The sequence below is a fragment of the Nothoprocta perdicaria genome, unplaced genomic scaffold, assembly GCF_003342845.1.
Source record: "Nothoprocta perdicaria isolate Ctin4 unplaced genomic scaffold, notPer1 scaffold_11, whole genome shotgun sequence".
Classification (NCBI taxonomy): Eukaryota; Metazoa; Chordata; class Aves; order Tinamiformes; family Tinamidae; genus Nothoprocta; species Nothoprocta perdicaria.
The window spans coordinates 3,695,470-3,764,648 of NW_020454205.1; the positions used below are offsets into that span (position 1 = coordinate 3,695,470).

At 38.7% G+C, this 69,179-nt stretch overlaps 4 protein-coding genes and 1 non-coding gene across 9 annotated transcripts; 2 read left to right on the plus strand and 3 right to left on the minus strand.

The window, feature by feature from the left end:
• Positions 1-5,272: 5,272 nt before the first annotated feature.
• Positions 5,273-15,974, minus strand: ZDBF2 (zinc finger DBF-type containing 2). The gene is made up of 7 exons (XM_026049704.1): positions 15,933-15,974; positions 14,583-14,696; positions 13,706-13,757; positions 13,161-13,212; positions 12,677-12,782; positions 11,753-11,880; positions 5,273-8,525 (listed from the first exon to the last, which is right to left on the minus strand). The coding sequence occupies exons 3-7, from the start codon at positions 13,755-13,757 to the stop codon at positions 5,687-5,689; spliced, it is 3,177 nt and encodes a 1,058-aa protein (XP_025905489.1). The 5' UTR covers positions 14,583-14,696; positions 15,933-15,974; the 3' UTR covers positions 5,273-5,686.
• Positions 15,975-17,682: 1,708 nt separating this feature from the next.
• On the plus strand, positions 17,683-41,793 carry GPR1 (G protein-coupled receptor 1). 5 transcript variants are annotated; one of them, XM_026049875.1, is made up of 4 exons: positions 17,683-17,925; positions 18,235-18,400; positions 18,912-19,013; positions 40,507-41,793. In XM_026049875.1, exon 4 carries the CDS (start codon positions 40,523-40,525, stop codon positions 41,573-41,575), a length of 1,053 nt encoding a protein of 350 aa, XP_025905660.1. In that variant the 5' UTR covers positions 17,683-17,925; positions 18,235-18,400; positions 18,912-19,013; positions 40,507-40,522; the 3' UTR covers positions 41,576-41,793. The 5 variants fall into 5 exon arrangements, with proteins under 5 accessions (XP_025905660.1, XP_025905668.1, XP_025905682.1 ...); XM_026049883.1 differs by having other exon boundaries at positions 17,683-17,909; XM_026049897.1 differs by lacking the exons at positions 17,683-17,925; positions 18,235-18,400 and adding an exon at positions 27,814-27,881 and having other exon boundaries at positions 18,999-19,013.
• Positions 41,794-45,592: 3,799 nt separating this feature from the next.
• On the minus strand, positions 45,593-48,702 carry EEF1B2 (eukaryotic translation elongation factor 1 beta 2). The gene is made up of 6 exons (XM_026049212.1): positions 48,528-48,702; positions 48,278-48,400; positions 46,923-47,046; positions 46,576-46,642; positions 45,892-46,017; positions 45,593-45,787 (listed from the first exon to the last, which is right to left on the minus strand). The coding sequence occupies exons 1-6, from the start codon at positions 48,605-48,607 to the stop codon at positions 45,633-45,635; spliced, it is 675 nt and encodes a 224-aa protein (XP_025904997.1). The 5' UTR covers positions 48,608-48,702; the 3' UTR covers positions 45,593-45,632.
• Positions 46,718-46,794, minus strand: LOC112956446. The gene has a single exon (XR_003251056.1). It is a non-coding gene; the product is annotated as a small nucleolar RNA SNORD51 (small nucleolar RNA).
• A 671-nt stretch (positions 48,703-49,373) lies between the features above and the next one.
• Positions 49,374-60,498, plus strand: NDUFS1 (NADH:ubiquinone oxidoreductase core subunit S1). The gene is made up of 18 exons (XM_026048822.1): positions 49,374-49,522; positions 49,658-49,749; positions 51,154-51,261; positions 51,476-51,552; positions 51,666-51,747; positions 51,872-52,002; positions 52,696-52,881; positions 53,193-53,327; positions 53,693-53,807; positions 54,641-54,786; positions 55,242-55,370; positions 56,376-56,505; positions 57,012-57,172; positions 57,671-57,825; positions 58,347-58,522; positions 59,238-59,372; positions 59,569-59,641; positions 59,905-60,498. The coding sequence occupies exons 1-18, from the start codon at positions 49,462-49,464 to the stop codon at positions 59,994-59,996; spliced, it is 2,184 nt and encodes a 727-aa protein (XP_025904607.1). The 5' UTR covers positions 49,374-49,461; the 3' UTR covers positions 59,997-60,498.
• Positions 60,499-69,179: the final 8,681 nt, after the last annotated feature.

The following is a 69,179-nucleotide window of genomic DNA, read 5'->3' on the forward strand; positions in this document are numbered from 1 at the left end:
TGCTAAAATAAGAAAGAATACTAAAGATAATTATTGATAATATTGAACACTTTTTTTTTGTATTCACAGAAGCGCTGTATTAATTGTGGTAGGGAAAATATGCTGACGTTGACTGCAACATCATCCTAACCTCAGGCTCAATCTTAAGTGCAATATGTTGGCAATAACTCAGGAAATGACAACTGTCCAGAACAGACTGGAAAATGAAAGTGTTAGACATATTTGGAAATCTAAAGCTATGAAATATCCATTATAGAAAAACATGTTTATTTGTAATTGCAAGCACATTGAGTCCAATCCCATTGAAAAGGGGGGAAAAATACTCCCAAACACAATTTGACAAATGATTGTTTAGTTATCATTAGGTCAAAATTTTATTAGAATTACTTTCTTTATCTGGAGAAATCTGTTAGCGGTCACATACTGCTTTATCTCACTTATCTTTAACCTTCAAAAAGATACAGGTACATAACCTTTATAATATGCATTTGTTCCTTCTTAGCAGTAGCTGAAAGGATCAAAAGGAACAAAAAAGAAACATTACCAACGTACTAAGAAAACAGAAGTAACACACTGAAAGGAAGGAAGGACGGAAGGACTCAATTCAAATTGATCCACCACAGGAAGATGGATTTGGCCACTTGTTTGCAAGAGTTCTGACAAGACATGGATAAATGCAGAAAAATGAAGAAAATCATTAGTCTCCTGCCTATGCAACTTCTCTAATTCTTGTTCTGCATTGCTGCCTCCCTTAATCCTAAAATTTCAGCAGCAAGTCATGCACGTGTATCACACCCTCACAGGATGCAACCTGCAAGTTGAAGAGTAAACCTACTCCCTTCGTTATTAACTCTGGCAGTGCAATCTCCAGACTAGCAAACACTGTTTGAGCTCTCTGGTTAAGCTAGCAGGGGCATGTTTGGGTACTGCACGCTGTTTGTACAATATGAATAGGCTATAGCTATATTCAGTTAGGGCTACAGGTTATAGGCCATATTCGGTTGCATTAGTGCCGGTATTAATGTGGTATGACAGCAATTATAAAAGTTAACAAGAAAACATCTTTTCTGTGCATTTTGCATGCACAGCTTTGAAGACACGTCTGTACCCCTTTTATGACTATCATAAAGAGGACTGATTTGGGATCTGCTTGCCATATTGCACTGTTTTACTTGGTTTCCTGTTACTAGCATGCAATTAAAAGACATGTAAAACACATCAAACGCTCTTTCAATGCTATCTTAAGATATTATTGCTTCAGTTGGCACAGGTTGGGCTTGGCTTCTCTTCTCCCCTTCAGAGGAAAAGACTCGACTGGATCAAGATATCATTCAGCTGTGTGAAAATCTGTTAAAATAAGGACTGAACTTCTGCAGAGATGGAGCTTATTCCATGCATTCTGTGGTCCTCTCCCCACCAAAAAGTAGAAAAAAAGAGATAGCAATTAACTCCAGCTAAATAACATTTCAAGAATAAAGAAACTACAAACTTGAAAAATCAGTCTTTATTTATTAAAAGATTTGTTCTGTTGGAAGAATGAATAAATTTGTATCTGCAAAATGTTACAAGCAAACAAGGAACAAAACCTTTGCTTATGGGCATGCTCAGACTTATTCCACTACAGTTTTCTGAAAAGGGGCATCTAGAATATTGTAATTCATAGCAAATCGACCATTAATGAAAAGATTTTGGGATTTGTATTGCATTACAAAGCGAGGTACATTTTACTTTCCTTATCTGTTCCAAAAACATCAACAGTTCAAACACTGTTCTATTTCCAGAACAAGTATGAATTCAGATTATTCCATTCTCAGGCAGATTTACCCTAGGGGAAAGAGAAAGGAAGACAGCTAAGAGAAATTATGAGCCACCATCCCACTCCATTTCAGCACTGCCCAGTGCTGTAAGCAAATTCCCAAAGCACAGGGAAACATGTGCAAGTCTTTCCTTTGAAATTTGGATCAGGACATCAACCACTTCTATTCCTTGTCACCAACTCGTTTCCAAATTGAATATTCTATAATTTAGCTCTTCACGGCACACGCACACAAAAAAAATTCAAATGCATGACTGATGAAAGACATGAAAACAATAAATCTGAAATACAATGAGCTGAGATATAATGGAAGAACATTTAACAGCAGGCTTGGACAAGCTTGCAATGCTGTGTTATTACAAACTCGTATTATGCTAAACGACTAAAGACAGTAGAGACAGAAGAAGGTAAAAAATTACGACAGCAAGCAATATTTCAAAATACATTACCACATGTCAGAACACAAAAATCACAGTGACATGTATTCTCATTTGGGCACAAATTCAGCATGAAACTTGAACACAAGTTCAGATTAAGTCAGAGTTTCATTATAAATACAATTAAATACCTTGTTGAGTCTGAGTCCCCCAAAGAAGCCCTTTGGTACTACAACCAAAGAAGACCAGATGCAAAATTAAAAGAACTACAAAGCAAAAAACCAGCCCGTTAGAAAAAGAACTGAAGAACTGCTAGGTGCAAATGTCAGGCGTGTATATTTTCAGGGCTTTATTCTGTTTGTTCAGCACCCGGCACAGTAAGAGTCTGGTTCACACTCAAAGTCCACAATACATTTAACTAAAAAAGCCTCTTAATAAGAGATTGTTTTAAATGAGTAATCTTGGGGGGGGGGAAAGAGACTTTTTAATGTTTCGAAGTGTATAAAAACATATGTATAAACTTAGGGATGACCAAAACTACATATACATGCAATAATGGTTGGGGAAAACTTTCTCGACTACTGCAAAATATTCTATGCCTAATTGCCACCAATTAGATCTCCAAAGTGTCGTTTTGTTCCTTTTTAATTCAATTTGACCAGTGCAGCCAAGAATCACCTCTTTCATTAGCCTCAGTATGAAATTCTTTTAGCTCTCAAGTTTTCTGTTGGTGAAGACTCCATAATTACTACTCATGCCTTGGAGTTTCAGCCATGCCGCTTATGAAATTACGCACTGATTAATAATGGTACAATATCTAGACCATTGATTTAAAGGGGAAATGTGAATAATTCCTGAAGACCACAGAAAGTTACTTATTTCTTCCTACCCACACATATTTTATATCCTTTTTTTTTGCACATATCTTCATCAGTTCTCTTTCCAAATCAGTTTCTACATTTACTTCTAGTATTAGTCTCCCTTCCCTTTCATATTCATTGAGCATGCGTACAAGAGGTTTTTAACAGTCAGAAGTTGGCATACAACAAAATCTGAAAATACAGTAAATCTTAATTTGACACTGTCAAGCACAGAAGTGTTTCCAGACCTGTACCCCAAATCTTATTCTTTAAAAATAAAAATTAGATTTCATACTTTAAGGAAAATATATAACTATTTATATTCTTATTTAAATACATTTTTTATTAAAAAATTGATGGAGGGTCTTATTTACAAAAGAAAAAAGGCATTACATGCTAAAAAATTAGTCATATAGTTCTGAAGATGCATGGTTTCAAGAAAAAAATGTGTGCTGCAGGAGCACAAGCTTGCAATAAACAAGTATGGAGAACAGTATTTTTGACTGTAAACAAATACACGCTAGTGTTGTTAAAGTAGAATGTGCATCAAATCTTATTCACACAAAAAAACCTACCTATGCTCTTCATCTGTACAATCTATGGAAAATGAACTGAAAGAAGTTAGGACAGATGGGAAGATAGGAAAACTTTCATATCACAAAAATATGTTAGAATAGGATTTATCTATGTAATTAATTTAAAGCTTTGCTTTAAAACATAAACTTTATCTTAAATTTTTTTTTGCTTTAGAATTTTAATCTAAAAACTAGCCTTTCTATACAAAACATTCTTTAAAATTTTTACTTTAAAAATTATCTTTATATTAGACAAAATATTAAATTATACAGGCACAGTTAAGAGGATAAAAACTCATATTATAACCCTTTGTTTTCTAGTGACTTACAATATGGTCCTAAGATTTTGTCAGCTGATAATCATATGGAAAATACATAATAGAAGTCAATTTTTATTTCAAAATTAAGAAAAAGAATCTGTCAGGCTATAATTGACTTGCAAAGGAATTTTGTATCCAGATAGTTTTAGCACATGCACATCTTACCTATCATTGGAATATGCACATGCATTAAGAATTTACCCTGAACACTTTTTAAACTGAGTGTTTTATGACGACAGCATTTATCTTTGCTTAAATCACAGCATATTGAAGTCCACTCATCTCAGTTCAAGCTAGTAACCTTGGACACTTGAGAACTAAAGACTTTTATAGCAAAAGCTATGTATGTAATATTCCCAATTGTAGATTTAACTCAATATAATTGAATAAGAGTTTAATCTTGAGTTTTACGCACAGAAACACCTGGTAGATTGGTGCTTATGTCTCTTAAATACTACTTAAGAAAACAGGCTGTCATCATAATAGCTCGCAAATAAAAACTATGGTCTTTTGTGCCACAGGAATCACAACAGTAATTAGACCATCCATGGCCAAACATGAATTTGTATGGAATACTTTTTCTCAATTCAGCTAAAAATTTTAAACAGATATGTAAATATGTACATTTCATTAAGTTTTGGTGGATTTCACTTGGTCACCAAGTGAAGTGGTGATTAAATAAAATCACCACTTTGATTTTATGTAAATATTTTACTGAATTTTAAAAATTAAGGAACATTTCGATTCATAGAACACAGAAAATTAGACAATACACCAAATTAAAATCCAAGAACGCTCAGGAATTCAAACTTATGGTTGAAATTTTAGAACAACTTACTGCTAATTGTTTATATCATAACTTTTCCTTCCCCACATTGAGGGATGTGAAGCTTATGGGTGAACTGAATCAATAGCCAATAAAAGCAAAAAAACCTAAAATCCTTAAGCCTGTGTTTCTTCTGGGATTTGAGACATCATTATATCCACTACTGTTTGAACAGAACCCTGGAAAGACATTTCCTTACCAGCATGGTCCATTATTGCTTGACGAAAGCCCACAGTGACTTTGTCCAAAAGTAGGTGATTTGGACAAGGTTTCAGGAAAAAAACACTATATAACAACATATACAATAATGTATCTTTGAAGAAAGCACTGAACTGAACTGTATCATACTGCATTAATTTCAGTGCCTCTTCATAGGAATTATATATTCCACATTGAATGAGGTGTGCATATACACAAATACAAGATACATACATATAATTCACCCCAGATTAATACATCTTGCATTTATTTTCAAGCATAACTGAGTTATTTTCTGGACTTGAGAAGTAGGTGAAAAAATGAGAACAGGCACAAGTATGAACGCAGCTCCTAATTTACCCTATTTCAGTGCACTATTATGCACTGGTAATACTACAAAAAACCAACATGATACCACTTAAGCTTGTTATTTTTCAGATGTATAGGTGAAGTCTTGTAAATAGGGTTCTAAGTGCTTTTAATGCAAACACAACTTCTGCAGTTTTACACACTAGAACAGTGCAATATGTAGTGTGCCCATATTACAAGTGCTTAGTTTACAGCTGTTTCACATTAGATTGGCTTTGCACTTTCTGCAGCTCTAGCACTCCAGCTGCTTTTATTACGACCACCTTTTTCACCCCCCCTTTATTGTTCCCCCTCCTCAATCTCTTCCCAGGTGTTGGCATATCAAAAGAGTCACTGTTTTGGTGGCTAGCTCTCACCTGGCAGGACAAGACAGTTCCGAAGCAATGGTACAGCAGAGGTTCTTCTAGAGGGTCGGTTCACAGTGCTAGCGTGACCCCTATCTCCACTTGCCTCCCAGCAACTTATTTTGGAAGCAGTTTGCTCGGGCTTCTTCGGAAAGGATCCTGATGCAACTTTCTGCCGCTTTTCAGGAATCCCTGTGATGACTGCTGAATTCAAAAAGGTCCTCTTCGGTTTCCTCCTTACCTTCATTTTTTTAGCATCAGGCTTTTCTTTCTTAAGGTGCTTTCCCACTGTGGTCTTCTTTGTCTGGTGCCTACAGATGGAGAAGGTAGAAGACTTCTGCGCACGAGGAGGAAGTTTCCTTCTTAGTTTCTTTCCCTCTTTTTGCTGTTTTTTAGTTCTAGAAGTCTGTTTGACTGGGTTTACTCTGTTTCCTCTCCTCCCAACAGTACATCTGACAGACCTAGGTCCTACAGCCTTTTTGGAAAAACTTGGTTCTTTATTAGGGCCTTCTTTTCTCTTCCATTTCGGTTTGGAATTTTCTCTCTCTAACCGCTCACTCCTGATGGAAGTCAAAGGGGTTTTGGCAGCTCTGCCACTAAATGGAGTCAATCTACCATCTGTTTCTATCTGAGATGGGTGGGAGTTCAAAGGTGAAATGACCAGGTGTTTAAAAGAGTTCTCAGAGTGACCAGATACCAGACCCTCTGATCTTTCTGTGGAAACAGAAGATCCATCTGTCTTTTGACTTGAGGCTATATCATTCCCTTTACCTGGATCTGGCAGGAAAGATACTGAAGATGAACTATTGAAGTCGGACCAATTAAAGGATTTTGAAGGCATACCCTCTTTCTGGGAATCACCTACATTCCTCATGTTTGCATCAAAGCTTAGGCTTCTGAAAAGCTGTCGAACATGAGAGGGCTTTTTGGCCTTTTCTCCACCTGTACTCTTAGGAGGTGTTTTCAGAATTCGATTTGTCAACGGGTCGTAATACTTGAAAGAACACTGTTTATACTTATACCTTACAGAGTCCTTGCTATCTGTGGAGTTGCGATTTTTCCTCATTTGAAGAGTATCTGCAGGTTTACTTTTACACTGTTTAATTTCTGGACATGAAAGCACATAGACCACCGTCTTTGGCTGAACAGGGCTCATAATCTTACTATAGGACTCGGGAAGTTTAAGAGCACATAGTCTAGTTTTCATGTTTGGAGTGCTTTCATTCTCTGGCCACACAATGTCTGCTTTTTGATCAGCAGGATCAGGTTCCTTTCTGGTCATTTTTCTTTTTGCTACAGGGTACTTCACTAGACTTGTTTGAGTGCCACGGCTGACTTTAACTACTTGGCACCTGGAAGCCAGACGCCATGTCCTTTTCCTGGGCATTTTAAGAATTTGTGGGTTGCATAGTGTGTCTGAGGCTAAAAATGGGTTATCAAAATCAGAGCCACCACTTAAAGCATCGTCGAATTCTGGCAGTGCTTTAACTGACGCACTTTCTGTTTTATTACCCTCAACAGTATCATTCTTTTTTTCGTCTTTCTGCTTCTTTTTCTTTATTCTCTTCCCTGCACATTTGGCTGAGGACTCACTTTCAAAGTAGCAGCGAAAACGACCTTCCCTGAAATCACGCACAAGTTCTTCAATTTTTATATCATCTTCATGCATTATTTGAGACCAAGTCTTTCCCACAAAAGAAGGAGGCACATGAGGCAGAGCTGGAAGAACTGGTTCTTCGGTATGAACTAATATATCCTGTTTTGCGGCTTCTATTTGCTCCACTGACTCACTTTTTAAAACAGAAGAGAGCTGTGTTCCATAGTCTTTATCTTGCAGACTTATTTGGACCTCTTTCAGGTATTCTATATCTTTTATAGCTGCCTTAGTTAAGTCCATTCCTGACTGAATAGGTGCATCACAGTTGAAACTCACTTCAGAGCCCTCTAAATGAGTACGGTCCAGAAGCGAAGAAAAAGTTAAAGAGGGATTACTCTCTTCTTCTTTGAAAGATAGTTCTTCAGAAGCAGTTTCATGGCAGTATTTCAGAATAACATCTTCAATAGTTTCATCCACTGAACTTTTATCAGCTCTGTTCATCTTCATTTTTTTGCATCTTGATAGCTGTGGGGATGTCCCAAGATCTAGGGAGCTACTGATGCCCACAGTATCCCTGAGTTGGATGTCAGACACCAAAGTTTCACCCTGAGTTTGTAAACCATCACCTTTTATGACAGGTTGACCTGAGGTAATACATAAAGAATTGCTGGGGCTGCAGGTAGGGTTCTGATACGAAACTGAAGGTCTTTTGGGGTAAACCAGTGCCAGAGCAGGATTCAAGCATGGGTTCAAAGCATCCTTACTGCATACCTCTGTCGTTTTTTTATCATATCCACTGCGTGAAAGCAGAGGTGATGCCACCCAATTCCTGACATTTTTTACTATATTAGGATTAACAGAAGAGCTATGAATTAAAGGACTGACAGAAAAATGAGGTACTGGGTTCACAGCTGTAAACTGGCCTTCATGGCTATGATTTGCAGTTTGAGGATCTCTCGGGGTATGCCTTTTCTCACTGCTACGGCTGCCCACAGACTGCTGGGATATTCCTGTAATACGTTCCTGTCCTTTTCCTAGTTTCTGGACAAATGCTTCTGTTACACAAGTTTCCTTTGTGCCCTTATGAGATGCAGAAGATCCCATTTCACCGATGAACTCCTGCCCTTTGCTGGAAACTTCCTGTCTGCTTCTATTAGTCTTTTTCTCTGCATCTTCTGGAGATAGACGAGCATCCCCAGCAGTTTCTGGAGTGAGAGGGAGTGGTATGTCATCATAGGTTGGTCTACAGCAAGAAAAGAAAAAAGGAAAAAACTTATATAAATACTGCAAGGACATTTTTTTTTTCTCTCTCTCAAACAAAAGAGGTCAGGTTACTAGCTTTACTACCTTGCTACCTTAGTAATGAGGTTCAGAGATTCCATTATATATTAAAAAAAAATCAGGAAGAGAGGAAGAGTGAGAAAACGCTGCACAAAGCTAATGATGACCATTTGGAAACCCATTTGTTAACCTGCTCGTGCAGCTGTCTGTTAACAATAGGGCAAAGAGATGATGTTATTTTATAAATAGAGCAAAGCAAGATTTGGGGGTTGTTCTTTGTCCTGAGTTGTGAACTTTTAAAGGATTTATTTAATCGGTAAAAGTATAATTAAGTTGCTGCAAATAAATGGATCATAACACTGCATACCATAAAAATGCTACCGAAAATGCTTTCACTATAAAATGTCCAATAGAACTCTGCAAATATTAGAGGGAATTCCCGTGTTCACTGCTTCTCTCAGAGAATGCCCAGCTTCGGACTTGCTTCTATAGAAAGCCTAATTCAGACTGTTCAATCTCATTGTGACAAAAGAGCAGGTTTTTATACATACTCTACAGTGAATGTTCTTTAAAAGGCCTGTCTTTAGGACCACCTCAAATATGTTTGTTCTGGTAGTTTTGCAAGATATAAATGCAGATACAAAAGAGTTTGCAGAATTTCTGTATTTCTCTAATGCATCGCATGATTCCACAAAGCTTCAGTTTGTGTACAATTTGTGTACATCTGGGAAATCCAATGAAAATACTAAAATAAATAAATAAAACTTAGGAGAGAGAACAGGGCCCTTCACCTGAAAGTTATAACCAGACTTGCAGAAGTCATAGGGATGCTTGCTTCAGCACATGGCAAATAGTCTCCCGTGATTGTAAACTGACTGTAATTTCCTTTGAAGTTGAAGTTGACAAAAATTACTATTAAAAGTTTTCAGAAGAACCATACACAGGACCACAAAAAAGAGTCATACCTGGAGCCACCTACTTCAAACTGATCCACTACTGAATCTCTCTCTGCATATTCATTTTATTATCATTTAATCTCCAATCATATTTTCCTTAGCATGTTATAAGCCTCATAAAGAACACGTCAAAAACCATGCTAAACACAAGGTAGATGGCATGAAGATGGTTCTCCTCTATTCACAAGGTCAGTTATCCTGTCAAAGGAGGAAATTAGAATGGCCTGACATGATTTGCTCTGGTAAATCAGCAGTAACTGTTACTCAGTACTTCATAATCCATAATCTAGGTTTGCTTTGCTTGCTTACTTCTCAGGGAAATACTACAATTTAAGCAAAAACATCTATAAATCATCCCCTCTTCACCCCTACTAATAAACATACTAAACTACATTTGTTCCTTCTTTCCCGGTCCTTCTGAAACATCACACATTTTCTGTGACTTCTCAGAAACAACTAAGAGCTCCCAGACTGCATCGCAGGGTACCTGTGGACCATGAGTGCCAAAATTCCTATTTATTCATGTCACAAAAAATACAGAGCCACTAACAGCAGTTAAATAAATCACAATTTGTAAATTATGCAGTTCAATAAAGATGTATTCTTTTAAAATATCATGTTCTTTTCTATGCAAGGTAAGAATAATCACGGTTTTTAACAATAAGAAAATGAGAAAAAAAAAATCAGATAACTGTATTAAGAAATTCTAACAAATTATATTTGAGATACAGGAACTTGACAACATTTCCTGGGCAGTAAGTTATGTGTATGCCTACCCTATTGTATTTTAATAAACAATTTAAGTGAAAGTAAGAAAACTGAACTGGTAAATGGCACAGCTCATGCACATCAGAAGCTGGAAACCTGCAGAAGAGATGGTTGAGTTTGCTGATCTCTGTTGGTTAAAGCAAGCAATGACACAAAACCAACAACACTGAGATGTCAAATTTTATTTTGTCTCCAGGCTGTAAAGGTTCTTTAATTGATACCTGCCACAGTCCTGGGGTTTATTCCTAATAAAGAATGTGAGGTATAAGCACAGGCTCAGAGTCTAAAGAAAGTGCCAGAGCAAAACTCTTCTAATAGTTTATGGTTATAAAAGATTGAATGGCGGCAAATGTAATGCTGATATCTAAAAAAGATAAAGAAGTTCTAGGTGGCACAGAGTTTGTTTCTCCCAGTTAGCAGCTTATTTCACTAAATTAAATAACCTTTGATTTGCAGCAGCTCAGAAAATACATGTGGCTATTGCATTAAGGTACATTTTCTTTAAATGGCAAAAAAGCTGCATGCTTTCAAGCTTAAAATACTAATTTATTCATAGTGATCTGTCCACGTCACAGGCCAATTTATCACAGACACATGTAACAGCCTGTTTTGACATATCTGATAGTATCAATACAATAGAACTCTTTTCTGTCTAAACCCTATCTATCTGCTCACGGGATCTATCCTAGTATTTCACTAGAGTGCTGCAGAACACATTTCTGTCAACAAAAACAAATTGCTGAATAAACAAGAAGGTACAAGAATACTAAAATAAAGAAAGAAAAAAAAAGAAAAAGGAAAAAGTTCTACATCAAGATACTCTAACTGATGTTGGCTGATTGGGCTTACAACTGGGATTTTTTTTTTATCAGCTTGTAGAACAAAACAAATCAGGAGTGAGGTTTATGTGATTTCATTTTAGTTGGTGGTTCTACACAAACCTAGACACTCACAATTGTTATCACTCTTAAACACACTCAAGACAAACGAAGAGAACACTTTTCAAAATATGAGCATGAATGAAGGTAGTTGATATAAGCATTATCTGAAAATGTGAATAATGATGAAGATTATTGAAAAAATATTCACCTGCGCTAATCCATAAACAAACCCAAAATTAAGAACTTTCAGTACATACCACAAAATATACACATACAAATATATAAGGCCAGAGTGTATATATTATAGATTTTGTAAATATACATCAGGTTCTAGTCTACTAACATTCTAGCTGCCCCAGACATTGTTACTTTCATCAGGTTTTCATACCCAATTGCTATCAAATGCTGTATTGAATCATTAAGTAATTAAATGGTTTGGATGCAAGCGGGGAGAAAACACAAAAGGAACCTACCTTTATCAATAATGGGCAAAATTTACTGCTAGCACAACAGAAATAAGTATTCACAATATATGCATTCTACAGACACACACAGACACACAGAAATATATATCTGTGTTATACCTGGAGTCATGGTATCTGTGGGGATGGTGCTGCAAAACATCTTGCAGGAAACGCTCCATCAAGCTACTGGTACCCATACGACTCCTACTGTAAGTGGTAAAATGTCTGTGTTGGGAGCTGAAAACATGCTGATGAAAAATGAAACAATAATGTTAAGTTAGTGATATGTTAACACAGTGACCTTTCCATAAAGATGTCCTCCTAGTTTGAATATTAACACTGTTACAACAAAAGCATCTAAACAAAATTTTCAGTCTTTTCTACTCTTTAGTGCCTTGATTCAGTGAGATTCTTTAATACACAACCGAATTAAATTAATAGTTACAATAAGGAATCACAAATAATACTGAAATGTATTGAAACATCTTGCTGACTTGGAATTTACATCAGCAACTCTGCAAGATGTTCACAAATTTTGTGACTGAAAAAAATCATCTAAGTATATCTATAAATAATGATTAAAAATATTTGAGCTTCATGTGAGCAAGCACTCTATATTTCAGTCAAAGGGGAACTTTCACAAGCATACTATCTAACTAATAAAAGTACCAAAGACTACAGACTAGAGCAGAGTTAAAGAATAGAAAAGTAAACATTTGCTCAAACAGCTTCAGCTTTGGCATTAACCCCAATATTTTCCAGTTTATGCAAATCTCAAGAACAAAACCACAAAATAAAACTAATGGCTGCAATGCACAGGAGTCTGTCACATCAGAAAAGCAGACTGCAGAAAACATGTAATTTGACCAGCTTCTTTATAATACTTAGCAGATGAGATGGGTGGATACAATGTACAGTTAACAAACTTATGATTTTCCATTCAGGGTTCCCCCCCTCCTCCAGTGTAGAGGCTAACTTTTAAGCTGAAAAATCTTACTGGTACTTCTTGCCATATGCTCCCAACTTATGCAGCAGCTTTCCTACCTGTTCAAGATTACTGTAGTGTACATGGCAGCAGCTGCAGTATCCTTGTCTATTTTGCACGGCGGATACACCAGGCCCAAGATATTCTTGCCCTCTTGTGTGTAAACTGAAAGTTAATATCACAAAGACTGATCACTGAGAAGACAAGAACTGTTAGACTGCTAGTTCAGGTGCTCAAGTGCTTAACATGAAAACCCTGACTATCTATGTTATCCTGCAGAGGTGGAACAAACTTGTGCCATTAAGATTTCTATTTTAAAATCATTGTGACAAGCAGCATTACATATTGTTAAAGCACTCCTAACCAAATATCACTAAAGAAAACATTTTATTTAAAGCAGTTGCTAGCTCCATGCACTTGATCTGCATTGTATCATTGATGATCAATCACACAAGGTTACAGACAAGGTTGAAAGACACATCCTTCCTGCTTCACTTTGCATAAGCAGTAAGTTGCATGCCAGTTACACATCATCTAACTCACCTGCTATTACTCCCCTGCTGTAGAGAGCCGCCAACACCATGTCTTTCCATTCCTATAGCAAAAATACAAAAAGTCAAACACCAGAAATCAAGATCTTTAACTGCACCTCGTTATTTTCCTTACATTGTACTTGTCACAACTGAAGGTAAAAAAAAGTAAGTTCAAGAAAATGTTATAGACATTCTTTTGTTCTCAAAAATCCACTACAATCTTCATAAAATAAGCTCTGCCCTTTATCGGTTCAGGTGAATGGGAATTTTTCTATTTATTTGTCTGGGATCAGGATTTGACAAGCTGCATTTAGACTGCTATACCTATGATCATCATGATAAAAACAGAGCACATCTTTTAACAGCATGACAAGAAAGTTGTATCTATGTGGAAACTATGTGGATAATTCAGAAGCTTTCTTACATGTAAGGTTCATGTTAAAATTTAGAAAATCAACTCATGCAACTGCAATTACAAGGTGAACTATTACTTCTTATATTAATTACTATGGTGAAAAAAGAACAAATGCAACAATTGTATCTATTTTAAACTACCTTGTGTGGAAGAAGCAGAAACTTCATCAGATGGCTTGACTCTGTCAAACATCTGTAAGTCAAAAACATACCCATGAATAAAAAAAAATAAAATAAAAAAATAAAAAAAAAAACAAACAAACCACAACCAAACACCTCGTAAAGTTTTGCCTCAGCTGAATTTCAGCATGTCCAAGTTTTCAAGAAAGCACAGTATTATTCTAGCTATTTCAGCTTAAAGGCATCTGTGCTGTAAAAAGTGATTACTGCTTTACTAGGTTACTCTCATATTCTATTTAACAGTGCTCTATACTACCCATAAAACAACTCGAGTGACTTGCAAACTGTCAGTGATCACCAGCATTGGCAACTGAAAAACTGCCAATATTAGCTCAAATGCAACAAACTACTTTATGTAACCCATTTACTAGGGGAAAAAAACAAGTGGAACAGAAGCCTCTCCCATGGCAATTTTGCAGCTGTATGTTAGCTTTGACAGAGAATGGGATAATTTCTGATCTAATAAGAAAAATATTTTATTTTACTAATGAATGCAGCTTAGATTGTTATATTATTAAGCAGTAACTTTGTTAAATTCATTTAATGACAACTTCTTCAGTTACATTTGCAATACGGGTAAAAGATGTATGTTAATAAAAAACAAACAAGAAAATGATCAGAATAGTCATCCAGGCTGGAAAAGAAGTTATAATTGTTTTTATTCAAAAGATTTGCAAACCAATAGTGACTCTAAAAATAGGATTTTTAATTATTAAAATATGACAACTGCAACAATACACAACTGTAAGCTTTAGGGAACCTAAACACAAAAAGCTTCCAAGTGTCATGGTCCTTTACCTTACAGAATACAGACATAAAATTATTTTATTGCACAAACCTTGGTGTATCAATCTATTTCTTCCACCAAAGGTGACGATCCCAGACTAGCAAAGAGCATATGTCGAACAGAAGGCCATTTGCAGCACAGGACATTGATCTCTTTTCATCCCATCTGGCAACAATGAAGTTAAAGAGCTTTTTAAAACAAAATTAATGACGCACATTCTCCACACTCTAAAGCATCTTTTTTTTTTTTTTATATACCATTTTGCAAATACGTCAGTCAATAAACAAAAATCTTTCTGAAGCCCACTATGCATCTTCCTTTTTCTATTACAGAAGTGTTTCCTAACTAAGCGCTGACTGCTCCTCCCGAAATAACTTTGCTCTTCCCTCCTTCCTCGTGTACCCTATTTATTAAATATCATTGTGGTTAGCACGCACAAATTTAATTATATTTCTATATTAACAGAAAAATTCCTCAATATTAAACAAACTGAAATGTGTGTATTCTGGGCATAGTTCCTTAACCGGCTCAAAAACATTTTTATGTTGCTTTCTTATGTTAGTTAAAAAACGCAGTTAAGTATTAGTTAAATTATTAGCCAGACATTGCAATAAAACACTATTTGGTTATGTAAACTAGTTAAATACTGCAATAAAATTAAGTGTTAGTTAAATTACAATAAAACTCTAACTGAAATTTTCATAGTTCATTGGAAATTCAAAGCATTTTATAAATTAATCCCTACATACTTAGTAAATCTGTACCATTTCCATATGGCAAGCAGAGAAACACAGATATGGTCACAGTAATTTGCACAAGCATTGCCACAATATTTACAAAGAAAGCACCATGTCCCATCTCAAAATTTGAGACTCCACAATTCCTAGACCTACTCTTGGCTTAGCAAACATACAGGCCATTGCAGAATACCAAACCAAAGGATTCAAGTCAAGCACTTTTACTTCCCCACCCCGCACCAGTAAACTGTTTTTACAAAAATATAGATGGTATAGATAAGCATTCCACAGTCTGTAGGGGGCATCACATCTATTCATCCCAACTCCCTTCCTCCAATTTGCCCCAAAAATGATTTACATCATCATTGCATCAGCGCATCAGCTATAAAAGTTTTATATATTTAAAAAAAAAGATCTTTAATTTCTTCTCATAGATGCCAAGCAGTGTCAGCTGCAGAATATCCACTTCAATGGTTTATTACTTTTTTATTTCAAGGAATAAAGGCTTAGTCATCACAAACACAATTATTAAGGCCACACCCATAAGTCAAGTCACAGAGACTCACACACAATTAAACTTGAGCTACCGTGACAATAACTTTAAACAGCGCATGACCATTAAAGAGACTACATGGAATTAGTCCAGGCTGGATCCCTCTCCCACCTTTTGCAGCTGAAGGAGATTTAGCAGAGTAGTCATCCCCATCCAGAAAGGGTTAAGTAAAGCCTGGAAAATCCTGCATTACCATAAAAACCTGGCAGAGCTGTACTACCATTTCAGAGAAGATCCTCCCCAGAGATACTTCTCTACTCAGTTGACACAAGAGACAGGATTTTCCTTTATCTGTATTTTATGAGAACACTAATGTACAGAAGAAAAAAAAAAAAAGAATGAAAACTATATCCAGGTTACCCCCTCACACTGTGCTCAAATCACAGCCAGAGCGTAAGGTCAATCTCCTACAGAGATGCTGTTCTTACATCACCAAAACCCAGAAAAGACTAGGAAAAGCCAGAGAGAAAAACCCAGATAGTCTAATTCTTAGTGGAAAGAGATGCCATACTCTAAATCCACAAAGGATTTAGAAGATCTGTAGGCTTCGCACAGGCACCTCTTATTTGGTTAAGATATTTTCAACTGGAAATATTTCAAAACATCGTATTAAAAATTAAAACTACCACAATTCAAAGTATTTTTTTCCTATACGAGCTTCACCTGAAGGATTTTGCCACCAAAAAACTTCTGTTTTTAGAAACAAATGGTGCACTTTCAAAGGTTTCATTTGGTTAATTTCTAATTCAAGGACTACTACTTGTTTGCTCTCTCTTTTGTACTTAGACCCTGTTTTGTTGTTTATTTCTTTTTATTTTGTTTCCTTCCCTCCAAATTACTCAGGGTACAGTGGCCAGTGTGTGAAAACACCTCAGACAAACACATTTAAAATGATTAAAAACAAAATCCACGAAGAGGATGCAAACAGCCATGAAACACACAAATAAAACCTACCAGCACTTGACAATACACACAAAAGTATACAAGGCACTAAAGTAACTCTGCAGAAGGCACCACTCGCCTACTGCAAGCAATAAATTTTAAATAAAAAGGGCAAAGAAGATGAACAAAATCAAACCCACTTTTCTAAAAACACCTCACAAACACACCTAAAAATACTTCAGCACACAAAGTCCGCGCTGCGTGGAAATGAGAAAAGCGGGGTGAGAGAGGAGGGAAGGAACGGCTCATTCCCTTCAGCAAAAACAGGACCGTTTTCACGCGTGTTTTCAGGGAGCACGGGCCGCGTTTCCCGGCGCCTCAGCGGGGGCGCCGCCCCGCCCCTGCCCTGCCCTGCCCTGCCCTGCCCGCGCGCAGGTGTGCGCGTGCGCGCGCCAACGGCCGTAACGGCCGCACCTCGTAACGGCCGCGCGCTCCACCACCCCCGTCCCTGCCTGCCCGCCCGCGGCTGTGGCTGCTCCCGCCGCCTTTCCCGGCGCCGACTCGCTCACCTCCATCGCTTTGCCCGGGAGCTCTTCCGTGCCGCGCCGGGGTCAGCCGGTGCCATCCGGCGCTTCCTGCTCCGGGTCGCCGCAACGCGGCCCGAGGGGCGGAGGAGGAGGCGGGGAAGGAGGAGGAGGAGGAGGCGGTGATGGCGGGCGGGACCGGCGGCCGCTCTGTGGGAGGAGCGGCGGGGCCTGCGCGGCCTCCCGGCGCCGCCCCGGGCTGCGGTGGGGCGGCGGCCGCCATCCCTCTCGTGCCTATCAGGGCTCCGCAGAGGCGCAGGTCTGAGCTCGCCCTCTAAAATGTTAAAAAACATAAGTCATCCGTGCGGAGCTAAAGTTACCCGGTGGTATTTTGTTGTCTCTTAGACCAGAGTTTGGCAAAACTGGAACTGGAAGGGAGAAAAGAAAGAAAAGGGAAAAGGAAATTTGACTTCTAACTATATATAGCAGAATGTTTCTGCCTTTTAGGGCTGACACTGTATCTACTAATAATTATATACGTATTTACTTCTTGTGAAAGGACAATTGGTAGACATAAGATCGCAATACAAGTGTATCTGGAGGAATTACTCGGTTTGGTAGCCTGGAAGGAGTCTTCTAACTTAACAATAGATAAAGCTTCATTCTGAATGGAAGTCCTCGTGTAAGAGCATAGATTTGTAAGAAGCAGTCGTAAGTTTCTGCACAGGCAACATTGAAAAGGTTTAAGTTAAATGAAAGCTCAAATGGAAGCCCAGATCATTGTGAATCAGCTGAGCTGCATTCTTAAATGTGTGCACTCCATTTATGGCTAATGCAATGTGAAATATGTTATCTCTGGCTAAAATAGTTTATTTTTACGATGGATTTATAACAGGCTTAGCAGGTTACTGTGGCCGTGCTAGCCCTCTGCAATATGCTGAAGCAAAGTAAACTCAGTGAGGTTTCTGTGTGCTCAGTGTAGCTTGATACCGGTGTTTCTCTTCCAGAAGGGTTCAAAGAGCTTCTTGGCAAGAGAAGGCTTTAGCGTCAGTCTTCCAGTGTTACGTGAGCTATCCTTGGCACGATTCTCAAAAATTTGCAAATGGAAGAATGGAAAGTTCTATATTACGGACTGTCAGACAAGAATAGCAGATTTTAAGCTCGTGTTTACAGGTATTTCTTGTTTTTTAACCAAGTAGGCAGCAGACCTACTCAGCACGCATGCATGAGTATGGGAGTGGGACTAAAAAATTTCCTTTCCTCTTAAAAATTCTCATGTCTCCCAGTTCGAGTCTCCAACCTTTTTATCTTGCCTAATATCTTCCCTAATTTAGACTATTCCCACAAACTCTTCCATATGCTTGCCACCACTTTGCCTTCTGGTTTTGCTTTGATTTACTATGCTTTTCCACTCCTGTTAGCCAAATATAGATTAAGATTGCACCTATGAAAAGTGTTAGGAAAAGCAACCTTTGACAAAGGAGAACACTATGTACCTTCGCTAAAAGAAGTCTCTGGTATCTTCCAAGGGTTGATTTCAGATTCCAAAGACAAAATGTAACAATGAAAATGCCAATTGGTAAAACTAGCTGTCAATAAATTGGCCTAAATTTTTGGTGCATTGTACACGTTCTTCATATATTCTAATCTAAAAGTTTAACTTGACCTTTTGTTTTTGTTACAGTAAAATGCTTCAGAGGATCTGAGCTTATTGTGAATGCCTGAGAGCAATTGAAGGCTGGGATTTGAGCCAAGCTGAGAGTGCCTCTGCCAAACGTTGGCAAAGGTGAGTTACTAAACCTAAACTGGATTCTAAAAGGCACAGGAAATTTCAAGACAGTCCAAGTGTACACGTAGGTTTTAGAGCATGTCAATTCTTAGAGTCTAGCTCGGGAAGGGAGATTCTTTCTAACCTCACAGCAAAATGGGTGTTCTTTAGTACATGGTATGACATTAAAACTTCTAATTACTAGAAAGTGTTAAATATCCCTTACAGGGATTGTGGTATCTGCCTCTGCAGATTCTTTTACTGGCCATTTTTGAATATCAGATGCCAGAATAAGTGGAGCTGTGGTCTGATCTTGAACAGTGTTTCTTTTCTGCCTTTATAATCAGCTCAGTTATATTTAATGATAAGGGTTTTCCAGGTGTAAATAAAGAAGAAAATTCCTCATCTGTGTCAAAGGCAAGTATAATTTATTAATCTTTTAAGAAAAAAAAAAAGTGTGTTTTTTTTTAAAAAGGATGATCATCTATTTACTTCTGTATCATATGGGAACAAAACACGAATTGGAAAGAGCAACAAATCTTTAATGAAAAAGAATGTTTGTCTTACAGGAAGGCAAGCTTGTGGGAATTTTGGTTGTTTTCTCATTGTATAAAACTGGGTTTCCATCTTTTTGTGTTGTAATCAAGGCATTATAAAAATTTTGAATAAGGGTTTTAACTAAATTAACAATAAAAAACATACCTAATATAATAGGATAATTGGATGCTAGATGAATCCTCATACTGCCTACCTAAATACCTAAAGGTTGTTGTTTCTGCGCTTCTTTTTCTTTCTTTTCTCTTACCTCCCCTACCTTAAGTTAATTCCTTAAAGAAGTTATCATTTTAAAATTGAAAGAAAAATCATTTAGACAACCAAAAAAATTAGAAGTAGTGTTGTAATTTAAACATGATTGAATAGTGAACAAGGAAAATGTTAAAAGTCTTTGGAAATTGTAAGGATTCTAAAAGTATGTTTGAAATGTATCTTACTTTCACTCAGTAAAAATTGGAAACATCTTTAACTGTTTTTCCGAGGAACTTAACCAGTTTGAGTCTTGTTGCATATCTTGTTAGAAAGAAATGTTCCTTAAGTGCTTTTTTTGTGACCACAAAGAAAGATCCTGCTCTGGCTTTCATGGGCTGATGTTATTAAATTATATTTTTTATAAATTGTTTTTGGTGTTAAAATTGTTCTGAATAATATATTCCCATATACACGTACTTTAGAGAATATATGATAGTGGGTTGCTAAAGTTTTTTATTAAATTTCAAATCCATACGGTAACACTGCTGTAATTTGCAGTGACTCTAGCACTGCATGAAATTTTGTTATTACTTAAGCAAAGCTATCCATATTGTACCTAGGAGAATATAGGAAAATACTGTGCTCTTGAGTGCTGTACAGACAGCCCTCTTGTGGAGCGAAGGAAAATGCTTCTCAGTTAAAGGGAACATGAAATCTAATTCCCATTTTCATCCTGAAAGCGCATTCTGCTTTCACAGAACATATATTTAATGATGTAATGCTATCTAGTTTACTGTTACTACTAGTTTCTGCTAATGATCTTTATCTTTTTGACGAAACTGTGCCAGTGTTCTTACAGAGCTGGCCCAAATAAAAAGACTAGGTCAGGTAGTAGGAAAGGTTGCCCATAGGTGACTGGACATAAATGGAGGATATTCTTTGACTTTCATCTTATGCGCTAAGATAATTTTGGTTTCAAAAATAATAGCCCCTGAAAATTTCTCTGCTGTATGCTGTTTTTGCTTATTTATTTTCAAAAATAATACAGAATTTAAAATAGCCTAATTGATTACCTGACTAGTCATCTGATATAGTTAGATTAAGTCTGTAGAACCTGCAAAACCTTCAAATGCAACCTTTTATTGCCAGATTACTAACAGAAAGAAGCACATAATTGTGATATGTATGTGTTGTAAAATGCAGTGGAAATTAGGTAGCTTAAAAGGGGCTCCATTTCCTCATGCTGAAGAGAACTCTAAAACATGACAGCATTCAGCTACAAAGGAGATGGATAGACCGATGAGTATGAGCATTAACCAGAGTCAGGTAACAGAAACTGAGCAGATTTAGAATGGAAATGTTTTCACCTGTGTGGCAAAATGTTTCAATAGGTATGTTTTCAACCATTCTTGAAACAATTCAACCAATCTTGAAACATTTTTAATAAGAACAGCAGATGATTATTATTCTCTTCCACCTCTCTGTCTATCATAGTTGGAATGCCAAGGCATTTTCTCAAAAGTAAATATTAATTCCCACTGTTCAGACAGGAAATCATGTATTTTTGGTACAGAAAGGTTATTTTCTCAGAGCTGCTTAGGAAGTTATTAATTATGTGTTTCAAGAATTTTGCAATCTTCAAGCTCCCTAAAGTTGAGTATCTTCCTTGACCCCTTGGAAAATTCTGAATTAAATGTCTATCATCTTCAATGAAACTGCTCCCCTTTTAAAAGGTTATAGATGAATATAACATGACCCCGAATATAACATACTTTTTCAACTTCCTTTTTTGCAGTTTGCAAGAGTCAGGGAGTTCCAAATATATATAACGTGTTATATTGACTCAGTGGATGTTCTGTTGTCAGTTTAAGGTGGGGTCAAGATTTATTCCCAAGGCAGCTAAGTAAGCCAACTTTTCTTCCACATTGGCTGTTCTAGATCATACTAGATTTTTTTTATGTTCTTACAATAAACCACATAACTATTTTCTTACATTTGAGACCAAGAGGCACTTTACCTTGCTTTACCTTGGAAATAACTTAAAGAAAGATTTCTTTATCCCATTCAGAAAAAAAAAAAAAAAAAAAATCAGGAAACAGATTGGAATAGACAAGCAGTGTTTTTCTGCAAGGAAAAGAATTTAGGCTAAAAATGTGATAAGCCAAAACATGAATCTTTGTAAGAAACCTCTTTCTAACAGAGTTTGAAAATATAGAGACTTTTTCATGGGACAAATTTGAGCATACAAGTGGAGGGAAAGGAGAAGGAAAAAAAAAAAAAACTTAAAGCCATTTGTATTTCTTCAGCATTTCACATACCATTTCTAGAACTGTGAGATTTCTTTGGATTGGATGGTTAGTGTCTTTGGTTTCTGGTACATCAATAAAACCATAAATCTCTTCCACTTCTTAGGATGGTCTGTGTTTTCAGAATTTCAGTATTCTGAGACCTAAAAAAATGCGGGTTTTTCTTTTTCTTTTTTTCTTTTTTTTTCTTTTTTTTTTTTTTTTTTTATTGTTTGGTCCGATCCACAGTATTTTCAAGGTCTGATTGACCTTGTAAATGGTTTTTCAAGGTCTGATTGACCTTGAAAGGTAAATCAAGTTATTTTCAAGGTCTGATTGACCGTAAGTGGGGACCTTATATGCATTTTGCATCCAGCTCATGTAGAATGAAGGAGATATGATCTTTCATTTTTCCCCCACAAAGTGTTAAATGGCTGCTGGACTTAAGTCATGTAGAATCATAGAATTGTATGTAATGTAAAGCAATAGTGAGCATGCATATTAATGAAAGTGAGAAAAATGCTGCTGTTTGGGCTTTTTTTTTTTTCCGGAAACTTGGATAAGAATGACACATAGAATAGAAATTGTCTTGCAGCATAATACTCAGGCAGATACATCTGAGCCATTTTGTGCCCAACTCTTTCTTGTAGCCAGTCAGTATTAGCTTCTTTTATACTTGAAGTTCAGTTATCTAAGCTCTAGAACTCTAAGCATTTTATAGATTATTTTCTCTTCCTCAAGCAATTTCAGTAATATCATCTTCAAAGACTGGAATATATTTCTCATGTCGGTAGAAGCTTGGTAATATGTCCCCAAGACAAACAGCTACTTAAACAGCCTTTACAGAAAATGTTTCATTTCTAGTCTTTATGCCCATGTAAATCCTGCTTCCACATTCCTGTTAAGTGCTAAATTTGATTGATTGAAGCCTATTTTCTAAAACAAAAGCAAAAAGGAGTTAAATTAACTTCTGTGTTACTTGATATGAGCTAAGGAATAAAACTAGAACAGAAACATAAGTGTTAGGGTTTTAGCTGAATAATTGAGTGTTTAGACTGATTTCCTGTGTTTTCTTCCTTTAGACAGTTTACTAGGGACAGAGGAAATTTTGCTTTTACTGAAGTCATTGGAAAAGTTAATGTTGACTTCAGAGAGAGGACTGAGCTCTTGATTAGAAAAGTTGTTTTTCAGAGCTAGTAATTTGTTTGACCTTAATCACAAGTAACATTTATTGGGATGAATCAGCCCCTATCTCATTAGAGGGACCAAGAGCTGGGTAAACTTTTGAAGCAGAGCTATGCTCACTTCCATAAGAGTGATCAGAGGAAAAGGGGCAAATACAGAGCACTGGGCAGAAACTTGCACTGCTGCTCCTTGTCTCACATTTACTTCTATGGTAAATAACATAAATTTCCGTGTAGTCCAGGTTGCCTGGAACCTTTCACAAAATTTGTTTACATGCAGCAAGCAGAAAAACAGACTGACAAATGTTGCTGACTATAAAAAGCAGCTTTAAAAATACAAATGAATATGTGCTGAAACCACCAACCACAGCTTTTTCAGAGCATCCATAGCTGATTGAGCTTAACTTGGATTTGATTTGTACTGGTGGGCAAGAACTATTCTTCATATATATGCAAGGAGCTACAGTCCAGTTTAGAGCCTTCACATCTCATAAACCCTGAGCAGTGTGAGTGGCTGGTCACTATTATAAAACGTACCATCCGGCTGCATGATTCCACATGCGCAGAGATGTTTCTCATAGTTTGGATTTTGAATAGTGCAAAGCAGCAACCTTGCTCAATCATCTGCCTATTCATGCATTTTTAGGGAGCTATCCTTAATTTTGTACCAAATAGCAGCTTTTGCAGATCCTTAGAACTCCTCTTCAGTGCCCTGTTCACCGTTTGTTAGTGCTTTGACACAGCTCTGTCATAGGCAGCACAATAGGTTAATTGTCTCTGTATAGGGTAATAGAGCAGTGACAACTGTGGACTACTGCAGTCAGAACTTATCTTCTCCTACCTGGGAATCTGTTTTCTGCACTGCTTCTGTCATAACAAACTTGTAATAACTTATCTGTGAATAGATGAACACAGAACATTAATCTTAGTGTCCAACCCCCTGGGGCTCACTGAGCCCTGTCTCTTGTATGTGACCTCATCATATAAGCCCAGTCAGACTCTGGATTTTAACCACAGATGTTACACTGAAGGAGAAAAAACAAAAAAAGAAAAAGACTGCTGCATTTTGGCAGTTAATTTTGAGAGGAAAATAAGATTTCATCTCTTTGAAAGAACAAGTGTAGGTAACTGTGCTGCTGACTTGGATCCCAGGTGAACAGAGGCAAATAAAATGGTAGGCGGCTAAAAGACTTGTGGCTCGGGTTCATCTCTCTTCTTTGGGTTTGTGAGAACCTAGTTTGGAAAGGCTTTGGGCAGACTCAGACATCTGACTCAGTCCATGTTGCCACATAATGGTAACTACCTACATAATGGTAAACTTAGACTTGTCTCTTCAAGCCTTTAGAGAACTTACGGAAGTGTATGTAGTAGTTCCTGATAATTCATACAAACATAAAAATGATAAGTTTACCCTAAGGTGTTTTTTGCTGTTTTTTTTCTTTGTTTGTTTGTTTCTTTTGTTTTGGAAAAGACAGATCTTTGGCTAAAATAAAAAAAAGAAAATGTTGCCAGGTCTTGTGAGTTTGTGTAGTTATAGTCACTGATTAATAATAGCTAATCTTTAGCACTCAATGACATATCAGACAGTTCATTGTTAAGGCATGTTTCAAAAATTCCTTGCTTTTGAGTTAACAAAATAATATGTTGAGATTATACTTGCTACTCAGATGATAACTCAAAAGCTCATTTAACATATAACTCAAAGTTATATGAATACAGAATTTGAATAGTTGTGGTCTGCAATTTACATAGTAAAACCATAACTACTTATTTATTGAAAAAAAGGAGAAAAATCACAAGTATGAAAGCACAAGCTGTGGGAAACATGCTATTTCTAACAATGATGTTTTCCAGGTATAATTCTTTCTCATGCAATATATCAGTTGAATTTTTTGCGTCATGATTTCATGGATTGTATCACTCTTTTCATTTTGTTTCATGTAGAAATTACATGAAATGCTGCCTTGAAAATTGCTGCTCAAACTTGTATGTGTATACATAAACATATTGATAGACACATTCCCACATACATGTAGATTTTCATTTATGTGCCTGTGTGTGTTCACCTAACAAAAGTAATAGTTAGATGAGGGATCTTGCCTTGTAAAGAACTGCATTTCTTTAATTTACTAAGTGGAAAAATTGTCCGTTTTCTAATATCTGAGTAGAATGAGGATGTGGACCTGGCTAAAAGGGCAAAGCCTCCCTTCATCATATGGTTTGGGTTAAACTTCTCTCTGGAGAATGTTGTCAGTCATAGTTGCTGACTATGACATAGTTGCATAGTGCATATAGCGGGCAGTTAAGCCACAAGCAAACATTACAGCTTTACTGAAAGGATGAAAGGATAGGCGTGAAGTAGCCATTAGTTTCACAGGAAGGGAGGAAATTACTCTTTTCCTGATTGCTGGGTAGCTAAACTCTGTCTTTCCTGCGGGGATATTAATCGATGAGGTGCTAATTCAAACAGCGATGAAAACGGAACAGTGAAGATTTTAAAAAACAGAACTGTAAACAGCTGAATCCTCAAAACGAGTAAGTGATTTCATAACTCATTTCTTCTGTTTATTGGCTTAAACTCTGAGAAATGCTAAATATCTTTTTTTATTGACTTAGTCTACATATATATGGTAGATTCATGATAATTGCATTGATATCTATTGAATTTAGCCTGAGGTGTTCTTTAATGCTGGGATTATCTAAGTATCTATGCATACTAACAGGCAACTTGATACCATTCAGTGGTCCCAGCAAAGGGAAATAGAAATAATTATCAGAATTATCAGGCAGTTGTTTGTAATCCTAGTAAAACAAAATTACTTTATTTTTGTTATTTGTCCTGTGATTTATACATTAGTTCATGCTCTAAAGTATCTCTTTATCAAAGTTTCTCCTCAATATCTTTGTTTCCAAAGTCTGCTGAACAAACCAGAACCTATAATTTGCATGAAAATCCTCTCCATTCTTTTTTTCCCACAGGTATAAATCAGTGTTTCTCCTCTCTGCAAGTTCTACATGCACTCTGTGCTCGTGACTGCATGTCCCACTTCAAAATAACTTTGGCATAGTGTCACACTTATCCTGACACAGAGTAGAAACCCCAAAACCTCATTAACCCCACTGAGAAAACAGAGCACCATGACAAAATAAAGCACAACTTCCAACCAAAAAAAAAAAAAAAAAAAAAAAGAAGAGGGACAAGAAAACTATAAATTTTTTTTTTCCCCAATAGGTTTGTTCCAATCATGTAACTTTTACAAAATTGCCTGAAAAGATGACACTGGTAAAATGGTAGTGATGGTTAATGGATTGCATGAGAGCAAATATTGAAAAGCTCTGTAATCTGGAACTCACCATTCCAGTTTTTACTATGTCTGACCATATACAAAAACAAAGCAAGGAAGGTTTTAGGGCCCATACTTTCCTTCTTCGGAGGTTTAAGACTCCCAGTACAGTTCATCAAAACCACAGAGGAATAAAATCAGAGAATCAGAGAATCACAGAATGGCTGAGGTTGGAAGGGACCTCCAAAGATCCAGTCCAAACTCCCTGCTCAAGCAGGGACACCTAGTGCTGTGTTTAGTTCTGAACATAAAATGAACAACAACGACAAAATCATTAAACGTACTTTTCTGTGAGGAAAAAAAAAATCCGTTTTCATGGAATTTTTTTTTTCTCCACAAAATGTCTCCTGAATCCTGTTGTGATTTCATATTTGGCACGGTGGCAGGAAGGGCAAGAAAAAAATGCTGTGTGAGGTTTTAATACTCCCTTGCTTCTAGATGAAGTTGAGCTATAATCTTAGTACTTTTTAGAGCCGTCACACGTCTGCTGCAGTTTATGGTGAAGGAAACAGGCCCTTAAGGACAATTCCTCATGGCCTCAGAACTGCCAGGACACACTGCGCACTCCAGATTGCACCCTGTGCTGACGGGAAAAGCAAATGGCATATACTTGCTGAGGTTTTCCTTTTAGAGCACATGGTGTGTGGAGGTTATTTTACCCCATAATTTCCTCTTTTGTCCTACTGAAATAGTACTTAACAAGGCCTAGAATTAACTGTCCAACAATAACTGGATTTGGCAAAGTACCTGGAGACACAGACTCGTGCCACTACAAGCAAAATACTTGACAGATTTGCTCTGCAACAGGCCTATATTTATTCTATCCCAATATTTAAGTGCTTTTAAAGGAGCTTTTTTCTCAGCAGAGGTTCACCTATCTTTTAACTGTAGAGAAGAGGAAATCTTTAAGTAGCAAGGAATATGTAAGTGAGGTGTCACATCATGAGATCTTTGAGTCTTTCTGTTTTCTTTCCACAGGCAAATCCCTTGCTAATTCACTGCTGTGGGTCAAAAGCAACCAATCTAGTAAGAATTTCAAGATTTGCCCTGGATTATTCTTTCCATAGGTAAAAGCTGTGCAGTGGGCAGTGATTCAGGACATTCCTTCATTTCTCAGAGACAAAATCATTGCCTCCTATTTCATGAATTCTCTGCATTCATACCTAACCACCCCTTTCCTTCTGTGTAAGGGCTTTGTGACTCACTGTAGCATAATCTGTACCCTTTTTCATTCCTAGCTTTTTACTTTCTTGTGCAGGTTATCAATTTTTTAAACTGTACTGGGAGAAGAAAAGCGGTTTTGCAAGAAGGAGTTATTTTCTCTTGGTAAGAGAGTCTGTGATTTCTGAAGCATAGCAGAAGTGCCTAAAACCTAATAGTCTTGCTAACCAGATGCTGAAGTATGAGCATTGTCATTTCTCACTGAGCACTTGCTTCTTTTGTTTTTATTTTTTTTTCCCATTGAGAATGGTAGCATTGATATCAAAAAAATATAGATTTGATTCCAACAGTGTTGAAGGTGTTGTGTGCTTTACATTAACAGAGGAGTACCACTGGTTGTTACCTGGCTGCTTCCATCCCAAAAGTCGGTTGTTTTTGGTAAGAGTAGGGTGGCAGTTTCTCGTTTTTTTTTCCAAATGAGCACAGTACTGCCACAATGAGGTGAAACTGTGGTGTGTAGATATTAGAGGAATAATATTCCACTTTATGGACTGAGAAACTAAGGATCAGGGAAGTGACAAGACCTGGCTGCAATTAGCAGGCTCTCGACAGAAGCAGGGATCAGGTTAATGCTCCTAAAAGACAGCTCAAATCTCTGGCATTGCCTGACTGACAGAGGGACTAATAGCTAGTGTTCAGAGTGGCTCAGCTGTCTCCTAGATTTGAAAAGCGATAAATCTACTAGACCTAAATACAAAATAAAAGTATAATGTAACACATTGTACAGCTACAAAATGATACTCTCAGTGTGACTTTTTAAGCATCTTTCTGCTCATTGAACATTATTTTCTGTAAACCAAGGTTCACACCGACAAAGAAGTACTGTTCAACCTTTTTTTTCTGCATGAGAAAAAAACAGGCTGCAAATGTAATGTCCATTTCCATTCATCAGCTACCACATCTGCTGCTTGCTTGGACACTGACCAGAATGATTCATTCAGATGTCTAACATTTATTTTTGGTGAAATACTGGGATTATAAAAAAGGCAATATTTCAAAACTGGATCTAGCAAACCAAGGGAAGTTGGAAACAACTTCCTCACAGCTGAAAACAAACACTGCGTTATATCATTCTGCAGCTTTATTAGAAGGAAGGCAGTAGCCAAGTGAAGCAGCTGGAATCACACTGAAGTCGCTCTGAACTTTGCAGATCACTTCACTCTTTCCTCCACTACAGCACTCACGTCCTGATTTACAGTACACTTCCTTTCAAAAAGTTAAACGAGGTAGGTCCATTTCTCTGTCTCTGTTATGTTTTAATTATTTTTCTGTCTCTCCATCTCTCTCTTCCTTTTTCTCTATAATTGATGTGTTTCTGCAGATACAAAAACAGACCTTGCAGGTAAATCCTGTAGTGTGGTGTAGTGCATGATGACTAAAAGGGATTCTTAAAAGAAAGAACCTGATATTCATTATTTCAAAGATTATTTTGAACCAGACTGGCAACATGAAAGGATATGAAAGTAGGTGTGAATTTAATTTTTAATAACTTCCTAATGCATTTCTAGTTCAAGAATTCCTGTACCTGCCAGAGAATGCTAAATGGCCGTGGCTTAAATAAGAATCTGGCACTCTCTCTCTGTAACCTTATACGTTGGTTTTAGTTTGTTTGAATTGCTTACATATATTTTTTTCTACAGCTGTCCCATATTCCATTGTGTTGGTCCTGATCTAAATAGATTCTAGAATAGAAATTGGAAATCACTCAAATTTCAAGTTAAAGATTGACAAAATCTGAAAAAGATATGCTTTTGCAGAAGTAAAGAGTGCCGTTACGAGTTGAACTGGAAGCTGTGTGTGCATACCCTAATCATCACAAAGTAAGATAAAGAATGTGGTCTAGCAGTTATGAACAAGAATGTTACCTAGGAAGGGACAAGAAGATGTGAACTCTTTTATATCATCATACAGTGAAACAGTATGGAATTCTGCCTTATTCAGACTCAGAGATAACCACATTGCTGTCACTTGTTGCCTTTCTAAATACAAACTACTGCAAAGCAAAAAAAATAAGCCACAAATGTCCTTGGAGATTTGCAGTAAGATGTGGAGTCACTAAAATTAGAGCTGACTCGTTTTTTGATTAAATTGTATTATTGAATGATTTGAAATGATCATTAATTCATAGCTGAGGAGGAAGCAGAGAGAAAGAATGAGATTGTATCAGTGTGAAGGAATCAGCCAAATCTGGTTTGTAGAAACTGGATTAACTTGCTTATGACAACTTATTTTCACTAGCTCCATATTCTTGTTTTGCCTGCATTGAGTTAGGAAATCCAAACATTCTGATAACTGCATTTCCATTCCGTTAATATCACTGCAACTTCTTCCTGACTTTAAAAAATTCTCGGCTACTTTTTCAAGGCGGATGGGATGGGATAGAAGTTATGTTCCAAGATTTGGAAGATAAAGTAAACCAAGTTTACTTTAATCACGAGTCTTTTATATATGCATTGTGAGTGATCTTAGAGTTGTATTCAGAATCACTTTGATTCTGGCACGGCAAAGAGCATTCAGCACTGGAGAACAAATGTATGATTTGGATTCCGTAAGTGCAGAGAGGGGTTTTTAATCAAGCCAGTTTTGTATCTCAAAGATTCATTGTTCTTTTCTGTCCACGGATTTTCAGTGAACTCATGGGAGCAGAGATAAACTATTGATGACAATATTGCAATTTATATGTTTTATACATTCTAAATTCTCCCTTTTTGTTCTAAGAAGTTCTCCTTTGCTGAAAACCTCACCAGTAACTTCTGAAATACTGTTCAGGTTGTGTTTCTTTCTGATAGCTAGCCTGCTTCAAGAGGTGAAATCACAATTTTGTGTACTAGTAAAGCCAGTTGCCTTAATGAATTTCCTCTGCTTATATTTTTAACAAGCCACTTGAAGTTTTTCATCTGCTCTTAGATATTATTTTTTAAGTAGCTGCCATTCCAAGCCAGAAACTGATTTTGCAGAGGACTGCAGTCTGCTGAGTGCTCCTGGTGTTAGTTTGTTTATTCATTGTGTCTGACGGAATGTGCCAACAGTTCAGCTATGTCTCTGTCACTGAGTGGCTGGATGTTTAGCTAATTTTCACTCACTCTTTTCTGATAAAGTTTTGATTTAGGTTCCTTCATTCTCAGGCTAGTGGTTTTGCAACAGCGCCAGGGCTATGCTGCTTGCTTCACAAGAAACTAAGTGGGAGCAACTCTCCTGCCAGATTGCCGCATAAGGGGACTGCTCTGACTGGAGGGGACAGTAACCAAGAGACTTTAGGTTTCAGAAGGGAAGATGCCACCATGCAAACACAGATCAACTCTCCAACACCCACTGCTACTTTACAGTCCTTTATAGTACTTTACAGTCCAAGCAGTCCTTGTGGCTCTGGAGACAAAAAGAAACACACCTCTCTTATAGCCCTTTATGATACTTCTCAGAAGATGTATTTCAAGAATTGCAAGGCATCAATATAAAGAAACAATAATTTTATACTCTGTCCACAGAAGATATTTGCCACTTAATTTTTTTTCTCAAGGTCTGAGTTCTGTCTAGCTCCACCTTTGAGTCTGCTGTTTGGCTTTAGACAAGATAATTCTGTTCCTTTCCCTACTCTCCGTGTGTCTGTTATTTCTATTTTAATTATATACAAAGCAGGAATTGTCTCTCATTACGTGCTTATATTGTGCCTACCAGCAAAGAGGCTTTGATCTCAAAGGCTAGGGCTTTGGGTGTTTTCCTAACATAAAATACTTGCCTCTTTCAGCAAGTGTGAGCCTGGCACAGCAAGTTTTGTTCTCTTTTGAAGCTTGTTAGATGAAAGGGAGAGGAAAATAGTGATTAGCAAACACTAGGCACTGTAGCATTGATGTAATACTGCATTCCACTATCCCGTTCCCCCCTTCTGGTGATCCTCTTTCAAGAGGCTCAGCGTCACATCTTTCCACTGAGGTGTTTCAGAAATGTGAAGAACCGTTGTCTGTACAAGAGAAATGAGTAATACGTCGTGGGTATCCTGAACTCTTACCTGCGGGAAGCGTTCCTTATCTGCTGGAGTCAAATTTAGTATGAAATGTAAGGGATTTGCAAAGGCAGTTTGGGAAGCTTGTAGAGCCAGTATTTCCAGCCCCCTAGTTTAATGCTGCAATCACAGGCGCCATCTATTCTCATCAGTGTTAGGGAGTGTTACCAATGCTACGCTAAGGAGATGAATAAATATCCAACCCTTCCAAAATTATTTTAATAGTCTGAAGTTTTCAGGTTCCAGAAATACAAGCAGTGATTATTTGATGCCGATCTTAGTAAATAAAAGAATCACAGTATGAGTAGGAATATTAAAAGCATGCTCTTACAGAAGTAAATAACGCTGAATTTACTGGACACCATGATCCTAGTATATTAACTGTGAGGACAAAATGAAGTACATTATCAGCTGAAATTCTTGGCTTATCTATTAGCACTGTTTCAGAACTGGATGTTCTGATAAACCGGACAGCAATATTGCAGTCATGCTACAAGTAACTGCTGAAGTAGATTTAATAAGCTGTGGAGTCCACCTATAAAAAGAGAATTCAAATTCAGAGGGCCGTATGTATCTAAACATACCCATTCTGTGACTGGGAAATGAATATGTAAAGTAAAACAGGATATAAGAAGGCATATTTGAAGGATGAGCTGTGCTACTAATTTTCCCAGGGGTCAGCTCTCAACTCTTCTTGCTGAGAGGACTGTAAGTATAACAGATTGTAAACTGTTTTTTCTTGTCTGAAATTTGATAGGGATTCCATAGCTTGTTGAGGGGGTTGTTTTGATTTTTTTTATAATGACTTGTTGTCACCCTGCAGTAATTTCAGAATCACTGATGTCTAACATATGTTCAATTGGCGTTAATCAATCTGCTGAGACAACAGTTGCTAGTCTGAAAGAAACCTCTGTATAACTAACTCTGTATAAAGTTCTAACTTTACTCCTCCCTGTTAAGAGGTAGTTTTGATTGAAGTATGTGTTTGCTGAAGGAATATAATAATTAGAAAAACATGTTTAGGGAAGTATAATAATTGTATGAACTCTATTCAAACTTCGTTCCATCACAAGTGGATGTGAAACACTTGTGAAGTAAAAATTCCATATAATTTTAAATAAAAATGTAAAAAGCTATGTTTAATTAGAAATACAAAAACTTATCAATTCTGTCACTGTGATGAAAAAAAAAAAAAAAAAAAAAAAAAAAAAAAAAAAAAAAAACAGGCATCTGCTTTGCTGTAGGTATGCAGTTATTGCCTTAGCTGTTAGCCAAAGACTGGTGGCATTGAATAGAAATATGTGAAACTTACAAATTTAGAATATAGGAAATGTGAATAGGAATAGAATAGAAAATGTGAAACTTAACCTGGAACAAATGTCAGCACTGTGCATGTCCTCTGTGCTGAAGAGATGGCCAGTGTGGTACCCAGTGTCATGCTGGGCTCAGTCATCAAGGAGTCTCAATGGCTCTGAGATAGGTCCTGTATCTGCAGTACCAGATTAATGCTGCAGACCCAGGTTCAGTTTCTCCTCAGAACACAAAGAAAACAAGCCGAGTCTGCAAGGGCTGTGTGGGGAGCTGCTGGCACCTCGGGCACGGTGAGGGAAGAGCCAGGCAGGATCTCCACTTTGGAGGGCCAAGACTCCCTTGTGAGCAGGGCCAGTGTTACGTTGAAGAAAGGAGGGCCGAGCTGTAGTTAAGGCACCAGACGGATGTTACAGGTTTAGCACTTGGTTCAGTCTCAGTCTTCCTGTAGGTCACCTCAGCCTCCTTGTCCATAAGCCAAATGCTCAGAGCATGAGGAGGGCATTAGGATTGCCTGTGCAAACAGACAGTACTGACACGTATGATATAAGAGCACAATTTAAACTTTTTTTTCCCCCCTTTTTCCAGAACAGGCCCATTTTGAGATATCTCTTGTTCTTTTCTTAACTCTGCTGGGCACTGTATTGCCATTTGCGGTGACATAACAGACTTGCAGTTGTTACAGCAACCCCATGCATACAAAAGAAATAGTAAAGATCTATTTGCACTTTTAGCTTTATTAAGGAAGGGAATGAGAGCGGGAGCCAGCCTTAGCAAGTGTTACCAGGAGATCTCCACTCCGGGCATCGGAATTTCTGCGTCTTCTCTGAGGACAGAGCTCTTGGTGCTTGAGATGTACACTCCTGTGGCACACACTTGCTGGCTGCAGGCATTAATGAGCTCCCTCATGGTGGAAACGATGTGTGCTCATTTGCAGCCAGTGTTTGGATCGTTTGCTCTATTCCAGCCAGACCTCCTGTAGATATTTTTCCTATTACAGTGGCATTATTTAAGCGTAAAGTTGAAATTTCTGTGTGTTGCTTGACGTTTCTGTGACAGCAAAAGTATTGGTCTGAAACCATTCTTTTACAAATATTGACCGAGTTTGCCCTAGAAGGGTTTGATAGCCTTGCTGTAATGCTCAGTTTTTCTGGGCAGAGTGTTATGAGGTGATTATCTGCTCAAGTGAATTCAATGCCACAAATGGAGCCATATGTTATGACTAAGAAGGTTGTGTTTGGTCTTGCTCAGAGAATATTGCTTTTGGCATAAGTCTTAGGGAGTGTTTGCCTGCTGACTGCATATACGTTTTTAACACTCCGTCACTGAGAGGCATCAGGGACAGTGATGGTTATTTGCAATCTTGTCTGATAGAACAAATATTTCTACATCATGGCTTGAAAAGGTTTCCAGTCACGTATCGTATCTACCGTATGACCCATTCTAGCTGTTTAGTTCAGGACAGCGTATGATGTAGTTTTGTTACCATGTATCTGATGTTCATTAAAACAATAGTCAAGGGGTGAGAAAGAGTAAGAAGAAGGGAGGGGAACCTGCAAACAAGGCCTAATTCTGCCGTTGTGTGTACCCATGCTGGCTTCCTAGGAGCTTTAGGCCAGCTTTAGGCTTAAAATTATATATTTTTTTAATCTTTTTTTTTTTAAATATATAAATAGGAATTTGTGGTAGTTTGTAATCTCATCAGTATTCCCTGTGAGTTTTAGGATCTTTACCGATATCTTTCTAAAAATACATCCCAGATCTATGTATAAACCTTCAAACTTGTTCAGCTATTTGTGTTTTGAACTTCACAGATAAGCTATTGGGTGAATTTCATGTTTGTGGCTTTGAAGGCAGATAAATTCAAAATTTAGCACCTCAGAAGTCCCATGAACATTTCTTTGAGGGCTTTCAAATGAATTCAGTAGCCAAACTTGCTGAAGCACAGCATGACCTTTTGAAAAGCCAGTTGTTTTCTAATATCTGACTCAGACAAATGGAAAATTTGAAGTGGATCAAGTCAGCTTTCCTTGAGACGTAGCTATAGATCATACATGTAGAATGTATAAAGCCCAGAATTATTTTTAAAGACCTTAGAAGGAGATGTGAAATATATCCTTTTTTATGTAGTTAGCTATTGAGACAGCCAGCTCTGCAAACCATGATTTTCCTGTGAACTCAGGAGCCCGGTGTGATTCCTTGACTGGTCAAGCAGAGGCTCTGAGCGCTGTTCACTACCTCGAACAAAGATTTAGGGATTGCCACTCAAATATTCGCGTTTTTAACCAAGAGACAATGAATAAGCTCTGTCTTTGGTCCACTCCATTAATTGTTGAAGTGATGAGGGCCAAATGGGAGAAGCCGCACTGGCTGCAGCCCAAATAAATTGCGTAAGTGGCCTGTGTAATTAAACTGAATGCTAATTTGCACAGTGTTGAGAGAACTTTGATTCTGAGGAAGACTTTGCATCATGCAAAGTGAACGGAAATTGCGACCGCTTTGTTTGTCTTCTATTTTAGACTAAAAACCCAATGTATTTCCTTCCAAAGCTGTTCCACTGACCTCAGAACTGAGGCATGGAGAGGTCAAACGACTTCCCCTGGTCGAACAGGATGCCTGCGGCACCAAGGGAGAGAGCGCCCGAAGCGCCGCTGCTGCGCGAGGCCGTCTCTAGAGTGACAAAAGCTGCTCTGTTCAAGTGCATCCAGTCATTTGTCTGGCTTGTCTGTATGGGTGCCACTATAATGTGGCAAAGTAATGCAACTCCAGCCACTTGCAGCAGAGAGCTACGAAAAATGTGAATCTGAGTTGATACCTGATCCTGGAATTCCCTGCTGGATCTCAGAATGGCCCTGCATATGGTGCACTGTAAAATCTCTTCCCAGCAGTTCTACGCCCTTCAGTTCTAGAAATATATATAATAATCTGTGTTTCCTTAGGCTTGTCTAGTACTGGAACTGAGTGTCCGCGGGTAATATTCCTATGAAGTCATTCAGTAATTAATTTCTACTTCACAGATGGAGGCAGGAAATGAAACCTTCTGGTTAAACATTCTGAAACTTGCTTGCTAAAAATCAAGCAACTGTATTCATAATTAAGCAACTAAATTAAGGAAGGTCAGTTTTTCAAGGTACTTGTGACCTCAGCAAACAGGAAGAGACACCAGTCAGAGAACAAGTGCTCAGCATACACTTTATACGGACTGTTTAGGCTTCATCCTGTCTTTTTATTTGAATAGTAAACTTGGGTGTGTTCATCCAAATGGGATACAACACTGTTCTGTAACCTGTAGGTGCCCCAGTGCCTGCTGCAAGGCTTCTAACCACACTTTCCTGTTTACTGACAAATATTTTCCTCCCTCTGGCTCCTTTTTTTTGCAGCGCTAGACCAGCTAGACTGAGGCAGTGCACTGTGCTAAGCCTCCCTTACCGGTTCTAGCAGGAGGCCTCAAAACCGAGGGGAAACTGCTGGCCAAAGGCCTGTTTTCTCTACTGAGTTGATGTTTGCAGACAGGTTCATAGAAGAGAATTCCAAGCCTGGAAATTGGCCATTTGTTAAAAATCACATAGAGGGAATCAGTGACAGAACTTGGAAAATTAGAATTTAAGACCTGGATTTGAACTGTAAGACAGCTTTTCCTCTCAAAAATTTATTAATAAATAACAAAATTAATGTATTAGAGACTGTGTATTTCAAAAACACAAATAAATGTCCTTGCTGAATAATATTTGACAGTAAAAATCAGCATCCCTTGTCCCTTATCTTGATCAGGGCTGTGAATCCTGTTATAGAAGCACCTCAAAGGTGGGTGTCAGCTGGGGTGCTCCTGGGCTTTGCAGATGTAATTGGCAATTTTAACAAGTGCTACTCACAGAGTCTAGTGTGTGCTGGATGCAGTGGTAAGCAGTCTTCCTCCTGCTTTTGATTTTTTATCCACTGCTAAAGAATTATTGCATTACAGGACTAGAAATGAGAGGCAAGGGAGAAACATACGCTTGGGCTTGGAAAAATAATTCCTCAAAATGCAATGCATGTAGAGGTGTGCTCTCTCCATGGAGGCGTTTTAGAGAACATGGCATTTGGTACATATTTGATATTTATTTAGCTATGTTTCCCTTCTGCTGTACATCATCATTGAAATTCTCAATATTAAAATGAATATGGTTGGGTAGTTATCACATGCTTGCTACTACCATTATTATTATTCGGGGGAAAAAGCAGGTTTGGAGATTACACATACGGTGAAAAAATGTGTGATTCCAAATATTGTTGTATTGTGCTAACTCTTGAGAAAATTAAAAGCAAACTTTATTAACAATGGGAGTTAAGATATTAATCAGCATGAGTATGAAAAAAGGGCATTTATATATTAATGTCTTAAATCCAGTTTGATGCCCTAATTCTATGTACAGGCAAAAACATGTACAAATCCAATTACTAACCTTGATGTCCAAATGTAGTGTTATTGAACATATTAGTGGTATGGCTCCTTGTTTATACCATTTCTGAGCAGATGTTATGTTTGAAAAAAAAATGACTCAGATGGGTGGTACTGGTATTTGGTGCAGAATATACCCCCACGGGGCATGTAATTATCTAATGCAGCCCAGTAAGTATCATTTGATTAGGACAGCTAACCAAATAACATTCCTTCAGACTGATGTAAATTAGAAAGGGCAAATGTTATCACAGCCTCCTGACAGAACAGACTGTGTTGGCTTTTAAAATATATTTTTAAATCAAGAGATAGAATTACGCAACTTTTTATTTTAACCTTTTCTATTCATTTACAGATAAGAAATCTGATCCTGCCAATATGTGTGCACATGCGTAACTTCCCTTGTGACAAAACTTTCCAAAATAAGTAAACTGCTCTTTGGAATAAAGTTACATCCATAAGCACATTTTTTGCAGCTGTGGTTCTGCAGACGTCCTCCTCCTGAGACCCCACTCCCATAGTCCTTTAGTTGGCAAAAATTAATGGAATTACAGGAATGCAGAGAAAGGCTCCAAAAGCACATGCTGAGTTTCAGCCCTGTGATGGAGCAGGCTCTCAGAAATGTATGGACAGGCTCACACACGGCGAGCTCTGGTCTGGACGTACTGTGCTCATAGTCACAGCCTGCCAGGGCGGCAAGTTAGAGCTATAAAATGGTGATAAAGCTCAACAGAACATTTGCTCTCCCCATCTAGGTGCTCTTGTCAAACCCTTGTGCATCTGTGCACGGCTGTAGTTTTAGCTGAGCCACAGCAAGAATGCAGAATTTCTAAGTGCTTTTTTTTTTCTTGCCTAGCCTTTATTTGCTATCTGTTTTTCTGTTTTTCTTTCTTTCTGGCTTTTTCATTTGGCTTACATTTCTGCTTCCCCTCTCCTCTCCCTCCCACACCCTTCCTTTTTAGTTTTAGGAGAGAATTCCTGTGTGAAAAATTGTGTTGTAAGTTCAAGAAGCTTTTCCAATAGAAGAAAACTGAGACAGTGCCTTTTTTTATTTAAAAAAAGGAAAAAAAAAAAAAAGAAAAAGAAAAGCTGGTCAGGCATCTCCGGTGACTGAATCAGCAAGATATTTCCAGCTATAGCTTTTACAGTCTGTGTTGCTCTCCTGGGAGGCTTTATTTTCTTTCACGTTACCTTTTTCTCAGATCACTAGTGGGATAATACCACAGTTGTTTGCCCTTCCCCTAAAATACACTCCGTATGTTTCCTCCTTGGCATCCCTTGCTGCAGCAGAATTTCCTCCTTTTGTGGTGTGGCAACTACTTTTGACTACTTATAGCTTAAAGGAAGAGCAAGAAGCAGCTCCCATGCTTTTTCTACCCCTATTCTTGGAATTATATTTTTCAGGTTCAGCCTCTATCCAAAGTTAAATGAGCTTCTGTGGTCAACATAAAGAGGAAAAATATTTGTATTATTGCATGAAATACAGGATCTCAATTTAAAATTCATCTCTGCATTATTAAAAATTAGTTCTTACAATTGTGGCTCAGCAAAATATTTCAGCATGAACCTGAGCCCCCTGAATCCAGTAGGATTTATACATAAACTTGAATTTAAGTCTCTATTAGATGGATGAATGTATGCATGTGCTTACCTTTTGACAGACCAAACTAATTATTCACTACTGCAAAAACTTAAAAAAAAAAAAAAAAAGGCAGTTCCAAAAGATGCAGGGCAAGTTTATGATTCTATACGTTATTTCCTTATCAAATGAGAAATAAATTCACTAGCAAATTAATGTCAAAAAAGATGATAATATAATCAAAGTACCTTACTCCCTCAGGAACTAATGCAGTTCTTAAAATAGTCTATATTTTATGCTGTGAAATTTGTAGCAGAACTAACATTTCCTGTGTTCGAATATTATCTTAGCTGGAAGATCCATGTTCCGTGCTTTAATTCATCATCTTTTCTCATTAAAATTTGAAGAGAATTGGTAGTGATTCAGCTTTGACAGAATTCAGAGTCTAGACAGGTTAACTTATAAATCAAGCATTTTGATTTATACTTTTTAACATATTGGTGTGTAATAAACTTTCTTAGGCTCTGCTGTTTCAGATGCTTTGTTTTTCTGTGGCAGAAGAGAAAATATTAACAATTTATAGTACTGAGTTTTCATTGTTCTTTTTGTTACAGTTGTGAATTCTGCCTCATAAAAAGAAACTTCAAACCCTACAATATTAATTTTTCTGCATTAATTTGTAAAGAATGTAAATTTCTTTTAGAAATCAGATCTACTATTTCCAGACAGTAACATGTGGCATTTTATTCATTATGTCATTTTCTGGCAGGCCAGCCCATATTCGTGGGCAGTTTTTCTTGTTGATGAGGCTTACATTTGTCCGGTTTCTTTGTTTGCAGTCTCAGTATTTAAGACCTAATTTCCTAATTTCTTGAAATGGGTCTCTAGCCCACAGAGCACCTATGAGGAAGGTATTTTTAAAACTTAAGTGCTGAGTGTCTACCCCAAAACAAGCACTTTTTGCCCAAATGCTCAGTTCTGCTTTGATTTGTTACAGGTATGTTCCATGAAAGTTGCTTCAAACAGGAGCAGAGCAGTAAAATCCCAAAGTTAAGGAGAAAAGAATACAGTCAATACTTCAGTAAAACCTTGCAGATGGGGAATCTCACAGATATTTATCAATAATATTGTGCTCAGTGCCCTCGGCTAAGAAATAAATGCATGGAAAACAGTTCTTGATGATTTCAAGTGTTGTTTCTCTTGATCTTAGTATTACTTGAAATATTTGCAACCTAAAATACTTTATAAGCTTTGTACTAATAACTGACAGCTAAAAAGTGATAGACATGTGAAACCTAATCAATGTATTTATTTTATGATGAAAAGCTCAAAAGAATTAGAGGTTACTATTTGCAGTGCAGTAAAACAGTCCTGCTTTGACAGTTCTGTTTCTTTCCCTCCCCAGAAAGCAATTGTGCATCATGGAATTTGAAGACTTTGAGAATTACTCTTATATCTATGACCTGTCTGAGGAAGATGAATCACCGCAGTCCTCCCTCAGCATTGCCCATATGATTTCCCTTTCCTTTTACAGCGTGGCATTTCTGCTGGGAGTGCCAGGTAATGCCATCGTCATCTGGTTTATGGGCTTTAAGTGGGATAAATCTGTCTCTACGCTCTGGTTCCTCAATCTGGCCATCGCAGATTTCATCTTTGTTCTCTTCTTGCCTCTTTACATTACCTACGTGGCAATGGGCTTCCACTGGCCTTTTGGGAAGTGGCTCTGCAAAATGAACTCATTCATTGCACTACTTAATATGTTTGCCAGCGTTTTCTTCCTGACATTCATCAGCCTTGACCGCTACATCCGCCTAGTCCATCCAGTCTTTTCCTACAAGTATCGGACTGTAAGGAACACCCTCATTCTTAGCGGGATCATTTGGATCTCAGCTGCAATTATTGGTGGCCCTGCCTTATACTTTAGAGATACAACTACAATTCTCAACAACATCACCCTTTGTTACAACAACTTTCACGTGCACGACAGAGACCTCATTCTGTTGAGACACCACATTCTCATCTGGGTGAGACTTGCATTTGGTTACCTCTTTCCCCTTGTCACCATGGTCATCTGCTACTCGCTGCTGATTGTCAAGGTGAAGAGGAGAACTGTCCTGACTTCCAGCAGGCTTTTCTGGACCATCATTGCGGTAGTCGTGGCTTTCTTTGTTTGCTGGACACCGTATCACATATTCAGCATCGTGGAGCTCTCAGCTCACCATAATGAAAACTTGCATGGCTTATTGCAGGATGGCATCCCCCTCTCCACTGGCCTTGCTTTCATCAACAGTTGCCTTAACCCAATCCTCTATGTTCTGATTAGCAAGAAGTTCCAGGCCCAAGTCAAGACAACTGTCTCTGAAGTGCTCAAATTGGCGCTGTGGGAAGTGAGCCGCTCGGGGACGGTCAGCGAGCAGCTGTGGAGCTCGGACAACACCAACGCGCCCGCGCACTGCTGTGAAACTGCGCAGTGAGCGCGCTCGACACCGTCCCTGCCCAAAGGAGCTGGCAGGAGACCTGGAGATGTTCTTGTCTTCGCAGCCGCCATCAGATGTGCATCTTTGCATGCATGGCTTTATGTAAACAGCTGGCTGAATTGCGCGTGCTGCTTTCCTTGGAAGGCTTTTACAGGACACATCATTTGGGTGTGGTGTGGTTGCAAAGAGCCTGAGCCGAAAGCTGACAACATAGCTGGAGCAGCTCTAATTGAGCTTTCGAACAGGAATGTGAATATTTCTGTTATTAATCCTGTTTTTTTTTTTCTTGTTGCAGTTCCATACCTTAATGATATATATATATATATATATATATAAAAAAGAAAAAAGAAAAAAACATTCTCAACTAATAGTATTTCTTCTTGCCGTCACTGGCAATGCTCTACATCTGGGCATCCTCATCCCATCTTGGCCATATGTCAGTGGGTTATGACAGTCCTGAGCATCTAGCACTGCTTAGAGAAAGAAAATCCTGGCTGCATCCCAGCTACGCAAAGCAGTTAACGGCTTCTCTTTCCACTCAGAGAAGGATCCCAATATAGAGAACACAGAATTGTTCCCTTTTCTTGTTAAAAAAGAATGATCCTCGTTTCTACCATTGCTCTTTGCCTCACCCTCAACTAGATAAGATGGGAATCACTGAGATTGTTGGTCAGCTTCCCCTTCTTGTGTTTTTATTTTTATGTTCTCATTACTAGTTGGGTGTACAATATTAAGGAGGTTTCACATAAATATTTGACTCCTTTGAAATGTGAGCAAAATTAGTAGAAAACTTTTTGAGAAGCTGAGATTAAAGGTTCCCTAAACACACACACACACGCACACACACACTTTCTCTAGGCTTCAGGTTTAAAGATGTTCATGACAACCAATTGTTTCTTTTTTTTTTCTTGGTGAGAGCAGTAAAAATGTTAAGTAATTTAATATTTTGTTCACCTGAGTACAAGCTTTCAAAAATGGACACCTACTTCACGCAGAAGTGAATTCAACAGTTCTGTTAAAAACATGCAGCCAAATTTGGACTTCTTTGCCAAACTTAGAGGCAGGACAATGTAGCTGGGAAAGAACACTCCACTAGGAGAGGCACAACGGTCCCAACGAAGTTACTTCCACTCCAACTTGTTGCTTGCTGTAGAATCACACATCTGTCTATATGTGCTAAGAGGAGTGAATCAGTATCTGAGGCAAAACCACTGAATTAAGTTAATGTGAAATAAAAGGTCATTAAAAGTAGGAGCACAAAACTAAATTTGACCAACATTTCCTTGGTTTTGGCCATGAAGAGTGGAAGAAAACTGCCTTTCAGATGACCTGTCCACCTTGTTTCTAGGGCCTGGCAACCCATATAAGGCCTTATTTCCAATATAAATATTACTTATGTGTAAATACATTTCATTACAAAAGCAAATATTTATATATACACACACGTGCATCCGTAGAGTGGTGATTGTACAAACAGAAACAGTCTGACTGTGGTCGGTAACTATATTTCTTTGGGCTCTGGTTTGAAAGTTGGGAGAGTTAAGGCAGGATCAGTGAAGTTCAGTGTTTAACTTTGGACTGGAAAGTTGGTAGGCAGCACTCTTTCCTCTGAGTCATTCAGTGCCTGGTACAGAGTGACTCAGGATTTTTTGGCACTATGCTACTGAATATGCCTTAAATGAAACATTCCACATTTCTTCTTCACATATCCTCTGATACCTCTCTCAGAACGATGTGTTACTTCTGTGCTCCTGACGATACTCCAAGTGGAGTAATAAAATGTTTTTGTCTCTGGAGAATGTGTTCATTTGTTTTCATCATCAGCAGCGTGGGGTGTCTGTCTATAATCTTAGAAATTCCTTTGCAAAAGACTTTGCAAGATGAAGGGAACTCTGTCTTTTTTTTCGGTTTCAGGAATTAAGATTTATTTCAGTTTTCACCCTGTATGGCAGCTACATGAGTGTGAATATTGATACATAAAGAACTTGATTTTGAAATGTGCGCTCTGTCCTGTATGAATCAGCAGATGTTTCCTGAATGCTTTCCTAGAATCAGTACTTCAAAAAGCTCTAGAGTGCCAGCACCTAACCAAATACCTTGAGCTAAAGCCTAAAATAGATACAAACCAGGTACAGAATAGAATTTCATAATTCAAGAAGGACAAAATGCATTCTGTTCTGTGGAAGAAAGAGATCAACTGTTTTGCAAAGTAACTAAACTTATTCGCAAAGATCAGCTCCAGTCATCTCTGCATCATTTCTGCAAGAATCCCATGCACATCTGTCTATTCTGCAACTGAGCAGAATGTACTCTGTACCTTTTTATGTATTTTCCCGTGCAGCAGGTTTTCTTCTGTCTTCAAGAGAAGGAATGCTAGAGATTTTGTACATGCGTGCTGAGCATAAACAAACAACATACAAAAATAAAATCCAGTTTGGGCAGGTCAGGTGCATGCCTCACACAATGCTGTACTTAGCCACAGCCTGTAAATCAAAACATTAAAGCTACCTAGAGCTTTAACTTCAAGGTCAAAGAGGTTAAAAGTCTGAGTAAGTACTTTGACTGGAATATCATAAAGGGTGATAGCCAAGGAAAACACATATAGCTATAGCATGATTATAAAAAAAAGATTAGCAGCATGTGAGAATCACTAAAAACAAGTTATACAATTAGTAGAAGCAACAACTATAAAACAAAGGAGGCTGCATTAAGATAATTGTGTGCAAGACAAAGCTAGTCTCTTAGTTAAGAACTTGTGGAATGTAGGGATAGAGCCCCTAATTACCCTTTCAGTTCTTTAATCTTGCTTTAAACCTCTAGCAGGCAGGTTTTGAGGTTTTTTTCTTAAAATAAATTACAAAACAAAGTCTTTACATAACCTGAAGCTGGCAGACCTTTAGACAGAGAGAAACAGGACCTGCTGTACTAGATAGCACATGCAGTGGCTCAGCAAAGGCCAGAACAGGGATCAGGACAGAGTGCAGCTATCCAGCTCCTTGCACCTCTGTGCCAATGGCCAACGTGGCTCAGCACAAGCCGCCCTTTCAGTCACAGCAGCTCTCTAGCTCCACATGGCAAGGGCCTAAAAATGTGCATATCTGGAAGCTCTACAAATTCACTCTAAACCCCTGGGGATTATTCAGCATTCATTTTCAAAAATGAGTTCAGTCTTGTGGGGTTCTTCAGTCATTAAAAGCAGGTTTTTATATGAGCTGAACTAGGGCAACTGTTGTACACACCCTTACCTTTCCATTGCACTTGAAGACCAGAGGTGCTAACAATTAGCTCCTAAAAAACATGCTCTGTGGAAGACATAGGCTGCTCCCTAGTGGTCTTTAAGTTAAAAAGCATCTTTTAAGTAGGACAAGTCTGCTCTAGGGACAGGCAGTGTTTCCTTGTGCTTTGAGGTAAGAGATGCACCAAAACCTTGAAAGAGGAGCAGTTACTACAAAAGCTCTATTGAAGTTCAGCACAGGAAGATTTAATTAACCACCCTCCCACCATCACAACTTGTTGGGGTGAGGAAGCCCTGAGAAAGGTCCACTTACCACTCCCACAGCAACCTTATGGGCTGCAACTTCACATCTTACCTGGACTTTTTCTGTAAGCACACTACAGCCCTCCCTACTACCTTTAACTTGGCTTTCTTCATATTCAGTGAAGGTAACAAAAAATGTAGTTTTCAACAGGTGACACAGTAAACATTTGATCACCATCCGTAAACAAAAGTATTAACTCCTATATAGCAACTACAAGTTACCTGTACTTGCCCTGTGCTTCCTCCTTTAAAACCACTCCTCTTTCCAAAGTGTAAAAAAATATCCTAAAAATGACACTTCCATGGAGCAAAGGGCATTTCAGCTTTTAAAAGCTGTATGAGTGGTTTCTTTGATCACACCTTTGGTACTACAGTGGATAAGTTACTGAAAAATTCTCAAAACTCACTTTTCATCTTTGTAGCCCAAGTTTGACATTAAGAGGTCCACCTAATTGTGCATTAGCCAGAGACGTAGCTCTATTTTTGCCATTACATTTATTCCAGATATAGCAAGATTTAAATTTTATTGAAAGCAGCTACATCCATTGATTGTACATAATCTTCAAAAGCTGTTATTCTTTCTTCCAGCATATCTGTTCCAACTTTGTCATCTTCAACAACGCACTGAATCTGAAGCTTTTTGATACCATAGCCAACTGGTACTAGCTTGGCTGAAAAAAAGAAAGAAAAACACCTCAGTTTGTGAAGTCTCTTTAACAGTGTACAGATTGCCACATACATCCCCGTCCCTGCTTTGATATTTTCTCCTACTTACATGATCCCCAGACCAAGCCATCTACTTGAATGCTTCGAACACACTCCTCTAATTTGGCCATGTCTGTCTCATCATCCCAAGGCTTCACATCAAGCAAGATTGATGATTTTGCAACAACAGCTGGTTCTAGAGGAAAATGGAAGAAAAGCACTGTAAGCTGTCAAGAATTAAAAAATCAACTCATAGAAATATATTTACACTTTTAAGGCATTATTTAAATACTCATGTTCCTAGAAACTGTTCATGAGAACATATTTCAAGAAGCTGACACTGTTAGTTACACAGAAAGTCCTCCCCAGAACAGGTATCTGGAGAGTTCAGTACTAGGTAACATTTTATCTTCCACAGACGGAATCCTGCAACTGCTACAGTTCCACAGAGCAGTTCCAGACCAGTAGCTGTGGAGTCTCGGCTTTCATCCTGAACTTGTGACCAGCCTTCTTGCAAGCAAAAGGTAGAAACTCTACCACAGATGCATTTTATACCAGCTTTACATGTGTTTTGCTTTAAAAAAATCTCAGAATCATCTCTTCATAGGCAAGGCTTGGCCTCTTGGTGTAAAAAATTGAAGCTAATTACTTCTGCCAATTTCAGTCAAGTAAAGTTTTATGTATTACAGGTAACAAGTCTGTTCTCTAGCCATCCTGTTCAAACATAAAGCAACAAAGTTCTTAGCAGACATACTTTTGGACTTCTTAGACTCATACTGGGCCAGGCGCTCTTCCCTCAGTTTCTTTGCTTCCTCACTTTCCTGAAAGAGAAAGCCAAAGTCAAAGGAAAGCACCAAACACCCACCTCTTCAAAGCACTATAAAATTGACTGGCATCTGGTCAGGCAAAAACAAATCATCACAACTGTCAGCCGAAAGATGGTGATTTTTTGTTTTATTCATCATGTAACCAGTCAAAGACAATATTGCATTGTGATATATTCCTTCCTATCCAGTCTTTAACTTTCCCAAGTTTTATTTCAAAAATTAGAACACAAAAAACACATCTGTGAAGAAACAAGACCCTCCCAGGCATCAGTACCTCCTCATCATCAGATCCAAACAGATCAATGTCATCATCATCTTTGCTGTCTGTGGCTGCCCCTGTTGTGTCTTCAACATCAGCAGGACCATATTTCCCCAGGGCCTTCTTTACACCTGGCAAGCTAAAAAACAGCAGATATTAGGGACATGCTCAAATCATCTCAGATACTGACAATTTCTCAATGAACTTACAGTAAACAAATCACAAAGGTGATTTTTCTGTAAAAAAAACCCTCCCCATTCTGCCACTTGAAAAGATAAGTTCCTTAACAAACACCACTCCACACTCCTAACACCATCCTCAGAGAATTACAAGTCCTATATGCAAAGGCTACTACTCCTCAATGCAGAGATGATCCTGCCTAACACCACCATGCTACACAAGTGTGAGGAAAGGACCTTTCTCAGTAGAATTGCTCATCTGTAAAATAGACTGTGTAGGCAGAGTTACCAGCTTCTCAGTCACATCTTTTGACAAATATTTATGTCTGAAATGCTCTTCCCCTCTAACTTACTCTAGCTCTACTGTGACCATGAACTGCTGTTACAAGAATAATAAAACTAGCTTTGGTTTATAGCAACTTGTAGTATTTTCCAGAGTGGAATTTGTGAAAAAAACTTTAAAATCTCAGTCCCATTTAGGATACAAGAGTTCCAGCATCAGACAAGTGACTAAGCCACTCAATTTTACAAGAGTTCCCTCCAAAACAGGACTGAGGCATGTAGAGGAGGCAGTGCAGCAATACTGACACTACCTAGGCTGTACCTTTTTAGAGAGGCCTGCAGTCTCCATGGATGTCAAAACAGCACTTTTCATGAACACTAAAACCACTAAAAAAGAAAAAAGATAACATTTGCTTTCAGACTTTCCTCTCTTTGAAGGTGTTTCTGCATTTTAAGTCATTGATTTTCATTTTGCCTTCAGACTAAAAGCTTAAATGAACCACTTTCTTTACCCACCGAAACACTTTATGGCCATTTTTGAAGTCTGCTCTAACAGTCCCTGGCCCATTTTGGTGTTGCCTTTATGCGGGTGATTTCCAGCTCTCAGCAAAGCTACCCACATAAAAAGGCAGCAGCAAAACTCAGCTGTTTTCAGTAGCTCGCGCACCAGTCCTAGCAGCTGAACAGAGTCAGAAACAACTTCTCTAAAAACCAAGCAAGGAGAAGTGAAGGCAGCAACCACACAAGTGGAGCAAGCCCTGCTCGCTCACACGCCTGTTCCTAGTCTAACATTAAACACTCTCAGGTGCCAGCTGTGCAACTACCAGGAAAGTTTCATTTAAGTTGGAAAAAGAAACACAACGTTTCAGACCCGACCAAGCCCACACCCGTGCTCGCCTCCAGCCGTACCTGGCCTTCTGCTTCTCGTAGGACTTGATGTGGTTGTACCAGCGGAGCGCGTGGCACAGGTCTGCGGGCGGGGGGGCGGCGAGGGCCTCGAACACGGCGATGTCGGCCTGCGAGGGCACGTACCTGCGGAGAGGGCCCGAGTTACCGCGGCCGCCGTGGAAAGTGCGAGAAGCCGCGTGGCGCCTCAGGCCTCAGCGGCCGCTCGCCCCTACCACATGGGCCCACTCCGCTCCCTACCGCCGCCGCTCACCCCTCGATGTAGCTCCTATCTGCCAGGAAGTCGTTGAGCACCTGCAGACCAGCAGCGGACTTGAGGTCCCCGAACCCCATGGCGGCAGCAGAGCGATGTGTGCACACTAACACTCTCCGCTGCGGAAAAAGGCTCAGGCTTCCGCGCGCCGCCTTTATATAGCGCCACGGTATTCCTCCGCACACAGTGCGCACGCGCGCGCAATGTGTCCATCCGCAAGGGGGAGGCACGAAATAGTTCCCGGGGATTTTTAAGCCGCCCCGCACATGCCATGGGAGCTACATGGTTTTAGAAGTGTAGAGGAAGGTTGGGACAGTAGAGGAGGCTTTAGTGCTGGAAATGTAAATAGTTTTAGATGCATTAGTTCGGTAACTATTTCAACGTGGCCTATTCCCACCTAATGAGTTCCGGGCATCATCGGAAACTGCCGAAGATGGCCGAGGCCGGCGGCGGGAAGAGGCGGAAGTTGCCGAGGGTGGCGCGGCGGAAACTGCCGAGCTGCTCCGCTGGCCCTTCGCCGCTTGGCGGAAACACCCGAAGCCACCCGCTCCCACGGGCCGCTCGCTCCGCCGGCTCCGGAGATTGCCGAAGAGGGCGGCGGAAAGAGCCGAGCGCGCCGCCATAGAGGCTGCGGTGGGTGAAGCCCCCCAGGCCCGCGCGCGCAGGTAACGGCGGCCGCCGCGCGCGGAGGCGGGAGGGCCGCGGCCCCCCTGCGCGGCGCGGGAGGCGGCACCGGCACCGCTGCCCTCGCGGGGCCCCGCGGGCCGCAGCGGCGCCTCCAAGGTGACCCCGTGCGAGGGCCCGGCAGCGGCCGCAAACCGTTGAGCGGCGCGGCGCTCGTCGGTTGCGCGACCGTTGGGAAGTTCTCCGCGTTGCGCGCGTCTGCGGCGCCGCAACCGCGTCTCCGCCTCGTCTCCCGCCAGGCGTCGGCACCATGCTGCGGCTGCCCGCCGTGCGCAGGGCCCTGGCCCTCGGCCCGCGCTCGCCGGTGTGCGGTAAGAAGGCGGCCGCGCAGCAGCGCGGCTCCGGGCCGCTCGCGTGCCCTCCGGGGCGCCACAGGCCTCGGTGGCGGGCAGCTCTCTGCGTGGAGCCGTCGCTGAAAGGCGTCTTGCTGTTCTTCCGCGTCGCAGGGCGCACAGCGGCCACCGCGGCCAGCGGCCAGATAGAGGTGTTTGTGGATGGCAGTCCCGTGCTGGTGAACCCGGGAACCACCGTGCTGCAGGTGAGCGGCAGGGCAGGGCGCTGCCTTCACCTCCTGTCTCTCCTCTTGCTTTGCAGCCTACTGTGTCGCCTGCTGTGTGAAGACCAAAAGTTTTGCATTTTCTTGCAAGCCTGTGGAGGTGCCTTCACTGTCTGTAAAGTAGTTCTATGTGGCAGAATTATTTAGGGAGCTCGTTGCTTAAGAGCACACAATCCAATCTGCAAAAACTTCTGCAATGCCGTAAGACTTGCATAAATCCTGTTTGCAGTTCTAGCTGCTCAAGATCACCATGTCCTTTCTGAGTTCTGCTCAACCTGTGAGAACTGTAACAGCTGTCTGTTTTGTCTTGACATAAGCTAAGCTGGTAGCCTTGTTAATTCTTGCATCTTATTTATTGGAATGGTGTTTCAGGCAAGCAGAGGATGTTCCCCAAGTTATTTGTGGTTGTGGCTCAGGATGATGCTCCTGCAGTGGTTTTGTCTCTGTGTGGGGAGTGATGGGACCAGGAGGTTTTCCTGGCCCACAATCATCATTACAGCTTTTCAGACCAAATATTAAGTCACTCTTTTTCTAGTCTACCCTTTTTCTCAGCAGCCATTAACTGAAGGGGGAGGAAGGAAGGACCCTTTTTTTCTCATGATTTCTACAAAAATTTACATGTGTAAGCAACAAGTAAATAAATTTAAAAAAGCATTTAAGAAATACAATATACTAGACTCCTAGAGAGTCCTGATGGCTAAACAAATCAGTAACTTTCTATAGAAAAAGCCAAGATTATATTTCAAAAGGAGTATATATTATAGATAGTAACGTTCTAATTAATTAGATCCTGGTGGCTCCCTCAATCCAAGTGTGTGTTGCTGATTTCTGAGTGATGGCACATGCTTGTGTTTTGAAATTAGTAGTATTGTGGCAGCTTTTGTTCTCTAGCATAATACTGTATCTTCTCTGTGACATGGGGATTTACTATAAGAAAGTGCCCCCTTTATCTGTTCTGTAGAGATCTGTTGTCCTCCTGTCTCTTCTCCTGATACAGTGTAGAAGAGTTTCAGAGGCTTTGAGGTAGTAGTGAATCTGAAGAATAGCTGTGCTCCAGTATTCAAAAAGTCCAGTGTGCTCCTAAGGATGATCAGTGTTGTTAAATCATCTGAAAATATGCATGTTGTTGTTCCCTAAGCATTTTAAAGGATGCCTTTTTTTTCACCAATGAAAATAATTCTCTCTCCTTGGAGGAAGGAAAGAATAAAAGAGAAGGCAATTTCAATTTTCCCAATAAAGTATGCATTGTGGAAGAGACATTGTATTTGCAATTCATAATCTTACATGTCTTTGATCACAACTTCTGCATCATCCCTGAATTCTATTTGCAAGGGGGAGCTGAAGAATCTAACTCCAATTTAATTTTCCTTTGTTTCTTCTTTATAGGCCTGTGAAAAGGCTGGAATTCAGATACCCCGTTTTTGTTACCATGATCGTCTTTCTGTTGCTGGAAACTGTAGGATGTGCCTAGTGGAAATAGAGAAAGCTCCCAAGGTATTGCACGAATATTATAGGAATTAGGATTTTCTGCTGCGTGTAGAGCTTAGTTGAAGTCTTGTAAAAAATAATTGGACCAATGCCTTCTTATTCCTGCAAAGTGTTAGTAAGAGATACTTCTGTAAGGATTTGGCAGGGGGGAATGGATTGTTCTTATTGAAAAGAGATATGTTATATTCATATGTATATTTTCTTGTTATGATTATTATAGCCAGTGGCTGCTTGTGCCATGCCGGTTATGAAGGGTTGGAATATACTGACAAATTCTGAGAAATCTAGGAAAGCAAGGTACTCTATTTTTGTGTTTATTATTTTTAAGCTTCTTACAGCTGCTTGGTTGTACCTGTCTACTTGTTAAAGGGCAAAAAGTTGCTATTAACTGTAATTCTTGAACCCCCCAGGGAGGGTGTGATGGAATTCTTGCTGGCAAATCACCCACTGGACTGTCCTATCTGTGACCAGGGTGGAGAATGCGACCTACAGGTACAGCATCCAATTAAATTATGTAGGTTTATGTAGTAAGTTGCCTAAGATCTTGCTTGTCTTAGGCAAAGCTGTGCTTTCAAGCAACCTGGATATATATGTATTTTTTTGTTGTCTATTCTAGGATCAGTCAATGATGTTTGGCAGTGATAGGAGTAGATTTAGAGAGGGAAAACGTGCGGTTGAGGACAAGAACATTGGCCCATTAGTCAAAACAATCATGACTCGGTGTATACAGTGCACTCGATGTATCAGGTAATGTCCTTTATTTTTCATTGCAGAGGGTATCAAACGGGAATGTTTATAGCATTTTGTTACTCATTCCATGTGAAAGAAATACCACTGGGGCAGTAAACATTTCTTTGACTTATACGTAGTTTTATTTCTGGTAGGTACCAAGAGCTAGCTGTCATATAGGAAAGAGATGGCCCCAGAACACGGAAGTGAAGTCAGAATTTTCCAAGACCAGAACTAGACCCATTTTTTTTAATTGACAGAATATGTTTTAAACCATCAAATGACTTCAGTGATATTGCCAAAATTTATTTATTCTTTGCAGACTCTTGTAGTCATCTTTATGTTCTTACGTAGTCCTGAGATTCTGCACCAGCTAAATGGGAAAGAATACAATGCATCTCCCTAGTTCTAGAAAGACATTTTTAGTTATAGATAATTCTGGACTCCTATTCTGAAATTCATTGACCCAGTGAACTGGTCTTTATCGATTTTAATAATTAGGAAAACTTTTGCAGTCTCACTTTAATGAAATTCTGCAAATGGGTATTTCTGTTCACGATGGGATGTGCCAACGTTCGTAAATCGCCCTCTTGTAGGTGTATGAACTGATGCCAGTATTTTACTGTAAGAAAATGAGATAAGAGTTGAAAAACATGCTGTATTGCTCTTGCACACATCATATTTGTTTTTCATTCTCTTTGCATCTACCAGGTTTGCTAGTGAAATTGCAGGGGTAGATGACTTGGGAACAACTGGAAGAGGAAATGATATGCAAGTTGGTACTTATGTCGAAAAAATGTTCATGTCTGAATTATCAGGAAATATTATTGACATCTGTCCAGTTGGGGCTCTTACCTCCAAGCCGTATGCCTTTACTGCACGTCCGTGGGAGACAAGGTATTTGCCTCAGCTCATATCAAGGGTGTAATTTTTTCTTGCATGTGCAAGATGATATCGAGTTTTCTTTTTCTTCTGCATTTTGTTATATACCCTTCTATAGATCGAATCTAATTCAAATTCTGTTACTGAAGTAAAGTTTGTCTGAAGGAAGTCAAATTCAGCAACACAGTAATTGGCAAAGGTATTTTAAATGTTTTGTAAACCAAGTGCTTTGTATATCTAAACCTTTTATTGCTTGTTATACAGTCTAATGCTTGTGTACTTGCACACAGAAGCTTGTAAATGATGCATTTCTTTCTCCCAAACAGGAAGGTAGAATCCATTGATGTTCTTGATGCAGTTGGCAGCAACATTGTGGTGAGCACAAGGACTGGAGAAGTGATGAGAATTTTGCCAAGGCTGCACGAGGATATCAACGAGGAATGGATATCTGACAAAACAAGGTGCGTGTGGGTTGTTCCCATGCCAGTGTGTTTTCTGTTTGTGCACATGCTCATGTTGGATAAACTCCACAGTATCTGAAGCGTTGACAGTATTAGTGACCTTTTGGATTCTACTATTAAGAAATGGTGAAGAGTAGTTAGTAAAATATACTTTTAATACTAAAATTGTAGTTAAACATTTGCTAATATCTTTTTATAGATTTTTTTATTACAGGAACTGTTATGCTTTTGTTTAGTTTTGAGAGGAAAAGTTAGGCTTTCAGTGGAAATGTTTGTCACGATTCTTTAATCTTGCAAACTGTTAGAAAAGCCCCATTTTATGAAGTATTTGCTATACACAATTAATTTTGTTAATGTTCATTCAGGTTTGCCTATGATGGTCTGAAGCGGCAGAGGCTTACGCAGCCAATGGTCAAAAATGAGAAAGGGCTGTTGGTTTATGCCTCATGGGAGGATGTATTAACTCGTGTTGCTGGTGTGGTAAGAATAATTTTCAATATATGTAGCATAAAATTAACTTGTAAAGCTGGGCTTAGTATTATAATAATACAAAAGGAGCTATGGAAAAGCTTTTTTCCTCCTTTAGGATTACAGGGAAGAATTTGACTTGTAGTCTGTTGTTTCCCTTTAATTCTCCTATCTTTTGAATGCAAAATGTGAATTTCCTAGTTCATGGATTATCCTAATTGAAGAACTTTGTTTTATGATGACTTCAAGAATATGTAGGCAATGAATAAATGGAGCAATGGGAGAAAAAAATGTTTTTATTTCAATAGGAAACCGAGCTGCTTTTTCCAACATTCAAAAGGTAGCCACTTTTTTCAATTAATTGGAAGACTTTAAATTTATTTAGACTCTCCTATCACAGAGTCATCAGCTTTCTGGGTTTTGATTAAAAATTTCCTACGAGGAGGTAGAATTGAGTAACTGTAATTGAATTTTCCTTAAAGATATTCATGTTCTTTTTTATCCTGTGGTATACAGGGTAGCAGGGTTTGTTAGAAAAGCTATTACTATTTCCTCAAACATTACATACAAACTCAGGTAGCAAACTGAACTTGGATTATGAAAGTTTTTCTGGCTGCGCAATAACTTCACTGAAAGGAAAACATTAACTGGTCTTCCCATCTTTCCCACACCAAATAAAAATTGGGCACATTTGAGCAAAAACGTAAGTGGGAAAGACTTGGATACACTAAAAGTTGGGCTTTGCCAATTCTGCTTATGCTGCAGCTGCTGCCTTGCAGAAATGAGATACTGCTGGTCAGATTGGTTAGGTCTTTTGCTGGTGTTGATGTTTTTTCTCTTTATAGCTGCAGGCAGTCGAAGGCAAAGATATAGCAGCAATTGCAGGAGGACTGGTAGATGCAGAAGCACTGATAGCCTTGAAGGACTTGCTGAACAGACTAAATTCTGATATGCTCTGCACTGAAGAGATATTCCCTACTGCTGGTGCTGGGTGAGAATTATCTGTAATAAACATTTAATAAGTTATTAATAAACTATGAAACATCTTAAAGGATTCTGAAATCAAGGATAATAACTATGGGTTTCATTAGAATTACTGTAGTCATTCATAGGGAATATTTGATTGTGAGCAGAGTTGTGAAAACTACTGGACAATACAATCATCTTGTAAACTGTGGTAATAGCAGATGTCTGTGAAGGCTTTTAGAATATATGTAAATGGAAGAAGTACACTGTAATTTCTTTAATATTTGTTGTCATTGATACTCATGAAAGGTGAGGGGAGGGTGTCTCACGCTTTATTTTGATTAGTAATTTGGGCAGGGAAATCTTTCCCTCCTGTTTTTCTTCCAGGAAAGGAAAAGATATTTTGGATGCCTAGAAACTTTACTTCACGTTTTCATACTTTCCCTTTACTGAATTTTAAACTTCTTCCCTCCTTTATAGCACAGATTTGCGCTCTAACTATCTGCTTAACACCAAGATTGCTGGAGTGGAGGAGGCTGATGTCCTGCTTCTAGTTGGCACCAATCCACGTTTTGAGGCACCACTTTTTAATGCTAGAATTCGAAAGAGGTTTGTATCCTTGGTGAATAGGCATGAAAATGCATCCGTGCTTGTTACAGTGCTTCAGGCAAAGCCGCAGGCAGTGAGAGCATTGTCATGCAAACAAGGCTCCCTAGATTTTTCTTCACCTTTTAATAAAGGAGTGGTGATATATGTATAGACAGGGAGACTTCCCTGAAGTGTGTAGTTAGGTTTTGCTTGCTCCTGCTGTGACATTTTACATAAATTCCTGCACTCAGTCATTTAGTCCTCTGAAATTACAAAGACTCCTCAGATTTTCCGGTCTTCAAGTTTTCTAAAGAATGTTCTTTAGAGAATAATACTACTCATCAGGTTGTACAGAGCTGTTTTTCATATTGGCCTGGTAACAATACTGACTTAACAGTAATTCAAATCACCAACCTTGCCTACTTACTATTCTGGAACCTTTACAAATAATCTTTAGAAAAAACTTAAAATTAAGCAAGCAAATAGCATTTTGAACTTGAGAGGTATGTGTCTTTTACGTCTGCGCAATGAGAAGCAGTAAAAAATGCAGAGTTCCTAACCAGGTAGTTTTCCTTCTATTAAAGAAATAAGTGATTTCCTACAAATGACTTTAAATTCAGCTTGAAATAACCAAGTTAGATCAAGTAAAGGAATAGACTTAATAGTAGCTATTGTCCTTTTTGTTCTCTGCTTAACTCTGGAAAAAAGGTATTTTAACAGTTGTAGTACCTCATCTAGTGCATTTTTTTTTCCTTCCATTGAAGGAGAGAGGAAGGAGGGGATTGAGTTAGGAAGTTCTCATGTCAGATAGCTGGTAGCATCAGAATATACACGGAGAACTTTTCTGGAAAGAAAAAAAAATTGCTCAGCAGTCAAAATGATACTAAATTATCTGTTACCAAAATAGAAGCTGTCACTTAAACTGCTTTGAAAGAAATTGCATCCTATTTCTAGTTATTGCTAAAACTGTTAGTGGTTTTAGTTGGCTATAACTCTGCATTTTTTTAATGTGAACTGTGTTTTCAGCTGGCTTCACAATGACTTGCAAGTGGCCCTAGTTGGTTCAGCTGTGGATTTGACCTACACGTATAATCATCTGGGAGATTCACCACAGATACTCCAAGACATTGCTTCTGGAAAACATGCATTTTCCAAGGTACAGCCAATTTAAGAATGTGGCTACTAGAGTTCAGATGCATTAAATAATAATCTGCATTACCCACAGAGATTGATTTGGTGACAAGAACCTTGTTGTTTAAGGAGACTATTTGCTTTTAATCAACTGCAGAGATGAGGCAGTGATTAGCGTGCACCACTTGTTGTGTGTGAATACTTTAATGTGTTGATTTGCTGTTCAGTGTTGTGTGTTAATTAATAGATTCATGCATGCAATACTGTCTATTTTGTAAAACTGAAAATGTGACATGGGCCGTTCCAGCCACTTTCTGTGTCTAGTAACCAAGAGTAGAGCGTGTGCTGACAGGCAGATTCTGTGGCAGTATCTCAGCTTTATCTGTAAATGAAATGATAACATTTTGGCACTGTAGCTTTGCTTGGAAATCTTATGTAGGAAGTACAGAATTTATTATATTTATTATATCAGATGCACCAAGAATTATCTTCAGAGCCTTAGAGTTCACTTCTTGATTCTCCCTTGCACAGGTCCTCGACCAGGCCAAAAAGCCAATGGTGGTGGTAGGTAGCACAGCCCTTCAGCGCAGCGATGGAGCTGCAATCCATGCTGCAGTTTCCAGCATTGCACAGAATGCCAGGACCAAGAGTGGTGTTGGTTCTGACTGGAAAGTCATGAACATCCTTCACAGGTAGGTTGTAAAGCTCTTTAGAGAGCCCTTTCCCTGCCGCTCCCCCCTACTCCCGCATTCACTTATGCTGGGCCTACATGTTACCATAAAGTACTTGTATGGGTTTGTACGCATTGCAAGAGATTTATCAAATTAGAATTTATAGAGAACAAAACGTAAAGAAACAGGAAACTTTTTTAATGGATTTCTTGACATGACAGACCTCTTAGGTGCTGTGTTAGGGATAACTTTCAATGTAGAATTAACAAATCTACATTTTGTTGCTCTCATTAAGAGCTGGAGGAGAGTCCCAATGAAGCCTTCAAATGGCATCAGTCTGTCAGATGTAAAACACATTTTATGAAATGCTCTGCCAAAGTTCCCAACTGTCCTTATGCTTCACTATTTTTCCTACCTAACCATTGGAGCTCCTGTGCATCTAGTCAAAAAAGAAGTTAGGCCTGTTCTAATGGGAAAGAATTCTGAAACAAACTGCAGTTAATATGTTTGCTCCTACAGGGTTGCAAGCCAGGTCGCTGCTTTGGATCTGGGTTTCAAACCAGGAGTGGAAGCAATCAGGAAAAATCCACCCAAAGTCTTGTTTCTCTTGGGAGCAGATTCTGGTTGTATAACGCGTCAAGATTTGCCAAAGGATTGTTTTATCATCTATCAAGGTAATTAGTGGATGTAATTTAAGGAAACTATTAAAAGCTGGAGAGCAAGCCTATATTCTAACAAATATATATGACCTTTGATAAATTCAAGTCTTTATGTTCTGCCAAGAAAAAAAAATTCTGAAATATAACTGGGATACTAATGAACCGTTTCCTAGGTGAAAATGCAAATTGTTAATAGTAAGGGAATGTAAATCAGTTGAGATTGCTGCAGCAGAGCCTCAGATCTGGCAAACAGAACTGCATTGTTTCTCAGCTATTCTATCATGCCAAAATATGGCTTAATTCATCAAGTATTGTTTCAAGAGTCCCCCCGCAAATGCTCTCAGGCGAATGTCTATAGAGGTAGAACTACTGCTGCTTCTAGCCAGTTTGCCACAGAATAACCAGCAAGAAGGACTTCAGAGCAGTCTGCCTAAAGCTTAGAAACTTGTAGTTCTGTATTGCTAGTAGGCATACTCATAGCTTGATGTACTGATGGCTTACAAGGTTGTGAATGTTTTCCTCCTTCCTTCCATTAGGACATCATGGGGACGTGGGAGCTCCCATGGCTGATGTTATTCTCCCAGGCGCAGCATATACGGAGAAGACAGCCACATATGTGAACACTGAGGGGAGGGCCCAGCAGACCAGAGCAGCTGTAACACCTCCTGGGATGGCAAGGGAAGACTGGAGGATTATTAGAGCCATCTCGGAGGTGCGGTTCTCAATTGTCTCCAGCAAATGCATTCTGAGTGGTTGAGTTCCTTTTATGTTGAAAAATCTTTCCGATAAGAGGTGCATTTTCAGGGAAATGCATGCCTAAGTTGTTAGGGAGTGATGTTTTGTACTGAGTCCTTTCTTAATTCTGTGGAGTAAATGGTATTGTTTTCTTTTTGAAAGTACCACTGATGTAGCTGCCGTATGCTACTAGAATGCACAGAGTGGAGTGTTCTCTGCAAATTTTGCCTGTCTTTGTAGAGTACTTGATATTCTCCCAAATGCTGAGAGAGTATACTTTCTTTTTGGAAAGAAAACTGAACTCTGAGAATAGTATCTCATATTATCAGAGGTCAAAAACGTGCCTACCAGTCACTAGGAACAAGATGTATTGCTGGTTGTGTCAAGCTTATCATAATGTTTGATGAGCTAGTGAAAGAACAAGTGAGATTGCCTATATGTAAGGAGAAAAATACTTCTCTCCCCCAATCTCTGTGAATAGGGCAGTGCAACTCTAACACGAGGAAGCCTTAACTGTAGCCATCAAACTCAGAGGAGTGCTAGAACTTTGCTTTAGCTTGTACCCTTGTAACTGCTTAACGAGTGTAGCTTTCTAGTTTTAATTTAGTTGTTATGGATTGACAGGTAATTTATTATGCTGTGTATTACATTTCTAGACTTGATGGCATTTCCTTTTTGTGAAATTATTTTAGCTGGCTGGTGTGACCTTGCCTTATGAAAACCTTGATCAAATACGGAAGCGTTTAGAAGAAGTATCTCCTAATCTGGTCCGATACGATGATGTGGAGGAGGCCAACTACTTCAGCCAAGCAAATGAACTGGCTAAGGTAAGTAAAGTACATAGTTATCGTTTAGCACTACTGCATAGCTTGATGCTTTTTGTAAGGAATGGACTTGCTGCATATATAGTACTGTAAGTGTACCTTGGATTGCAGTGAATGCACATTTCACTACAGAAATGCTTTGGCAACAAGATCTTAGCACAAAGCTGACTTCTTAACTTTATTCCTTCTCTTGCCACAGTTAGTGAAGCAACAGATTCTTGCTGATCCTCTTGTTCCACCCCAGCTCACAATTAAAGACTTTTATATGACAGGTACGTAGTAAAACCAGCCATGCATTTCAGATGGCTTTAGAGTATAATTCTAGACACTTAAAGCTTTCCACCAAAATGTGTAAGAGCTGACTCATAAAATTTCCCAAGAAATGATTTGGAATTGGCATGTGGCATAGACTGCTGGACTGTATTTTAAAAAAGTCCCATTTTAAATCTCCTGCATACTGTATTTGGTTTATATATCAAAAGCAAACAGTTAACATGCTGACAAGTGTTTGGTTTTTATTTTGTTTTCTTTACAGATTCAATCAGTAGAGCATCCCAGACAATGGCCAAGTGTGTGAAAGCTGTTGTTGAAGGTGCACAAGCAGTAGAAGAGCCATCCATCTGCTAGATACTAATGCAACTACTACCAACTCCATCCAAGTACTTGTTGCAGTTATCTACTGTGACTACTATATATTTTTTCTTTCAGAAACCATTTGCTTGGCAGTGGTATTCTTCATTCACATTTTCATCAGTTCATGTAGTCCCATAATACAGGACTGTTGTGTCTGCAGAGCACATGCAGCATGAAACCTACTGTATGTAGAGGCAGAGTACATGACTGTATACAAATAAATTATAATTCTAAACAAATATGGCAAAAAATGGAGCTCTGTTCTACAGTGTTTAGGTATTTTAATTTGAAGCACTGGTGAGGATGTGAAGATGTTATTGTTACAATGTTTCTTCAGAGCAAATTATCCTTTTGAGTCAGACATCCCTGGTTTATTTAGGAGTTCAGGCCTACCACTGCTGTACATATTTTTGTTTCTCTGTTTAGTTGCAGTAGGTAAACTGTTCATGGGGGAAATTTTTTTTCATGAAGAACAAGAAGTTTTTGCAGAACTCCTTAATATTAATCTGCTCTTAAAACTTGGCGAAAAGGCAAAACTTTTAGCAGCTTTACCTAAGCAAGTTTAAATGCAGAAAAGATTTTGGAATAGATTTTCTTTGCAATGGCCGTTTATTACAGAGTAGAGGTGAGAGCTGTAGAAGTATTTTTGGTCTTTTAAAATGCCTTCAGAGCAGCGATTTCTGTCATTTTAGTTAATGCCAGTTTAGAACAGGGTGGTTTCCCACTCAAGATGCTAGAGGAGTAATAATTTAGAGTAATCATTTAGGGAATTAATGCAAACTGCAAAGGTATCGCTTCCAAATTTGATTAAAAAAACAAAAACCCTCCAAAACTACCTTTAAGCTACATTTTTCAGTATGAAATGCTATTGAGCAAATGAGAACTCTACTAAAAAACTCTTAAGAGTACAAGGGAGTTTTATATAGCTGTCTCTGAAATTTGTGAGTAGCAGACAAGTAACTTTGTAATAACTTTTTTTTTTCTTCCTGAGCGTTTATCCCAGCATGGCTCAATCTGCTTTTATGTTTGCCTACTACATCTTAAATATTGGATGTTTTACACAGTCTGCCTTCCAGGTATGAGCATGGTCAGTTTTCTTGGTGATACAAAATAAAAGCATCTACTCAGTTTTATTAATAAAAAAAAAAAAAAAAAAACCAACAACAAAAAAACACTTTTCATGTTAGTGAGACATCCAGATCTATAGCAGTTTGTTTTTGAGACTGCTCACAGAACCCATTAGTGTGTATGTCTGTATCTGTGACTAAGTATAAAACCTTCTTGTTGCCTATATGAAATATATAATTTTTTTGATGGGACTGGTAGGGGGTAAGACAATGTATATGAGAACATATACATAGCAAACAGTTGCCTGGTTGCTTTGGTTATAAGTAAGATTAGATGGAAAAGGTGTAACTGAGGCTCATTCAGCAAAATCTTTGATTTGCAGATTGCTGAGAAATAAGCCCCCAAATTGTACAAATACTAAGAATATTTTCAGCCATGTAACAACTTGAGCCAGGCAAAAGCTTTATAAAATGTCAGCCTTTTTTTTTTTTTTTTAAACTTCTCTGCTTGAAGTGGGAACTCTGGCACTAACTACTCTTTGTTTTGAAGGCTCTGCATATCTCACTTAGTATTTATAGATGATCCTTATTTTAAGTGTCCCAGCTCTTATCTCGGGGATAAAATGCCTGTTTTAAGCTTCATATCTTTTTCATTTTGATGTAGTTGTGCTGTCTGTCCAGTTCCTATCCTCCTGTCCATCTAGTTATCTACTATAAAGCTTTCTGCTAAATCTAGTGAAAACAACAAGGCAGGTACTGGAAACTCCTCAGGAGCTGCTTGCAGGAGTAGTTTATTGTAGCACTAAAAGCAGAACTAAACTCTCCAAATGCAGCCCTGGTACCACCTGGTGGCCAGCTGGCAGAATGCCTCCCTTCTCTCTTAGCTGGCCTGGGTCTTGCTTCCTCCTTTATGATCCTCTCTGCACAGAGAAACAATAAGCAAGAAAAATATCTTTAGTCATTAAGTATCCTCTTCTCTTGGTATGGCACTGTGTAAATATTGCAGTCAGGCAACTACCTCCCCCTGCCAACCACAGCTTAGGTTAAGCCTTGCTATTATGTAGTCTTGTCTTCCACAGAAGGTTGTGGCATAGGAGAGGGGAAACAGTTAATTCCAGGTAAAACCCACATAAGACAGGCATATTTTTGAGCAAGCTTGGGCAAGGTTAACGCTGGCAGAATGTGAAGTCAGTCACGAGGTATGTTCTGAGCATGCCTTGAAACACCCAGCTGGGCCATTCACCAAAATAGTTGTAAGTGCCTTGTTTTTAAAATGTATTTTAAAGTGTAGCCCAAGGCAGAAAAGGAAGTGTAAGTAGTATTTCCTCAGGAAGTAGAGGATTTGGGATTCTGAGGCTGATGGGTTCTTGCAAGGCAGTGGCTGCTGTCTGTGTAGGGAATATGCTCTATATTCCTGATTAGCCATGCAGAGAAGCAGCTAAAGATTCACTGAACTAGAGCAAAAGAGCACAGCAGCAGTGTAGCATCAGCCCAAACCCAAGGAGAAAAGGTAACAAAATCTAATCTCCATCCTGGTTTCCAAATACCTACCCCTTATATACTCTAAACAATAAAGTCAAAACATCCTCTCCCAATACAAGAGAGTCTCTTAATTCCTGTTTTCTTGTTCTTGGAATGTGCAATTAGATGAAATCGCCTTCAGTGAGACAGGAGTGAAAAACTGAATCCTTCAAGGCACAAACAGGACATCAATACAAGTGCTACCAAGCAGGCTTATAGAGGAGGACTTGATTGTGACTATGATTGTGGCAAAAACACAGCAGTAAGTAGGGAGTTATGGATAGCACCTAAAAGTTGAGTACTTCACTTACTTACAAAGTGAGCTATTTATCGAGATTAGATTTTTATGGAGTAAGCTCTCTCAGAGGTACCAAAGTAATTGCTTTCTTCAAAACAGTAATTCCCGCTTAAAAAAATATATACATGTACAATTTATCTTCTCCAGCTATGTGTATACAATGTCAATAAGACATAGGTACCTTTGGGGAAGAAGGACTTAAATAATCATGTACCAAGTCCCTAGAAAACTTTCTGCTACCCTGAATCCTTCACTATGTGAGAACTTGTACAAGTCATGGTCTTGTCTCCTGTGTAAGGTTTTATCCAGAAGACCCTTTACAGGAACATACATTAATTGATGAAATGACTGCTGGTGATGTTTTTTCAAAGTCTGAGTGTCCACAGCACCATGCTGCTGAGCACAACAGTGTAATGTCATCAATAGATTTGTAACAGACATACATAAAGCCTTGTTATTTAAATGATTTGTGAGTGACTCTATAATCAGCACAGCCAGCTATGCAAAGCACACTATTAATAAATATTTGCTTCTAGCTACCTGCAAGCATCCATTCTATCAGAGTGCCTAATGCTGAGAAACCCACTGAGACTTAGAGACCTTCCCCTGGTCCAGCTTCCTTGTATAATAAGATATCCAGACAGATAGAGGGGATGTCTCTAGTGCTAATAGTGAATTTTGAATATGCCCAGCTCACATTTCAAAGAAATTTTGTCTTATGAGCTTCTGTGCACCTGTATCTAGATCTAACTAAAAATGAAACTAGCATATCCAAAAGAAATACACAAAGAAAAAAGCTTCATATATAGCAAGTAATTTTAAAAATTAACTGGTATGCTATGACCCTATGAACTCATTAAACCTCAGGCTAAATTCCACTCTGTTCTGGGAAATACTATCCTGCATGCAGTTTATTTCAGAACTATCTATCACAAGTTCTTTTTTTTTTTTTTTTAACCTTTTTATGAATGATCTTATACTGGCCACTGTCAGAAGATGAATAGATTGCAGATGTTACTGCATGCGAATTTCCATGTTTCCAACCTGCAGTAATAACCAAGACACAATATAAACTGAATGTAAAATGGTTAATGGATGTGCCCCCCCCCAAAAAATAGAGGATGGGCAACAAAGGGCTGTAGCTTTTTCACCAGTAAGAATATGGAGTATATTTGAATTAACAGTGCATTTTCTAGTAAAACAGGACTATATTAGAACATTCTGCTATGAAAGTTCATTCTGTTTATTTACTTTTGTGTTTAAAGAAGTCTATTAGATGCCTGACCCACTCCAGACAACCTGCCCACAATTAATAATAGTCTTATTATTTTCTTTGCAGAGCTTATAATGGTGATAGTTTATTTAATGCAGATTAAAATATGCATTGATAATGAGCAGCAGATTAGTAAATTCTCAGTTAATGAGTATTTTCAATTTATTTCACAATCAGTTAATTATATCATCATGCTATAGCTGGCATACATCTGCTCTTAACTGGTTAAATAGTTGTGCAGTCTTACTCCTACTGAAATCAACATCACTGTTCACACTGCTCCAGTGGGAGCAAGGGCTTTAATCAAGCCCCAAAGATTCAGGCAAACAAGGACAATCATCTTTATTTTGCTGTGTTCCAAAAAATTCAGACCTCAAGGCCCCTGAAGTCAAGAGAAGAACGTGGACTTTAAGCCTCTGATTAAAAGTATCGCTAGGGAAGTTCTTTCAAGCATCTTTCCAATAGTTTCTCGTCTATTAGGCATCACTTGTGCATCAGTGAGATCATTCCTCTTCCTAACAATGCAAAACCGTTCACAACTTAACCTGCAAACTCTTTTGTGGTAATTTCCACTTAAAGTATGTTAATGTTTTCTGGGAGAATTCCCTACATGCTAGACATACTTTTTTTTCATAATATACTCTTTTTGTACACAGTTAGTAAGCAATGTACTTTATTTATAAAACAGAACTTCTACGAAGTACTGCAAACTTTTTTAGGTAGCATAAAAATACATTTTTGTGTTTCTGAGAGGCTTCTGGACAAGCAAAACTCATGCTACTCCCAGCAGTAGTACCGTGGTGCTTCAATGACTTCTCTGCTACAAGTCAAGCACTATTCTAATGGTATGTATGATTTTAAATGAAGCAATGCAAAATGACTTGGGTCTAAGGAGTGTTTGTCAGAGGCTTCTGGCTATGCTACCTGCCTTGAAGAAATCCATTGAAAACACAAGATTGAAAGGGTTTTTAGGAGCTGCATTTATGTCGCAACTTGGGTGAATTTGCTAATGAAGACAACTCTTCAGACTACAAACTGTGCATTTAGTGTATGGACTCGCTCTCTGATGCCTGGAGAAATGGCACAGAGTGCCCTGCTTGTCAAATAGGGTACATGGGGTAATTAAAATTCAGATATGTTAAAGAGAACCACTACAATAAAGAGATTTTTTTCTTGTTAAAGAAATATTGAAGGGAAAAAAAAGGCATTTCTTGGTAATACTAATATGCTGGACTTTAAGGGTTAGCTTGACATTGGAACTCAATACATCAAATAAACCCATGCAGAGAAAGATGCTACTCAAGATATTATGTAGAAAAAAATAGATTTCTTAATTATTTCTATTTAACTCATCACGCTCTTTAACGTGCATGATAAACTCACTTCAGTGCAACAACTTGAAATACAAATTTGGCTCCAATTTGGCTTAAAAGATCTCCAAGAATCTTCTACTCTATAGTTAGTGTTGTTCTTCCCCTTCATAATGCTGACATCTATTTTAAATAAGTTGCTGATCATCTTTGCAAGCATTTGAAGACACTGTAACTCTTTTTCTCATGCCTGTGTGAGGAGGACCCTGAGATCGTAATGCTATATGCTGAAAACTGAGGACTTCAGCACCTGCACAAGGATTCTGAGTTATGCTCCATAAATTCTTGAAATCTGCACTTGGCTGCCTGTGACCTCAGGAAAGAGACAAAGTTCATTTCTTGATGCAGATATATACATAAGTGAGATACAACCTCAGCAGCTATTCCTTTAATGTTAGGCTAGCACGGCTTATTCACTTCTCTATGAAATTCATTGCCCCGTGTCAGGAAAAACACATCAGCAAAGTATATCATATTAGCTACTGATTTAGAGAACATTAATATTCTTTGACCACTCTTTGCTAAACTGTATGATAAACTTGCTTGCCAGGGCAATTAACCTAAGGATTGGCCATGAAATAGACAGACCTATTCCTTCACGGGGAAGAGGAAACCCTGCAATTCAATTCTTCATTTGGCACAGGGATGTTTCTTGCTTTCAGTTTGTACATTTTCCTTGTACAGGAGTCATTTATTCTGATTTCAGCTCCAATAAACTTCCAGAGCACTGCTCTACTCTACCAAAACAACACAGCTTCCAAGTTAAGAGTTTTGCTCTTAGTAGTTAATTCTGCACAGTCCTGTTCCAAGATAAACTACTGAGATGCCTTAGTAGCAAGTTTTATACTGAAGTAAGGGCTGAGCATTTCTTTAAACACTTCTGTATTATTAAGTAATCCAGCAAGCTTTGTATAACTGGGGTCTAAAAATTTGGCCATATATTTAGAATAAAAGAGAAAAGAAATACAAACCTGTGCTAGATCTGTTCAACTTTTGAGTCTACTAGGACTGGAGAAAATTTAGTAACGACACTATCAAGACTTTTTTTTTTTTTTGTTTAAAAGCATCACAATTAAGGCCAACGTTTAATCACTGTCAGTCCTGTAATGAGTTCTAGACGTTGTATCTTACAAAAGGAATCCTTAACATTTCATATCTCAAAGCAGACAATAATGACTGGAAAGACTAAAAAGTGTTCTGATTTTCCCATTAGTTCTTGCAAAGTACTTAAACTTATAAAGTAAAATATAGGAGCAACTTATTGCTTCCTTTCTTTTTGTTTGTTTTTCTAATGTCAAAGCTGAATAATACAATTAACAGATTAAAAATCTGATACAGAAAAATACCTCCCTTACAACAACTCCCAGAATGCAACATTAGATCGTTAGAATAGGCTAATTAGACTAACCATAATTAAAAAAAAAAATCCAGCCAAAACAAAACTTATGCACCTTGACACAAACATTAACAGGTTTTAATGTTTTAATTCAAACTAATTTACCTAATTTAAAAAACTACTATAAACACAGAAACTTCTCTTTTTCCTAGCTAGGAAAACTCACATGAAGCATGTTTTCTGGAGGGAATATACCTAAATTCGGGATTTAGAATGTGCTACTTTTTTAAAGAAATACAGTGAGTAGTGGGTATGTTTGTGTATATATATACACATATATATACATATATATATAAAATTTATCATAGAAGAGGGAGGGAAGGCAATAACACATTAAACAATTAATAGCTTCATTCAAGTTACTTCAGCTGATTGCAGTTCAATAAGCCTCTATCACCTGAGTAGTTTTCACAATAGAAAAAAAAAAAAAACTTAATTACAGTTTTTCATGTGTAGCTCATTAGCTTAATAATTTTTTCCTCTTCCTTTAGGACAAATAAAAAGGCATCTTAGTAGTTCATGTGGGAACAGGACTGTGCAGAATCCACTGCCAGAAACATTATCTCAGGTCTGCTGAATGCAGTGATCAGTGTCTTCACCTATAGATGCACAGTAGCATCGCACATTGTAAAAAATTTATGAAGTGCTGTCAAAACAATCCAATAAAAACATCTGCAAGGAAAGAAAAACACAACCTCCATTCCACATTACATGATATTGTAGGATAAATTAATAGTATTTCTCAACTCTGTAAGAAAGTAGCCAGGAATAACAGTACTCATAAATAACAGGAACACAGCTCCCAAATCAAAACAATAACTTAAAAAGATACAAAATCTAAAGGGCTGCAAAATGCTTTAAAAATATTTAAAACTCAACTGTTGCCTACAAATTTCTTTCTATGAGCTTTATTTCCCGCATGCCAACCAGAAGGGCAAACCACCCAAAATTTATGGGAGACTAACATAATTTTTCAGATCCCTATCTCAGATTCCACTCACTTTCATTAAATCCCCCATGGCTTCTCTATGCAGCTTCCCAACACACCAGGARTAAAAAATAAAATAAAATAAAATAAAATAAAATAAAATAAAATAAAATAAAATAAAATAAAATAAAATAAAATAAAATAAAATAAAATAAAATAAAATAAAATAAAATAAAATAAAATAATCACCTTTTTTTGGTTTCCTACCTGTACATTCAGTCTGCCAGTCAGTTTTATTTACCTTGCCTTGAGAGAGGGAAGGAGAAGGCAACACAGCGCTGTGCCAAGCCATCCTACATCCATCCATCTCCCACGTCGTCATCAGAGGAGCACCCCCAAAAAATAAAATGCAGCAACTTTCACGTATTCACATCAAGAGGGAAAAAAAAAGTTACCAGCTTCATATTTCGTAAGTTACAGCAAAAAATAAAGATTTTGCAAAAAAAAAAAAAAAGTTACTAAAAATGCATTTTTGACGATATCTCCTTTATTATATTTCTTTTTTTCCAGAAGGATGCTCTTAGGGGGTTATAAAGGAAAAAAAAAAATACGTATTTTCCGCCACATACCTCTGCTTTTTATTATTATTTTTAAGAAAAAGTTACATAAAAAGGGGGGGGGGTGAGAGAGAGGGGAAAAAAAACCCGGCGTTGTGGCGCGGCCGGCTCCCTCCCCCGAAGTGACACTTTATGAAAACCTTGTGCCCTTTCCCCCCTCCTGCTCCTCCGTCCCCGCCGGCTCCGCGGTCCCGCGGCTGCCTCCAAGATGGTAGGAGAGTTGTCGTTTCGGCGGCGCCGCTGCTGTCATGTCCCCGCGGTGCCTGTAGTGGTGCTGTAGGAGGCTGCCGCTCCGCGCCGCCAGCCCCGCCAGCCCTGCCTTCCTCGCTGGAGAATATATTCAGGGATTCCCCCCTTAATAATCACCGAGCACTTTGTACTTTGCGTTTTGTTTCGTTTCTTTTTTTTTCTTTTTTTTTTTTTTAATTAAAAAAATAATAATAAAGAGCCCCCCCAAAAGCTGCCTCCCGGCCGCCGGCAGGATCCGCTCAGAGCCACGGGGGCCGCCGCTCCGCCGCGCCGCGCAGCGCCCGAGCCCCTGCCCCGAGCCGCCGCCGCGGAGGAAACTCCGCGCTGTCAGCGCCGCAGAGCGACCGGGGGGAGAGGCGCGCCGAGGAGGGGGGAAAACAAGCGCAGCTCGGAAGGTAAGCCGGGCCCGGCCTGCATCCCCGGGCTCGCGTAGCGCGGCGGGCGGCGCGCGGCGCGGC

What these genes read in the sequence shown, in the direction of transcription:
- ZDBF2 (XM_026049704.1), bottom strand. Translation starts at nt 13,757, where the DNA reads ATGTTTGACAGAGTCAAGCCATCTGATGAAGTTTCTGCTTCTTCCACA. An exon ending in TTCTGCTTCTTCCACACAAG is followed by an intron (nt 13,213 to 13,705) that starts GTAGTTTAAAAT and finishes TTTTTGCTATAG; the next exon opens with GAATGGAAAGACATGGTGTT. An exon ending in ACTACAGTAATCTTGAACAG is followed by an intron (nt 11,881 to 12,676) that starts GTAGGAAAGCTG and finishes ATTTTTCATCAG; the next exon opens with CATGTTTTCAGCTCCCAACA.
- GPR1 (XM_026049875.1), top strand. Translation starts at nt 40,523, where the DNA reads ATGGAATTTGAAGACTTTGAGAATTACTCTTATATCTATGACCTGTCT.
- EEF1B2 (XM_026049212.1), bottom strand. Translation starts at nt 48,607, where the DNA reads ATGGGGTTCGGGGACCTCAAGTCCGCTGCTGGTCTGCAGGTGCTCAAC. An exon ending in TACGAGAAGCAGAAGGCCAG is followed by an intron (nt 47,047 to 48,277) that starts GTACGGCTGGAG and finishes GCTGTTTTTTAG; the next exon opens with CTTGCCAGGTGTAAAGAAGG. An exon ending in TGAGTCTAAGAAGTCCAAAA is followed by an intron (nt 46,018 to 46,575) that starts GTATGTCTGCTA and finishes ATTTTCCTCTAG; the next exon opens with AACCAGCTGTTGTTGCAAAA.
- NDUFS1 (XM_026048822.1), top strand. Translation starts at nt 49,462, where the DNA reads ATGCTGCGGCTGCCCGCCGTGCGCAGGGCCCTGGCCCTCGGCCCGCGC. An exon ending in CGGGAACCACCGTGCTGCAG is followed by an intron (nt 49,750 to 51,153) that starts GTGAGCGGCAGG and finishes TCTTCTTTATAG; the next exon opens with GCCTGTGAAAAGGCTGGAAT. An exon ending in GTGGAGAATGCGACCTACAG is followed by an intron (nt 51,748 to 51,871) that starts GTACAGCATCCA and finishes TGTCTATTCTAG; the next exon opens with GATCAGTCAATGATGTTTGG.